Source organism: Argentina anserina, chromosome 4 (assembly GCF_933775445.1).
Source record: "Argentina anserina chromosome 4, drPotAnse1.1, whole genome shotgun sequence".
In the NCBI taxonomy this organism is placed as follows: Eukaryota; Viridiplantae; Streptophyta; class Magnoliopsida; order Rosales; family Rosaceae; genus Argentina; species Argentina anserina.
Genome location: NC_065875.1, coordinates 24,963,200 through 25,028,476, shown reverse-complemented (window position 1 = coordinate 25,028,476; position 65,277 = coordinate 24,963,200). Strand labels below are relative to the sequence as shown.

The 65,277-nt window shown below is 40.4% G+C and overlaps 9 protein-coding genes across 9 annotated transcripts; 5 read left to right on the top strand and 4 right to left on the bottom strand.

Annotated features, from left to right (window-relative positions):
• Positions 1-8,189: 8,189 nt before the first annotated feature.
• LOC126792773 (SNF1-related protein kinase regulatory subunit gamma-1-like) lies at positions 8,190-10,203 on the top strand. The gene is made up of 6 exons (XM_050519251.1): positions 8,190-8,373; positions 8,517-8,879; positions 9,081-9,178; positions 9,278-9,544; positions 9,622-9,794; positions 9,921-10,203. The coding sequence occupies exons 1-6, from the start codon at positions 8,190-8,192 to the stop codon at positions 10,201-10,203; spliced, it is 1,368 nt and encodes a 455-aa protein (XP_050375208.1).
• Positions 10,204-11,254: 1,051 nt separating this feature from the next.
• On the top strand, positions 11,255-13,483 carry LOC126792771 (SNF1-related protein kinase regulatory subunit gamma-1-like). The gene is made up of 5 exons (XM_050519249.1): positions 11,255-11,472; positions 11,592-12,034; positions 12,223-12,489; positions 12,570-12,742; positions 13,048-13,483. Exons 1-5 carry the CDS (start codon positions 11,304-11,306, stop codon positions 13,322-13,324), a joined length of 1,329 nt encoding a protein of 442 aa, XP_050375206.1. The 5' UTR covers positions 11,255-11,303; the 3' UTR covers positions 13,325-13,483.
• LOC126792763 (pentatricopeptide repeat-containing protein At2g02750) lies at positions 13,408-15,267 on the bottom strand. Its single transcript, XM_050519235.1, has one exon. It carries the CDS (start codon positions 15,265-15,267, stop codon positions 13,408-13,410), a length of 1,860 nt encoding a protein of 619 aa, XP_050375192.1.
• A 1,274-nt stretch (positions 15,268-16,541) lies between these two features.
• On the top strand, positions 16,542-18,951 carry LOC126792783 (ubiquitin-conjugating enzyme E2 2). The gene is made up of 6 exons (XM_050519262.1): positions 16,542-16,724; positions 17,258-17,391; positions 17,511-17,536; positions 17,651-17,740; positions 18,175-18,263; positions 18,644-18,951. The coding sequence occupies exons 2-6, from the start codon at positions 17,267-17,269 to the stop codon at positions 18,770-18,772; spliced, it is 459 nt and encodes a 152-aa protein (XP_050375219.1). The 5' UTR covers positions 16,542-16,724; positions 17,258-17,266; the 3' UTR covers positions 18,773-18,951.
• Positions 18,952-19,032: 81 nt separating this feature from the next.
• On the bottom strand, positions 19,033-22,385 carry LOC126792762 (probable LRR receptor-like serine/threonine-protein kinase At1g14390). Its single transcript, XM_050519234.1, has 6 exons — positions 20,574-22,385; positions 20,339-20,472; positions 20,018-20,261; positions 19,736-19,923; positions 19,500-19,634; positions 19,033-19,417 (listed from the first exon to the last, which is right to left on the bottom strand). The coding sequence occupies exons 1-6, from the start codon at positions 21,808-21,810 to the stop codon at positions 19,184-19,186; spliced, it is 2,172 nt and encodes a 723-aa protein (XP_050375191.1). The 5' UTR covers positions 21,811-22,385; the 3' UTR covers positions 19,033-19,183.
• A 1,465-nt stretch (positions 22,386-23,850) lies between these two features.
• LOC126792765 (protein IQ-DOMAIN 29-like) lies at positions 23,851-28,023 on the top strand. Its single transcript, XM_050519238.1, has 8 exons — positions 23,851-23,998; positions 24,343-24,454; positions 24,545-24,835; positions 24,964-25,152; positions 25,490-25,570; positions 26,310-26,786; positions 26,829-27,447; positions 27,756-28,023. Exons 2-8 carry the CDS (start codon positions 24,386-24,388, stop codon positions 27,785-27,787), a joined length of 1,758 nt encoding a protein of 585 aa, XP_050375195.1. The 5' UTR covers positions 23,851-23,998; positions 24,343-24,385; the 3' UTR covers positions 27,788-28,023.
• Positions 28,024-28,306: 283 nt separating this feature from the next.
• On the bottom strand, positions 28,307-32,776 carry LOC126792461 (uncharacterized). The gene is made up of 3 exons (XM_050518877.1): positions 32,574-32,776; positions 28,840-29,443; positions 28,307-28,765 (listed from the first exon to the last, which is right to left on the bottom strand). Exons 1-3 carry the CDS (start codon positions 32,774-32,776, stop codon positions 28,307-28,309), a joined length of 1,266 nt encoding a protein of 421 aa, XP_050374834.1.
• Positions 32,777-44,853: 12,077 nt separating this feature from the next.
• Positions 44,854-46,020, top strand: LOC126792460 (protein IQ-DOMAIN 29-like). Its single transcript, XM_050518875.1, has one exon. The coding sequence runs from the start codon at positions 44,854-44,856 to the stop codon at positions 46,018-46,020; it is 1,167 nt and encodes a 388-aa protein (XP_050374832.1).
• A 1,833-nt stretch (positions 46,021-47,853) lies between these two features.
• On the bottom strand, positions 47,854-55,281 carry LOC126792768 (uncharacterized). Its single transcript, XM_050519240.1, has 4 exons — positions 55,186-55,281; positions 54,620-55,062; positions 48,387-48,990; positions 47,854-48,312 (listed from the first exon to the last, which is right to left on the bottom strand). The coding sequence occupies exons 1-4, from the start codon at positions 55,279-55,281 to the stop codon at positions 47,854-47,856; spliced, it is 1,602 nt and encodes a 533-aa protein (XP_050375197.1).
• Positions 55,282-65,277: the final 9,996 nt, after the last annotated feature.

Sequence of the window (65,277 nt, the reverse complement as noted above, 5' to 3'; positions counted from 1 at the left end):
GGGTTTCCATTTCAGGAAACCACACCCGCGCCTCCCCTTTCCCCCTTTCTCTCTCTGCACTCACTCTCTCTCCCCGATCCCTTCCCCTCTCCTTCACTCCGCCGGCGATCTCCCTCCACCTGCCACCGTGCTTGACACCGCCGGTGGCAAAGAGACCGCACGGCCAAGATACGTCGACCGGTGGTAGCAGCGACCCACCCTAGGCAGGGAATAAGCAGCGACGACGTCATATAACTTCGGCCCCGCCGATCTCGATGTCGCCGGCACCATGCGAGCTAGGAGGCATTCTGGCGAGCTTCACCCTCACCCCTCGACATGAATTCACAGGAGGAGACGTTCGATTTGGGCTGCAGCGGCGTCAACCACTTCCCATCGATTCCGAGACTCCACGGCGACTTCATTGAGCTCCTCCGGCGAATCCGACGGTTCAAAACATCGATTGAGGTGAGGGATTACGTATTTGGATTGTTGTGATGCTTGTTGTGAAATTTTGGATGAATTGGAGTTAAGGTTTAGGAGATCGGAGGAGGAATGACGAAGGGAGGTTACCGCCGCCTTAGGCGGCGCGTATGGGCACGTGAAGGGTGTAGGGGGCGGCCTGAGGCCGTGGGGAGGTGGAGGAGGAAGAGAGGAGAAGTTTTGGGGTGGCGGTGGCGTGATACGCGCCGGTTTTGGGCTCGGCGCGTGGGCCCCACGCGCGGCCGGCCGGAGGTGGCGCGTGTGCCACACGCGCCGCCGTGTGAGGCGGTGGAAACAGTTTTGACAGAAGGGCATTTTGGTAATTTACTGTGTACGGTAAATGTAAATGTAATTTTTATTTACTACGGTAAATGTAAATATAAATTACTTTCAGTAAATGTAAAAAGTAATTTTGTAAAAAGGTAATTTAGTAAATTTTATTTACTAAATTTGTATTTACATTTAAATCGTACGTATACGTACAGAAATACGTATTAATATTTATACGTACAGAAATACGTATTAATATTTATACGTACAGAAATACGTATTAATATTTATACGTACAGAAATACGTATTAATATTTATACGTACAGAAATACGTATTAATATTTATACGTACAGAAATACGTATATAATATTTATACGTACAGAAATACGTATTAATATTTATACGTACAGTATCCGGGAATAGTAACAGTGAATAGTACCAGTGAACAGTAATTCCGTAAAACCGAAAATTGCTGAACAGTAACCGATTATTACTGCTTCGGCATTTAAAGGTTTACGAAACGATCCTAAATTCTTTTCTTATTCTTTTAAGGTGATCGTTAAACCGAGGAAAGGAAATTAGCATCGAGAATTGTGGAATTACGCTCAAGTCAATAAGGTGAGTAAAATCTCACTGAATTACGAATCTACCCTCGTGGTGATTCAACATTTTTGCAAGTGTGTTTATTTAATGAATTACAACATGTATATAACTTAGTGGACTACGTATATATATAGTATAATGGTAATAAATACATATATATATATATATAGTTCATTAAATTACATACTGTTATTAATTCATTAAAAATAGTCATTTCGGTAACAGAAAAATTGTGCTTGTGTGATTTTAATGGTACGATATGATGTGAGATTATCGTACGTAATTTTTCAGGTGTTTATGAAATATGACATGTATATGATATAGTGGACTATGTATATATTGTATAAATGGTAAATAAATACGAATATATATATAGTTTGCTATATAATATACTGTTATGATTTTTATTATGATATATCGTGAAAGTTTTAAAACGTACAATATGATGTGTGATTATTGTACGTGATTTTATCACGGAAAATGTGAACTATTGTGATTTGTCTTCGGACGTGATGTGTGGTACAATATGATGTGAGATTATTGTACATGTGAGGCAAGTCGGAACCTAGCCTTTGGCCGGGCGAAAGTTACGATACAGTTAGAGCTCTAGTCTGTCTGACATAGTACTACATGTGAGGTAACGGGTGGTTATCTGCTCATGAGTACTCAGATTGTTTGGATGTTGGGTAGCGGGTGGTTACCCAATATCAGCTTAGTACGACATGTGAGATAACGGGTGGTTATCTGCTCATGAGTACTCAGATTGTTTTGGATGTTGGGTAGCGGGTGGTTACCCAATATCAGTTTAGTACTGCATGTGAGGTAACGGGTGGTTATCTGCTCATGGGTACTCAGATTGTTTTGGATGTTGGGTAGCGGGTGGCTATCCAATATCGGCGGTGTATTACGAGAGGGGTAACAGATGTGTACCAGCGTTCTTGGTACCCGTATTATAAATGCATTTGGGTAACCAGAAGGGTTACTTAATTTCTCATGAGCGCTTCGTTTTCTTTGGGACAACCAGATGGGCCGTCCACTGACTCATGAGTGCATTTATATTTGTTTTGATTGTGGATTTTCATATATTTTGATATGCGAGTTATATATTTTCATTTTACTCATACGAGCTGTAAAGCTTACCGGGTTTGTGTTTACAATCCCGGTGCACCAATTCGATGGTGTAGTGGATAACTCCGCAGGTGTGGATTAGCGGGAATTGACGGACCGCTCAGAGGGCTTGAAGTTAGTTATCTCCAGCTTGTGTGACTATTTTGTGAGAAATTGTGAGGATTATTACATTTCCAACTTACGCAATGTAAATTATAATTTGGGTTGTAATAATTGGTTTTCTGAGGTGTATTGAAAACTCAGTGATGATCCGCTGTGCACTTAAATAATTTCATTTTCATTGAGATTGTTATTGGTGTTCTAACGACTTTGAGATTTTGAGTTTTTAGGCTCGAAATTTTAGGGTCGTTACAAAAATGTAGTCTCTTTGTCTCTTTAGCATTTTAGCCGCTATTGTAATTCATTATCTCTTTCTCAATTACTCTTAGAGTATCTGATGATCAGATGATGTTCAGAAACATTATCTTTTCATGTAATTTTTTTTTTTGGGAATGAATAACTTCATTTGGCAACAGTCATGCATGGCCACAAGGACCATACAGATGAAGTGAAAGAATCACTCTAAGTGCAAGCTAAATTAAGCTAATAACGACGCACAAATGCACTTATTAAAAAACCAAGCCTAAAGCGCTTATTCAACAAACAAAGTCTGAAAAGAGGTCCAAACAGGTGGACGACATGAAAAAAAATGCGAAGCAAAAATATAACTCCTCAAGCCCTAGGTTCAAACTAAACAACCAACCGACTCAGGCCTAAGACATCAATTGCATACCCTAAACAGATGGTTTGTCGAAACCTAGAAATAGAGAAGGATCCTTCCCCATGAAGCCCAAAATGGACCAAATCCACGTAGGAAGAGAAGAGTAAGAATTATGAAACCCAGCTCATAAGGTTAGGTCCAAAATCCAACTCATCCCCATCCACAGTAGGTCTGATCGCCTTCGACCACATGGTATTGATGTAATAACCCTAAACTTTTCAAAACAATATTTGATTTAATTTGAATTCTATAAAGTTATGAAATTCAGTTTAAATGAATATGATTGTTTGCAACCTTACGGAACGAGAAACGGGAACGTTCTCAGAACGTTTAACTCGAAAAACGTTACGTTTCCGTAACGTATATATCGACTTTTATTTCGTTGCTCGTTTGTGGAAACTTTCTTCACGAAAGTTGTAGAGCTCGTCGGTACGAGTTCGTGAGTATGTGACGCGTGCTAATCGGACGTCGGGTGAAAAAGTTATTAACGATGGAAGTTAGTTCCCGATTTGGAAACGGGTATATATGGAACTTTTTCTGTTAGGGTTTCCATTTGTGGAAATCCCTTCCTCTCTTCTCTCTTTCCGCCTCTCTCTCTCTCTCTCTCTCTCTCTCTCTCTCTCTCTCTCTCTCTCTCTCGGCCCGAGCTCACTCTCCCTCATTTCTTTTCTCCTTCTGTTTTTCCTTCTTCACCGAGACCACGCCGTCCCTTTCTCCTCCGTCTAGCGCCACCACTCCGGCGAGCCCAACACATGCATTACCACCATCTTGATCGCCTTTTCATCCTCTTCCAAGCCATGTCCCTCGATCATCCGTTGCACCCACGAATTGGTGAGATTTAAATCAAGGCAGTGGAACACCACCGAGGAAGCTCATCACCTCCGGCGGATTTCGACGATGTTTTCCTTCCTTCTTTGGGTGAGCTTGCCTAAACTCTTCATACCCAATCTAATTTTTATTTCAATTTCATGAACCAGGGACTAATCTCTCTTTTTCCTCCTCTTTTTCTGGGTTTATTACCGTCGGTACACCACCATCACCGTCACCCTTCTTCTTGTCGAAATTGAGAGCTCCTCTGACCCTAATTGATCTAAAAGAGACTTTGAAGCAATCACAGCCATCCAAGGGACAATGGCAATGAAGAAGGAGGACTGCAGAAACTCGGATTGGAGTCAAGAACAGAGCAGCATCCTCGGCTTGCATTTTTAGTTCTTCAGGTAGCAATTCTGCTCCTAACCCTCTAATTGATGTTTTTCAGTTCTTGTGAAAGCTATATTAATGTTGTATGCCGAATTGGGAGTGTTAGAATAAGATTTTTGGAGGCCGGAGTAGTGATCGGAGACAATAGGGTGAATTCCCCTGTTTTTACCATTTTACAGTTTACCATTTTACCATTTTACTGTGATGTGAAATGACAAAAATGCCCATGGCAGAAAGTTACTATTTTACTATTTACTGTTACGGTTTTATCCTAAATTACCTTCAGTAAATGTAAAAAGTAATTTCAGAAGGGTAAATCAGTAATTAATATTTACTGAGACAATATTTACATTTAAATAGTATTCGTACGTACAGAAATACGTAAACAGTTTGTATACGTACAGAAATACGTAATTGATATGTATTTGTATAGAAATACGTAATTGATGTGTATTTGTACAGAAATACGTGAATAGTAAATATGTGAACAGTACACAGTGAACGGTAACCGTGAATAGTAAATTCGTAAAACCAAAAATTGCTGAACAGTAACCGATTATTACTGTTTCGGCATTTAAAGGTTTACGAAATGTTTCTAAATTCTTTTTTTATCTTTTCAAGGTGATCGATAAATTAAGGAAATGAATTATCTTCGGAAATTGTGGAATTACGCTCGAGTCGATAAGCTGAGTAAAATCTCACATATTTACGAATCTACCCTTGCGGTGATTCTAAGATATTTGCAAGAGTTTTTAATATTGAAATACGACATGTATACAATATAATGGATTCTATATATATTGTATAAATGGTAATAAGTACATATATATATAATTTGCTATATTATATACTGTTATGAATTCATCTGGATTAGGTTAATTCGATGACAAGCATGTGAGTTTAATATGGAGATTGTTTAACGTTTTGTCTTCGGACGTGTTTATAAATTATGACATGTATAAGATATAATGGATTATATATATATATATCGTATAAATGGTAAATAAATACATATATATATATATAGTTTGCTATATAATATACTGTTATGATTTTATTGTGATGATGTCATTTTGATGACAAGATATATCGAGCATGTGATTTTGATTTGTACAATATGATGTGAGATTATTGTACGTGATTTTAACATTGAGATTGTTAAAATGTTGATTTGTCTTCAGACGTGATTTGGTACAATATGATGTGAGATTATTGTACGTGTTTGGCAAGTCGGAACCTAGCCTTTGGCCGGACGAAAGTTACGATACAGTTAGAGCTCTAGTCTGTCTGCCTTAGTATTGCATGTGAGGTAACGGGTGGTTATCTGCTCATGGGTACTCTGATTGTTTTGGATGTTGGGTAGCGGGTGGCTATCCAATATCGGCGGTGTATTACGAGAGGGGTAACAGATGTGTACCAGCGTTCTTGGTACCCGTAATATAAATGCATTTGGGTAACCATAAGGGTTATTTAATTTCTCATGAGCGTTTTATTTCATATTTCTTTGGGACGACCAGATGGGCCGTCCATTGACTCATGAGTGCATTTATATTTGATGATTTGTGATTTTTTCGTATATATTGATATGCGATTATATTTTCATTTTACTCATACGAGCTATAAGCTTACCGGGTTTGTGTTTACAATCCCGGTGCACCAATCCGATGGTGTAGGGGATAATTCCACATGTGTTGATTAGCGGATATTGAGTGACGACTCCGGAGGCTCGAAGTCGTTTGTATCCTACTTGTGGTGAGGTTTCTAGCGTGGATTTGTGTGTGAGAAATTGTGTGGTTTTGTTCGTGAGATTGTGTGAGTGATTGTGAGGATTATTACATTTCCATTTTATGTATGGATTATAAATTTGGTTTGTAATAATTGGTTTGTCTGAGTTGTATTGAGAACTCGGAATTGATCCGCTGTGACATTTTAAATGATTTCGATTTCATTGAGATTATTTTGTGTATAACGACTTTAAAGTTTTGAGTTTTTTTTAAGCTCGAAATTTTGGGGTCGTTACAATTTACGCCACCTCAATCTAGTGGCCGGTTTGGCTTTTCGGCCATTGCAAGGCTGGTAGTGGGGCTCGACGCCGCTGCCTCGAGGAAAATGAACCGTTGCCGCAAGGGACCACACAGAAACTCAGAACGCACCCACTAAAAAATTAATTCGGATACTTACAATCTGCCTCTACCGCTGCTTGAAACAGAGTTCGGTGAAATCCGACCTACAAGAATTATACACCTGGAACCAACCTCTCAGATGGCGAACTCATACCACCTTCAGAGTCGCTGTCATCGCTCAAATATGGGAGGAGCACAAAAATCTTAAATGATCTTGGAATGACAGAAAACAACCACAATCACCGTCGTCAAACCGGATCTCGGAGCCGCGTACGTGTCCTGCCAATTAAAGGAAAAACGTTGCCGTTGTAGTATAATGCAAGCTTCACCCTACCAAGGCAAAGGTGTCGCCGCCTCCACGAAAACCCTAGGGGCGGGGGCTTCGAATACGCAACACTGATAAAGATGGAGTGATTTTTCTTACACGACCTTTTCAATTGGTCCAGCAGCACACATCTTTGAACTTCAGAAAAAATACAAATCTTTGACCGGAAATTAGTGTTTATCTTATCATGTAGATTAAACTGCTATATATTTGTATAAACTGGGGATGATACAATACTATGTACAGTGTTTTTAAAAACCTACGTACGTACAGTTTTGTAAAGTTTACAACAATTGTAGTCTTCACTCTTGTAGAATGTAAAATTTCAACGAAGTGAACGGGCATCATGATTTGTGAACTTATAGTACTTCGAATCATCCGTGGCAAAGTGAAGCTAAACTAGCTAAGTTTATATATGAAGCCACATGTACTTATGAACGGCAATCGTGTAGTTGGAAATAAATTAAAAGGAATGTTCCAATAATTCGATCGCATCATTGAGAAAACGCATGGGGGTAAACTTATCTTTTCCAAACCTACTCGATCTTCTGGTTACATCAGCTAGGCACTTATCCGACTAGTCTTCAAGCGTGTCAACTGTTTGAAACAGTGGAAACGTGAGATTCGCGCCTAAAATGGCCGAATACGAGCTGGAGACAGTCGAATTCGCTCGGTGTGTTACTTGCAAAGACAGGTATACCCCTTAGTAAACAACAACTATTATAGCCTCACATAAAACGACGCGTCGTTTGATGACTGAATTGGGTGAGGCCCAATGAGCCATAAGGCCCAAGCAAACTATGCCGAAGAAAACTAGTTTTGACGTCCGGTTCCTACACATGGCAAAGTTGGCTTCTTTCATGCAGAAGCCAGGTTAACTCCTTCCAGAATCAGAATTATTGATCTGAGTTATTCGAAATACCCTTAATCATATTTCTGAATCTACAGGAAGCACACAAATCTGAGGTATATTCCAAACCTCAGGCACTTTGATCATGGATCCCTTTTATTATCACACAATGTATGCTTCCTTGTTCACTCTGATCAATCTACGCGGACATTTCTTTTATATGCAAAATTATAGAACCGAGTTGAAGTTTGGAATGATCTCTTAGTCTCTCGGATATGGCTAAATGAAATTTATTTAAATCTATTTTGTTAATGGACATAGACGAAGATTGCCAGATGGGTGAGCCTTATAGAGTGCAGAAAATCTAATCTTTTATTCTTGTGTAGCTGAACACTCTACTATTCTGATGTGTAAATGTGACATATGATGAGATTGATAATTCCAGTTTTTGCCTTTAGTCTGTGTGAACATGACAGAAGCAGCACAAGAGGGAAGGGGAATTCCCAAGAGCCCTAGAAGGTCAAGCTGCTACGATGCCTACTTCGAAAGGATTCAGTCCAGGAAAAAATTACCACATGAGCTTCAAGAGAATTTAACATATGCATTTTCAAAAGTTCTAGTTTCGTCTTTCCAAGCCCTTCAGGGAGGAAAAGGTACTAGCAGTATTGTTACTGTTCATTTAGTTACAATTCATCAATGACTAGATTTACCAAGAATATATATGAATTTCATGAGCTATCTGAAATTTGAGAGTGGATGTCCTCTAATGATGTAATAATATTGTTATATTTGGCAGTAATTGAGATTGCAGCAGATATTTCTATTCCTGATGCAGTTAGGACTCTCTCAGAGCACAAGATTTTATCAGCTCCAGTGATCACTCTGCCGGATGAAACTTGTTCAGATTGGAGAGAAAGGTACCTTGGGACCATAGATTACTCTGCCGTTCTTGTTTGGGTGTTGGAGAGTGCAGAACATGCTGCTAGAAGTCCCTCGTCAGCTACTTCTGTAGCAACTACAGCTGGTGGAAATGGTGGTGCAGGAGCTGTCGGCGCCATTGGAGCTGTAGCATTGGGGGTCACACGTCATGTTGCAGTTGCAGGCCTAACTGCTGCTGCAGTTGCTTCTGCTGTAGCCGGTAATGCTGTTGGAAAAATAGGTGAAATGTTGCTACATATTCTTTGCGAAGCTATCATGAAGAATAATAATTGTCATCTTAGATACAAAGAACATTTCTTGTACGTGATAGCTAGTAGCATTATAAAAGCTATAAGAACAACGTTTGTAGAAAACAATGGTGATTAGGATGGTATATATTGAATGCCAGACGTTGAACTTTCTTGCATTCAAATTGTAACAGATACAGCTGCGGAGAATGAGAGGGACACAACTGCTAATAAATTGACCCCAGATCTTGATAAAGTCATACTGCAGAATGAGCCCTGCAAGTCAACAACAGTAAGTTATATCCTGTAAGATTTTTGTGCAGTATTGTTTGCCTTTCCAAAACTTCATTCCACTTCTTGATAGCGATTGTGACATGTCCAAATGTTTTAGGTAAACTCCATAGTTAAATCCTTCCGGGGAACACCTTTCCTTCCGGTAGCAGAAGATAGTTCGATGTTGACAATCTTGCTACTACTCTCAAAATATAGGATAAGGAATGTACCTGTAATAGAAGATGGCCAACCAAAACTTAAGAACTACATCACTCAGTCAGCAGTAATACGTGGCCTTGAAGGATGCAAAGGAATGGAGTGGTTTGACTGCATCGCAGAAAAACCTATCTCGGACTTGGGACTTCCCTTTATGTCATGTGAGGAGGTAACAAATGCTGTCACTTATCGCGATTTTGGAGTTTCACTATGATTATTTCTGATTTCGAATGTGTACGTGGCCAGGTTATTGATATCCAGAGTGAGGATCTGATGATGGAAGCTTTCAAGAAAATGAAAGATAAGAAAATCGGTGGTCTTCCTGTCGTAGAGGGACAAAAGAAGAAGCTAATTGGTAATGTCAGCGTAAGTGATATCAGATACGTGTTTCTGAGGCACGATCTCCTCTCCAATTTCAGGTATTGGAAGGCCAAGTGCAGACTGTTTGAATCTAATGCTGTCTGAAATTACATTCACCTAAAACATCTACCAACTCGGTCCTGAATGTTGACTATTAGCTTAAATTGTTTACCGCTTTCATTCAGGAAGCTCACTGTTATGGATTTTCTGACTACCATCTCAACAAGCAAAGAACCTGGGAAGCCTATTCCACCAGTTACATGCAATATCGAGTCGAGTCTTGGGAATGTGATTGAGATACTTGCTTCCAAGTCGGTTCATAGGGTTTATGTGATAGGTGCGGAAGAAGGGAAAGTTGTTGGTGTGATTACACTCAGAGATGTCATTTCTTGCTTCATATATGAACCCCCCAATTACTTCGATGCCTACTTGGGGTTTGCAGTGGCGGAGATACTGAAGCAGCAGTAAAACTTCAGTTTATTAAGATCTTACATATAATTAGATAGTAACAAAATTTTAGTTCGGAACTTGAAACGATCGGCTTGGTTACCTTCATTTCAACCCATTTCTTTCTCCAGTACTCAAAACAGGGTTTAACAGATGAGTCCTACTCGTTTTTGGGTAGGATTTGTGTAGGGGTGAGGACATATTTCGACTCATAAACTCGAATTTGATTAGTTTAAATCTCCCGATATATGTTGGCCAAGAACAAACGAGAATAATCTATGCAATTCAAACTTGACTAGTAAACTGCAGTCATGTTCAGGTTAATCTGTAAATCCAGCTTATTCATTGGTATTCATACAGAGTAAAACCTAAACAGATAGGTGATGTATATTTATAAGTAGCTATCCACATGCATATACATGAACAATGTAAAAGTTCATATACAAAATCATGTAACTTATGCCCAAAAAGAGATGGAAAAACATAGTTCATAGAAGCAAAAGTAAAAGACTTGTACGCACTGCAGACATGGACAAGCTAAGTAACCACTATCTCCAAAAAAGGAAAAACGCAGTGACTCGTTCACAAATCACAAGTGGTGAGTTGCAAGTCTAACACGTATTCAATGCTTACACATGGCAGAGACAGACTTGATACATGCAGAGGCATATAACTGTTTCTCAGATGATAATGGTTAGAATTTCCATATAACAGAACACAAAACCATTTCTGGATCAACTGCAAGCACACACTCGGAAATTCATCTTCTATTTCAGTTTATTCAGGTAAACGTTCTTGTTCTTAGTTATTGTAATCACATGCTTTATAAAGTTTATTATATGTTTGATTTAATGATTGATGTACAAGGCAGAACAAATCATGATAAGATTGAAATCTCGAACATAAGTACCATCTGATTTGAAGGATGAAAATGTATCATCTATAGTTTATCCATGTCTGAAAACCAATAATGGGATCTGGATTTAGAAAGATGAACCATAACCTATACCGAGCAAATCGATATGTTGTTTCCATAATCTATTTACTGCATTGATTCTATGAATTCTTAGAGGAAAACATGAGAATTCTACTACATATTCTAATTTCTGACTTCAGTGCATATGGCACAACCACAAGAAGCTAATGGAAGTTCCAATATCTCAAGCTATGATTCCTACTTCAAGACAGTGCAATCCAGGAAGAAATTACCACACTCGCTACAAGAGGTTTTAACAACTGCATTTGCGAAAATCCCAGTTTCATCATTTCCAGGAGTTCCTGGAGGCAAAGGTGATGAATAGCAATCGTTCAGTCAAGAATTTCATCACAAACTAATAAGATATCATGAAGTAGATCAGTGATTAGCTAAATAACAGTCACCTTGTAACATGTTAATATGCATCTTGCAGTAGTTGAGATTTCAGCAGATACATCTATTGGTGAAGCAGTCAAGATTTTGTCTGAATGCAACATTTTGTCGGCCCCTGTGACTAACCCAAATGCAAAAAGCAGCTCGGAGTGGAGAGATAGGAACCTAGGAATCCTAGATTACTCAGTCATTGTTCTTTGGGTGATGGAGAGTGCAGAACTGGCAGCGGTTGCTCTCTCAGCGAGTTCAGCAACAGCTGCTGGAGTTGGTGCAGGAGCTGTTGGAGCAATTGGAGCAGTAGCATTGGGTGTGACTGGTCCTGTTGCAGTTGCAGGGTTAACTGCAGCTGCAGTTGGAGCTGCAGTGGCAGGTGGAGCAGCTGCTGACAAAGGGATGGGCAAAGATGCTCCCACGGCTGCTGACCAGTTGGGCCAAGACTTCTACAAAACTATACTGCAAGACGAACCCTTCAAGTCAACCACAGTAAGCTTGTATCTAGAACATTGTTTGTCAGCTGTCACTGTTGAATCATTTGGTTCCACTTCTTCAGAAACCTTCCAAGCATATTATACCAACTATATTGTAGAAGCCAGAAAGAAAGTACATGAAATAGGGACTATTTCTTGTGTATTTCTTTAGCTGTTTCCAATAATATTACTTGTATATTTCAGGTAAGGTCAATACTTAAATCCTATCGCTGGGCCCCTTTCCTTCCCGTAACAAGTGACAGTTCTATGTTGAGCGTCTTGCTGCTACTTTCAAAATATAGACTGAGGAATGTACCTGTGGTAGAACCCGGCCAAGCCACTATCAAGAACTACATTACTCAATCAGCAGTTGTCCATGGTCTTGAGCGATGCAAAGGAAGAGATTGGTTTGACTGCATTGCCGCAAAGCCTATATCGGTTCTGGGACTTCCTTTTATGTCCTCTGATGAGGTAAGTCTTCCTGACTACCAAGGTTGATTGATAGTGCACTTGGTGTCTCAATTTTAGTGGTCCCTTCCTTTCCTGGTTAGGTTATCAGTGTCCAGAGTGGTGACTTGATACTGGAAGCTTTCAAGAAGATGAAAGATAACCAAATTGGCGGACTTCCGGTTATAGAAGGGACAAAGAAGCAGATAGTTGGCAATGTCAGCATAAGAGATATCAGACACTTGCTGCTCAAACCCGAACTCTTCTCCAATTTCAGGTATTTGATCACAAAATTGGAAACATATTTGCCCAACCTTTTCTCTGAAGCTACATTATAATCTTTTGCTCATTGTTGTTGGCTGTAGAATGCTATATTTCTCTCTGATACTTGTATTAAACGTTTCACTGCTGTATACTTCGCTGTTTCATTTGACATTTGAGCTCAACTACTGGAATTAACATGCAAGTCACTGATCTCTTCTACAAGAACTATGCTATATCATACAATAAAGGCATCACCTCTCTTTATGTGGACATCTTCCAAGTCAGACGAGTTCAAGTTTGTTTTCCTCTCATTTTCAGGAAGCTCACTGTCAGGGACTTCACGAGCACCATCTCAACATGCCAGAATATTGGAAAGGCCGTCCCAGCAATTACATGCAATCTGGAGTCCACTCTCGGTAATGTGATTGAAACTCTTGCTTCCAAGTCCGTTCACAGAATATACGTGGCAGGGCATGAAGGTGAAGTTGTTGGTGTCATAACACTCAGAGATGTGATTTCTTGCTTCATCTACGAGCCCCCCAACCACTTTGATGACTACATGGGGTCTACGCTGAAGGAGATGCTGAATCAGTGAAACTCACGTATGTGGAATGCTTACATGGATATCCAGAGACAGTAACAAAACAGTAATCAAATCGTGGTTGTCAATCTATATATCTACTTTTCATGCAATCTTAATAAACTTAAGCCAGGGATCTTTCTTGACTTTTGGTTATCTATCATTTTCCTAATGTTCTCTGCATCCCTCCATCTGCCAAGCCCAGCATATATCTTGGACAGGATCAAGAAAGGTGTAGGGTTCTCAGGCTCTAATTCTGAAAGTTTCGTAGCCATCTCTTTCCCCAGATCTAGATTTAAATGGCACTCACAAGCACCTAGCAAAGAAGCAAAAACTGATCCAGAAGGCTCTGATAACTCTTCTGTTAATTCTCGGGCTTCATCAAACCTGCCTGATCGACCTAAAAGGTCAATCATACAGCCATAATGTTTAGGATCTGGTTTTATACCATAATCTCTATCCATCATCCTAAAAATCTGCCATCCCTTGTCGACTAAACCACTGTGACTGCACATAGATAGAAGACTAATAAAAGTAGTTGTATTTGGTTGTACTCCTTCGTTGAGCATCTGGTCAAAGATCAGAAATGCAGATTCATTCTCTCCATTTTTTCCATACCCGGATATCATTGCATTCCAAAATGCCGGATCATCTGGTTTCACATGAAACGAATCAAAAATTCGCCTTGCGCAGGAAGGCTGCCCACATTTCATGTACATGTCAATGAGAGCAGTCGAAAAGAACAGATCACCGCTTATATCCGCCCTAATTGCATACCCATGCACCTCTCGTCCACATTGCAGAGCCGATGAATCTGCACACACTTGTACGACACTCGTGACAGATTTCAAGCACGGAGCAACACCAGTCGACTGCATTCTCTTGAAATAGTTGAAAGCTTCATCTCCCTTCCCTAGTTGCGAAAATCCGCTGATCATTGAATTCCAAGTCACTGAATCTGGCTTGAACCCTTCGGATTCTACCTTCTCGAAAAGCTCTAGAGCAAACCCCCACTGCGCATTCGTCATCATGCCTGCAATCATGGCATTCCATGTAAACAAGCTCCTGGTTCCATTCAGTTCCTCAAAAACTCGGTAAGCCAGCTGCCAACACCCACATTTCGAATACATGTCAAGAAGCGCTGTTCCGGTCATAACATCAACCCCCTTTTCAAGTTTCACAATCAAACCATGAACCTGCCTGCCAAATCGGAGATACAGAACACTAGCACATGCTGCAAGAGCTGAAGAAAATGTCACTGCATTCGGATTTTCACCTCGACACGCTCTCATTCTCTTAAACACATCCAAAACCAGCCGCGGAACCCCATTGCGCAGCAGCCCTGTGACAAAAGCATTATAGCTCACCGAATTCTTGACAGGCATATCCTCAAACACCTTTGCTGCATAAACAACCTCCCCACACCTCGAATACATACTCACCGCGGATGTCGACACATAAACATCACTCTCAACTCCAATCTTCACTGCCACGCAATGCATTCCCATCCCCTGCATCACATTCTCACACGCCGAAAACACACTAGCTATACTAACCGAATTCAGCCCCAGCCCTCCGACCCCAACCCTCCTAAACACCCCCAAGGCTTCATTGCAGCGTCCGTTACGTAGAAACCCGGAAATCAATGCGTTAACGGAAGCCAAGTTTGGGTGGGGCATTTCGTCGAACACCTGGAGTGCATGGTCGATGAGGTTGAGCTTCATGTAGGAGTCAATGAGAGCAGTGGCAGAGTAGACGTCGGCGAAGAACCCGGTTTTGAGGAGATGGGTGTGGACCATTTGGGTCTGAGTGGGTGATCGGAGCTTGGCGCAGGCTTTGAGAAGAGGAGGGAATGTGAATTTGCGAGGGGGGAGAGAAGCGGAGTGGCGTTGAGTGTAGAAGCATAAGGCTTCTGTGTATAACCCATTGGTGACTAGTCTGCCTATTTCGCGCTTCATGAGTGTTTCGAAATGCGGCTAAAACCATCTCACGCCATTTATACAAGTTGAAAAGTCTCCTTGCATAATGTTGCGGACTTGCGGTCAACTACCGAACCACACAAGTGATCGAGTCGGTAAGAACTTATGTTAATATTCTCATTGAAAAACGCCTTACTGTTGAGGCATATAACGAGTTGATCCAGAGGTGCGACATTGTCCCATTCAACATAAGCTTGTGCGATTGACTTTGTAGCAATATGCAGGAGACAATATAGTTTATTTTACATTAGTGTTTTGGTTGGATATCTATTCAAGTGAGTGATTCCTTATTCCTTAATGTTCTACTTCTATTGGATGGATTGAAAGATATTTATCATCAACGATTTGAAGTTTGGACAATGATACATGTATGATGATTGATGAGCCAACAAAAAACTAACTATTTTTGCATAAATGATGGTAGAATACTAGTGGAATATTTTCTTTACGGCTTTACACGTACTTCTTGTTGTTTTATGGGAATGAGCACCTTGCCCTTGGTTCTCACTCGAAAATTGACCAAAGTGTCCATGGCTTCGTGAGGATTCAAATATCAAATAGACAGACAGACAGAATGAAATGATTCGTTATAGTTTCCGTCGCGGGTATGTTAGTATGTTCTCACTTCTTTAGTAGTTCTATATCAGTGGAGAATCAAAGTCTTACTCATTCTTTCATAATGATGACATGAACTTTACATCATGCAAAATCAATTGAAGCTTTAGGGTTCATTCAGTTGGTCTCTACTATTAAGCTCAGACTCAATTGGTACAAGACTTCATAATTATTGTTTCCTAGCGTAACCGTTAAATGACGGGACAAATCTATAGATCTAATCTCCGTTGCTTTGTTACGCCCATAAAAAAAATAAAGTTATAATGTTGTCTTTTTGGATACGATGATGTGTAACAAAATAAGGTACATTTCTTAAAATTCAACAACAAATACTTGAACATGTGTTATCATTTTCATACAAACTTAGATAAAAATGATAACTAACATTCGCTAAATGATCGTAAACACAAGATCATTTAAACTTACCCTCCTAAAATAATAATAGAAAAAAAAAACAATTTATAGTATATGGTGGTTACATCATGATGTTATCATTGGAAGGTCGGTAAAAGCAGACAGTATAAATATTGAAAACTAGAAACAGCGCTGACCCAAAGAGAAAGACTACCAGAAATCCCTCTATATATGAATACGATTCCAACTCATTAATCACTTTTTAACCTAAAAATAATTCAATCTCTTTTTCTCTCTCTCTCTCTTCCTCTCTTCCATCGCCGGTCACCGTGGAAATCGTTCTCCGGCACCGCCTTCGAATCCACCGTCCCTCCGCTTTGCGGGAAATTTCCTCAGCTGCGGAGCCTCACCGTTCCCGCGGTTGTGAAGATTCCGATAACTGAAATCTTCTCGCCGTCAGCTAACAGGTGACTCTTTTTGATTCCGAGCTTTCTGTTTTCGTCTGCTTTGTGATTTCGATTCGTGCTTCTCTGATTTTTGCGGTGTTTATGTGATGTGATTGTGAAAGAAGATCTAAATCTGTTGATTGCGATACAAGAAAAAACTAAACCCTAAGGTTTTGGTTTTGATTGCAAATTTGAGGAGCCATAGGAGATTAGGTTGTGGATCTTGGTTAATTTTTTTTTCGCAAAGTTCGAATTTTTGGTAGCAACTAGTTGACTACGGTTTTTGGATCCAAGTTAGTCTGAAATTCAGTCACAGATGTCATGATTCCGATGAGTGAATCGTTTAGTTGAGCTCAGGATCATCAAGATTCAGCTCATAAGCGTTTAGTGTGGAGCATGTGTTTAGGTTGTAGCGGTTTCTAGTTGAAATTAGATTCTTTTGAGTTCAAGTTTGATTCTCGTCTGTCTTTGGCTGCATGTGTGTTTTAATTTCTAATGTATTGAACTGTATTGTACTTTCTCTGAGATTTAATTTTGTCCGGGAACATGTGTAGGCGGTGAGGATGTCGACTCCTGCAAGGAAGAGACTGATGAGGGACTTCAAGAGGTTGCAGCAGGACCCTCCTGCTGGCATAAGCGGTGCTCCTCAAGACAATAATATTATGCTTTGGAATGCTGTTATTTTCGGGTATGTCTTGGATGAAGATGACACTTTTTTTATTCATATTTTTTCAATTTGATGTTTTTGCTTGAAATTCAGTACAGCTTTATTAGTTTTTACTTATGCAATTGATTGGTTGATTGCAGGCCTGATGACACCCCGTGGGATGGAGGTGAATTTCTGTTCTCCTTCCTTTTACATTCTGAATAGAGATTTATATTGTATCACAAGTAGATTCTTCTTCTTTCAAATAAGCTTAGCCTCTTAAGATATATTTGTGTCTCAGGTACGTTCAAGTTGACTCTTCAATTTTCGGAGGATTATCCAAATAAGCCACCAACAGTGCGATTTGTTTCCCGAATGTTTCACCCTAACAGTAAGTTTGAATCAGAAACTTCAGATATAAACACACATCACACATGTTTTATGTTGGTTCCTTCAATGCATGTATATGTATATATCCACATACGAAGTATGTGATCGATGATTTTCTGCTTCATAAATAAGTCCCAAGTGATTTGGTATGCTAGAATTATTGTAAACTCTTTTGGCTTAACTCCGGGCTTTGAGCAGGATTTGTGTTTTATGTACACTTGGCACCATATATTCTCTTTAACTGTAGTTTCATCAGTATTTAATCTTTTCTTTCATACCCTGCTTCTTTTGTCATTGAAGTTTGTCCTTCTATTTTTTTTTTTTGGGAAACTGGAAAACATTTTTAGTCGGTTATTGAATAACTGATCATCACAACTCAAAGAGCTTATATTTCTTTCAAGTTCTAAGTTTTGTCATTGATTTGCCTCTTTCCAGTTTATGCGGATGGAAGCATTTGTTTGGACATCCTACAGAATCAATGGAGCCCTATTTATGATGTAGCAGCTATCCTTACCTCGATTCAGGTATTTGATATACTGTTACCATTTAAAATTAGTCATATTGATTTTCTGCATCTCTTGTTTAATTGCATCATGTGATAGCATGTAAATTGCTAGGCGCCATCTGTGAAATCATGGCTACTATCTTTAAGTTGGGTTATTCATTGTAGATATACCTGCAAAAGCTTCTGTAGCATACTAGCTTCTTTACAGAACTACATTAACAAGGCTCCAAAATTATCTTGTATTTTTAAACATCTCAAGGAGGTCACAACTGTTGCTCCTTTTAATGAACAAAGACTATAGAAGCATGTAGATCTTTGAGAATGGAAATAGCATTTGACACAACTACCACCTTGTTGATAAATGAAGCTTTCTAATTCATATTATTTATCTGATTGCAGTCATTGCTGTGTGATCCAAACCCGAACTCTCCAGCAAATTCTGAAGCTGCGCGTATGTTCAGCGAGAACAAGCGTGAATACAACAGGAGAATCCGAGAGATTGTTGAGCAGAGTTGGACTGCTGATTAACAACCCTTGCTCCTAATTTGGAGCCTTCCGAGATCAGTGGAACAACATGTTTAAATAACTTGAAACTTAGAACCATTCTGTTGTGTACTCGACGTTTGATCTTGTGAATGTTTGCTTGGGCTTTCTTTTGTATGGTACTTGACCTCGTATATTTATTAATTTATATACATTATGGACCAGTTTCGCATACATGTTAAAATTTACTTTGTTGTATGGGAGGCAGGGAGTTGATCAAACATGATTATTCTTAACTTTGACAGAAGGTACAAACTCAGCTCAATGGAAGTAAGATTGGGAGAAACCTAAAGTTGTATAGAAATTGATTGCTCGACAGCAAACGCGGGCTGCGAACTGCATATACATTTTATTTGTATGGACAGGGGATTAAACAAAGCTATACAGCCTACACTACTACATTTGTGCACTGAGGTTGCCGCTGCTGGTCCATCCCTCTTGAACCTGAATTGCGTACTGCAAATTCCAGAGAACATTGTCTATTGAAGGACGCTTGCTTGGGTCTCTGCAGAGACAATTAATGGTGATTTCGACGGCAGTCTTCAGTGACTGGTATGCAAAACTGCCTTGAGTAGAGGGGTCTATTGCAAGTCGTAGTCTTGATTGCCCTTCTGCTAAGCCTTTCTCGAGCTGTTTAGACCAAAATAAGCCTATGAATAAATTTCCTTTAAATCGTTTGATAAGAGAAGTGATGAGTAGACTAAGTCAATACCTCAAGTTTTAGCTCATTCACTTCACTTGCTGATTTGATCAATTTGCCAGTAAGAACTTGAAGTAGGATCACACCCAGCTGGTAAATATCTTCCTTCTCGGCTTCAGCACTGGTTTTAGGACCATTTGAACCAATCTGCAAAATCCAAAATGCAATGTTTAATAGCAAGATCAATTCAATTCTTTATCAGAATGATAAGCATTATCCATTTTATGTATGTCTTCTCTTATTCTCACCTGAAATGGAAGGTTATAATTGCTGATCTTTGCAGAAACACTTTCATCCAATAATATGTTGTCCATCTTCAAATTATTTCCAAAGACTCCCGGTGCTACTCCAGTGTGCAAATACTGTACTCCCCTCGCGATACCAATACTAACAGCCATTCTCTGTGGCCATTTCAGCCAGTCTTTCTTTCTCCAGTCTGCAAATTTAAGCAAAGCATATGAGAAACCTTTTTGGTTTAAGACTTTTTCTTGATGATGTGATCTTTACCAAATGCGCTCTCACGGTCTTACCAGTGAGATGATCTCTCAATGACCCGTTTGAGATGTTTTCAAGGACAATGAACACAGTGGTAGCTGCATTAGGAGGTTCTTGATAAGTGACAGTACAGTGTCCAAGAACACTGACCAAATGCCTATGCCTTAGCTTCGACAAGGCTTCCACATTCTGCACTAAGTTTTGGTGCATATTCTTCTGTTTTAGTTTCACACATTTTACTAGCACCCCTGCACCATCTCTCACCCAACCTCTGTAGACCTATTTATAGAGCAGAGATTAAGTAACACGCATTCAAAGCCAACTCAAATCAGATTTTATGCATTACTAATCAATACCTGTCCCTGAGATCCTTCAACCATTAGGTTGGAAGCATCAAAATTGTTTGTTGCATCCTCGATTTCTTCCAATGTGAATACATGATACGGTGGCAGACCAAGGGTCGGCAGTCTCATCATCTGGGGTACATGCCCTTGAAAATGCAAATAATGTTAGCTTCATAAAGTTTCAAAGTTCAAAACAGGACTGCTACTACAATTGACAAAATATATAAGGGAGATAAGAGGGCCTTACTTGCATCTGAGTTTGGCATTTGGGATGCTTGGAATGTAAATTTTTCGAGATGAGGTCTGCTGTCAAATGTATTTTTTTTCTTCCTATCTCCTACTTTTTTGATAATGAGCAAAATCAGCAACCCTATGACTCCAGCAATAACAATAATGCCACCAATGATACCAAGCACAACCCCTATCTTAATTTTGGACTCCTCCTGTTGAGTTTTAACGGGAGGCTTAACAGCCAAAGCTTCCTTGTGACAATACCTATAGGTATGCTGATACTTTGAGACTCCACTAGACAAACAGTTCCACGAATCAAAGACCGTCCGATTCGACGACTTTGATCTAACGCAGGAAGGCAGTGTTCCTATCAAAAGGTTCTGTGAAATATCCACAACTTGAAGGTTTGCACTGCAAGTTGTGTTCAATGAAAGAGCCCCACTGAGTTGGTTCTGAGCCACATTCAGGTACTGAAGTGAAGGCAGGGAGAACAAGAAAGAAGGTATAGGACCAACAAGCTTATTGTAGGAGAGGTCCAGCTGCTGCAGCTGATCAAAGCTGGTCAACATTTTGGGAATCTCAGATCTCACAGAATTATTTCTCAGTATAAGACTTACAAGGCTATTTCCCAATGATGGAAACGCAGGTCCAATATGATTGTTCCCCAAGTTGATTTCTTCAAGAAGTGCCAAGCCCTCAAGATCCGGGACACTCCCATTAAACATATTATCAGCCAAGTTGATCTTCCTCAGATTTTTCATTGAAGCAAGTGAAGCAGGAACAGAGCCGGAGATGGAATTCGAACTAATGTTGAGCTGCTCTAGCGACCGGAACCTGTTGATCTTCGCCGGCAGCGGGCCCCAAAGGCCTAGAGACACGAGGTTGAGAACTTTGAGGTTGGAGAGCTTCGTTACGGTGGTGAAGAATGAATCAATTGAGAAGCTTCTGGACAGAGTAGTCGGCTGAGAAATGACGAAACTTGGAGGGAGGCGAGAAGGGGAGGTCTTGTTTCCGACGACCGTTAATTCTGTAACGCGGTTATTGGTGCAGACGATTTTGAGAGATGAAGAAGGAGGAAGGTAGCAGAAGTTGGTCCAGTTAAACCATCCTTGCAGAGCAGGAGGGTACTCAAGAAGCTTTTGCACTTGGAACAGGATACGGCTCTCTGTTGCCGTTAACTGAGCTGTTGAACTTGAAGGAAACAGAGATAAAATCACTAGCAACAAACTCGAACAAACGCAGAAATTCTTCATTGCTTGGATTGAACTCAACGACCACAGGGGTTCAACTGAAAATCAAAAACTTCAAGCTAGCACAAACTGTGATCAGAACACCAACCGTGATAAATAAAAGAAGGGTATTGCCTGTTATACCTAATCTAGAGTAAAAAGCAGCTTCTGGGATTTACTTAGAATATCAAACTGATTGTGGAAATGAATAGAATAGGAGAGTTAGTAGAAGATGAGAGCAATTAAGGATCTCGGTTTGGTGTACTGGGATGACAAGGAAGGATTTTACTTACGTAGTTTTAATGATTAGACTGTAATAGCACCCAGCTTTGATTCAGAGCTCTCATTATTGTGAACAGAAAGAAAAGGACTGGAAATTCTGAGCTACTTGAACATGAAAGACAGTGTGGAAAGTGAGGAGTCAAGTACAAAGAGACAATGCGAGCCAACTAACTATCATATTTTTAAACCCAGCAAATTCAGGGTTTATTTATTTCTCATCGTTAACAAATTTCCTGCATGCAGTACTGCTTGGCTTTTAAGTCAACTGAGCTCTGATTTAAACGTAACGTTGAGATTTGAGAGAACCCAGATGTTGACCACGCTTATTAGGGTAAACCCCCCCCCCCCCAGCGAGTAGTATCAGAAACACACGCGCCGGTAGCACGTGCAGTTCGTGATAGAGCTAGGCCAGCTTCCCTTTAAGGTTTCAGGCTCATGAAATCCTCGTTGATCATATCATGCATGATCATAAAGTTACGAGGAATAAAGGAGATGGCTATGAACAGCGAAGAAACAGTGATCGATCATGGTGCAACTGGTGATTTCAACTCATGCAAGAACCAAAACTGTTCGATTAGTCTTACCACTCTTACGTGAAGATACAATGTGCTTATTATTAGTCGTAAGGAGTCGTATATATCATGTCGATGTGTAGTTTCAGTTTTCAAACATGTATGGTGCCTATGACCATAAGGGCCATGCGTCGGTGTCACTCCCATCGGAATCATCCAGCTCAGTGTGGTATGACGACTAATACGTATGTCGTTTTGTGTTACGGAGCTTGAAGCCCGCTGAGGTTCTGTGGGACTGTCGGTGGTCAGAGACAAAAGAAAAGAGAGGGGAATTAGGAAATATATGCAAATTAAGATTAATGACTTAGATTAATAAGGGGTTTAGCTACACCAAATCCTCTCTTTGCCAGCTGACATTTGTTTCTACCTATCTGTGTTAGCGTGTTTTGTTCTTTCGTATGGAAACAGGGTTTGCTCCAATTTGCAAAAAGACGATTTGTTATGGAATCTGGACTCTGGAGAGAAAGAAGAAATTAATAAAAGTTAACACTGATAATGAAAGTCTACTTGCATATAATGTACCAATTATTCGGAAAAGTTTGATCCATGAATGATGAGATGAGTAATTGATCATCTAGCAAACAAAGATGCTTGAAATAAGAAGGCTTATCCTCACATCATTTTCAAGCTTTTAATTATGGGAAATAATTATCAATAATCAATAATGAAGCCTAGCTTGGAGGCTAAAAATCCATTATTGGCTCCTCCAATCTTAGAATATTACAAAGTTTAGAAAAGTTCGTTTTATCATAAGTATAAGCACTAAGATAGTAACACTTGAGGTGGAAGCAACCATATGCTTATGTCTACTTAATTATACTGCAAAAGGTAACTTATATTAAGGTAATTTACGTATAAACTATAAAGATTCCGATTTATTTTTCATTTATGAGAGGGATGTTTGGACTTAAAAAGTCAGACTTTTCTTAACAGGTTTGATGTGACTATCAAACATATAATTGACACACAAACAATTTTCCAAACCCTAATTTCCAAAACCATATATGCACATCAGCTTACGAATAATGTACTTTATTCATTAAGAAGATAAAGCAAGTGCGCCCTACTTGAGAGTTCAGATGCCATCTGAATTTAATTTGGGCCCTTATTTGGGCCAACTCAAATTTCACCGAGGTCCACACGATATCCGCCCACCATCAAAACGACGCCGTATTCTCCTCTCCTTTGGCGGATACACACCCCCACTTCTCTAGTTTTCACTACACTTTCCAATTTAGCCAAACAAAAATTCCAGCTGGGTTCGAACAGTAAGCAGAGCTCAGTCGGCAGCGCCGAGCACTGACCCAATCGATTTCGCACCGGAATAACCAAAACGGCGTCGCATTCTTCGCCTTATGGTACTTTTCTCCTTCCATTTTCTCGTTTCTCCTCGTTTGCTGTACCTAGGGTTTGAGCTCACACTCAGATCGAGTGAAGCTCAATCTTGCGATGGATTTATGCTTTGTGTTTTAGGTCTGTTTCCTCAATGTACATTCTTGCTTTTCATACTAAACCCTCACTACGATTTATTATATTTTAATTATTTAATTTATTCTAATTTTGTAGTTCTATTTTATAACGGTAATGTGAATGGTAGAGTTTTTAATTCAGTATATTTTAATGGAATTTTGGTCCAGATTCCATCTGATTCGGTATCTTTTCGGCCGTATAGCTTTTCGATTTGAGTATGTGGTGTATGCAGGTTGTGTGCATTGAGCTGTAGGAGCTGGATTTGACTTTTTGCGATGGGGAAGACGCCGGGGAAATGGATCAAGAATTTGCTTCTCGGGAAGAAATCGTCCAAAGGAAAAGAGGTAATACCGCTGAGATGCTTGCTGTACTGTTTTCGGCGGGCGATTGGAATGCAATGTGAATTCTGATGTTGTGCTGTCTATTTTGCGCAGAAGTCTGCAAGTAAGAGGGAGACAGTGGTGTCTTCGAAGTTGTCTGTGCCTGAGTTCACTGTCAGTGCACCGGTGATATCACCGCCATTGGTTGAGACGGTTGTTACTAGTAGAGGAGTCGAGTCAGAAATCAGGGCAGCTGCTGAAGTACCAAATGGTGAAATTACACTTGCATTGGCAAAGGAAGACGGGCAGACACAAGATATGTCTAGTTCAGGGTCTCAGGAACCTCAGAGAATCAAGCGAGAGAAAGCTGCCACCAAGGCACAGAGTGCTTATAGAGGATATGTGGTACTTAACTCATTAATTTTCTGCTTATTGTTGATATTCATGCTAAGTAATGTGTGTTATGGGATTCTTAGTATTGTGTTTCTGTCCGCACTTATGGCTACTGATGATTTGCTTAATTATTGTTGAAGGCTCGCCGTGCATATCGAACCCTCAAGGGCATCATAAGGCTGCAAGCACTTATTCGTGGTCATCTGGTTAGAAGGCAGGCTGTATCCACATTATTATGTGTCCAGGGGATTGTAAAGTTTCAAGCACTGATTCGTGGTCAGCATGTTAGAAAATCTGATATTGGGGTTGCGGTGCATAGAATATATCAGGTGAATTCTGGTTACCTTTTCAATTTCATTTTGCTAGAGCTTTTTGTCAATGCTTTTCGATTGGAGCAAATTGCAAAAGTATAGTGTATATACTTCATGCCAAACATGTTCTGATAATGGATATGAAGTAATAGCTATGTGTATCGGTGATATTGATAAATCAACATACATTTGAGGTAATATGCAAGTCTCATACATGATATGACTGCTAGTTTATATTGCGTATATAATGCTGATGTGTTTCCAACATTTTGAGAGGGCTTTATTGTTTCATGCTGTGCTTTTTTAACTTTAATTATATCCTTTTGGCATCCACTAACATTGTTATATGCATCAGGGTGATACATGTTTTGATTACTCTGGTGTAAGTGCATCTTCCCAGGTGGAGAGGCTTTCAAAATATGCTTTTGCTCAGAAGGTGAGTACCTAAATTTTTCTTCCCTGACATGTTTATTTACTTATAAAGATACATTTCTTAAATTTTCATTATGGAAAGTTGAATGAATTTAGCTTGGGAGTCCGTGATACACAATCTGAATCATATGGCTAATGCATTAATACTATGGTTGGCACTGTGCTCTTCTTCCCACTTTAGAAGGTGCTTATCTTTCTACTTGTCTATGACTATATGAGTATGGAAGTTTCACATGTCTACAAGGGTATATCAAGTTTACTTATGATTTCAATTTTGTGTTTTATACCAATAAATTTTTTGAACATGTGGTCGGTGCTATTTAGTTTTAAAGGAGTTGCTGTTACCATGTGAAATAGTATGTCATAACTAAGGTAGCCACGCTATAGTTTGGTGGCTTGTATTGGTATATTTATATATATTATTAGGAAGCGATTCTGTTATGTCAATGTGAGACTTAGTGCGTTACATCTATTCAGATGTCGGGATGTAATGTTTTCGGGTACCGCACTGTAGAAGTGAACCCCTAGGCATATATTCTATGGCAAGAACGTTTGTGTTCCTACCTGAATATGGAGAGTCATGATACTTATGCCTTGAAACACAAGTTTCAAAGCTACTTAATAACACTGGCAGTTAGGTGTTTTTATTGGAGGGGACATGATAGATGATTATATCATGTACCTTTTTGGTACTTGCACTGCTGAATCAAACTTTGCAATTGATTATGAATTTTCACTTTCAGCTTCTGGCATCATTGCCTACTGCTATTCCTCTACGTCTCCAATATGAACCAGAGGACCCGAACTCATCATTGGTATGGCTTGACCGCTGGACCAGATCATGCTTTTGGGAACCTGTTTTACAATTAAAGAAAAAACCTGATTTGAAGACTCGTGGAAAATACAAGAAGATTCAGACAGTAGAAACTGAACCAGCTAAGCCAAAAAGAACTGTCCGGAGACTGTCCAATGAAAATGGCCCAACTCGTGTCACTTCAGATTCTGAGAAGCCTAAACAAAATATGAGGAAAGTTTCAACCCATCCAGTGAACTCAGTTCAGGGACATCAACAGAATGGAGTTGAGAAGGTCAAAAGTAATGTTAGAAAAGTCTCTGGTCCCAAGGAGGTTTCTAATTGCAAGGTCTCTGATCCCAAAAAGGTATCTAATTCCAGGGAGGAGATTTCTGGTCAGGCAGAGAAGGTTTGTGATCCTGAGGAGGTTTCTGGTCACACAAAGAAGGTTTCTGATTCCAAGGAGGAGGTTCCGTCAGAGGTTGTTAAAGAGATACCAAAGCACGGTACAGAAACAATTATAGTTCCTGCTGCTCTTGATGACTCAGAGCCATGCACTAGTGAGATTTCTCCAAAGATGGAACAAGTCGATGTTGCTGACCCCAAACAGTCTGATCTAGAAAAATGTATGGAACTGACACCAACAAATGAGACATTGCAAAGTTTAGGCGACCATTCTTCTGGTGACATGCAATCAATGGAGAACAACGGAAAAGGTGAAGAAGTTCAAGCACTAAATGAGGTTCTAACCTCAGACAACTTTATTAGTAACGAGGACCAGAAAACCAGCCTGAGAAGGGCGTCTTTACCGGTGATGTTTGAGCATCAGGAGAATGGGGTTCAGACCACACCAAGAGTTCCAAGTTACATGGCACCAACTGAATCTGCCAGAGCTAGGCTGAAAGGACAGGGCTCTCCCAGGTTTGCACGAGACATGGTTGAGAAGAATCTTTTGACCAGACGACATTCTCTGTCGTCTTCAACCAACACCAAGTTAAGTTTACTTTCTCCACGAGCGCAAAAATTGGTTCAAGGCAAAGGAGTAATCAGAACTGACAGATCATTTTCATCTTCAAGGGATGGTTTTGGTAAGTTGTGAACCTATGGACTTTCTTGTGCTTTTCCTTTATGATTTTGTTTTAATGACTGGTTTCCATTTTTTCGTCATTTTTGTTTCCTCTCTGTTTAGGTTTCTTAGTGAGAGTTTAGTTCCATGATAGATATTTTATACTGAACTTTCTTGTTGCTTTCTTATTGATTAATTGTCTTGGTAATCTTTGCTATATATACATTTTCCTTGTCTTTTCAAAAAACCAGCTCAATTCATACTCGTTTTGGTGCTTTTCTTTAACCGCTTGAAATTTCTTGATATAATTGTTGGTACTGCCAATATCAGATAAGGGGATCCAACCTGAGTGGAGAAGGTGAATTGGATTAGGCAGCAGTATTGCATGGAATGTATCAAAGGCAGGCAACAAGATATTTAAAACAAAGATTTGATGCTCTGCAGTTTTTAAGTTTTATACAACCTTGTTGGCTCCAAGGTACAATTGTTACCAGCACCGCGATCTATTTTGTTAAGTAATAGGTGTGTTTTAAATTTCTAGCTAGTTTGTTCTCTTCTTTGACAGTAGTGTCTGTTATGTAGATCTTGCTGCTTGATGTTACTGATACTCTTACGTCTTATCTATATTATGAGGCCTTGTGTTTCTGATTTTCAGTGCATGTTAAATTCTTCGGTTTTCTAATGGAAATTACTATGTTGATATCAGAGGATCTCACATGTGTTGCATCTACATGGAAAACTGACTAGTAAACTGTAAACATAGTAACTACCAGCAGACCACTGAAAATTCCATCCCATTGAAATGGTTTATTTTCATCTTTGTTCCTAGAAAACATGTTGATTATTCACATTTCCAAGAAGTCTCGGAAGAGATTTTTCATTCATACAACGCATAAAGCAAACAGTGAAGTACCACCAGTCCATGTAGGATGAAACTTAGCCAGGCCAACTGTGTACCCATTTCCTAGGTAAATGCACCCATAGCTTGCTGAAACGCCCCCGTATATTGAAGCACCGGTAATAGTTGACCACAAAATCTCTCCGGTGGTCGCATTCATGGCATATAGAGGACCATTTGAAGCTATAGACCCAGCAAACACAATACCATTGGCTACTGTAACAGGTCCCAGAGCACTGTCGTTGCTTGGGTTTGCGGTTGTCCACAGAATCTTCCCGGTATCCGAATCCAGAGCCACCCATGCTCCGGCTGTTGTTGTTAGGTTTGATGGTGCTAGAGTGAACCTCTGTCGTTGGCCATTGGCAATGTTCGTGTACACCCTTTTACCATCTGTGGCTGCACCCCATATCCCACCTCCTTCATTGCTACCTGGTCCTGCTGACTGCAAATTTCAGCTTAGTTTAGTTGTCTATCAGAGCATAAAAACCTATCTATATTTTGCAAGAAGCAGCTTACCTTGAACCAGACAATATTTCCATCGTTACTGTCTAGAGCCCAAGCAAACCCACTCTTCTGCACAGCCACCACAACATCGCGTCTTGTTCTGTTAGGGCGTATGGTAAGCATCATCGGTGCCTCTCCAAAGTCAGCATCATCATTAGGTCCTGGTGGGCAGTCGGGGTTGTTCGGTATCAAACAAGCAAAGTAGAAAATGTCGTAACCACCTAGCTGCCTAGACCATACAATCCTGCCGGTAACAAGATCCAATGCTAGGATTGAGTTGAAGTGGATATCTGGACCGGTGCACTGGTCAGGCTGTGTAGGTGTTCCTGTCTGGTTATTCTGTCTCTCTTGGCATTCAAGCACCTCAGGTGGAGCTGTGTAGAGGTTCCCAGTTGCTACATAGACATGTCTCCGCAGCACATCTATAGAAGGACTGCTTCCCCATACTGCAGCTCCTGAGTAACCGTTCAATCTACCGCCGTTGTCCGGTAGCATATAAGTCCGCCATATGACTGCACCAGTTCTAACATCTAGCTTTGCTACACTGCCACGGAAAGTGCAGCACTGAGAAGCTGGTAAACCTTCTTCCAGAGATGACACCCCTACATAAAATGACCTACAAAAAATGTAATAACCCTAAAATTTCAAACAATATTAGTTTGATTTGAATTCTATTAAAATTGCGAATTTTAATTAAAATGAATGTGATTGGTTGCGACGTTATGAAACGAGAAACGGAAACGTTCTCGGAACGTTTAATTAGAGAAACGTTACGTTTCCGCAACGTATATGTCGACTTTTATTCCGTCGCTCGTTTGTAAAAACTTCCTTCACGAAAGTTGTAGAGCTCGTCGATACGAGTTCGTGGGTATGTGACGCTTTCTAGTCGGACGATTTATGTAAAAGTTATTAACGTCGGAAGTTAGTTTCCGATTTGGAAACTAGTATAAATAGAGTAATTATGAGATTAGGGTTTCCATAATTGGAAAACCCTATCTCTCTCTTCACTTCCACCTCCCTCTCTCTCTCTCTCGGCCCGAGCTCCCTTTCTCTCTTTCCCTCTCCCTCACCGATCTCACTCCTTCGCCGATTCTCCACCACCGCACCTCCGTGAGCCACACCGCCAGCACAGCGAGCGTCGCACGACCTCCTGCAGTCGACCCCGAGGTCGACGCACTGTCTCTCGCCGTCGTGGAGACTCACTGCACATCACCGAGCCCAGATCGACTGGTTCAAGCTCGTCGGCGATCCTCCGGTGCTTCCACGGCGTGATAGAGGTAATGGTTGTGTAATTGAATGAGTTGTGATGTTGTTGGATTGATTGTGGAGGTTTTTGTGGAGAATCGGAGGTGGATGGAGGAGAGGGTTACCGCCGCCTAGAGGCGGCGCGTGGGGGTGCGTGGGGTAGCTTAGGAGTGATCGGAGACCGTAGGAAGGTGGAGGAGGAGGAGAGGATGGTTTTTAGGGCGGAGGTGACGTGATACGCTCCGGTGTCGGAGTCGGCGCGTGGGCCCCACGCGCGACCTGCCGGAGGTGGCGCGTGTACCGCACGCGCCGCCACGTGCGGCGGTGTGAACAGTATTCTAGAAGGGTATTTTGGTAATTTACTTACGTACGGTAAATGTAAAAGTAAATTTTATTTACGTACGGTAAATGTAAATTAAATTTTACGTACGGTAAATATAAATATAAATTACTTTCAGTAATTGTAAAAAGTAATTTGTAAAAGGTAATTTAGTAAATTTTATTTACTGAGATTGTATTTACATTTGAATAGTATGTATACGTACAGAAATACGTAAACATTATGTATACGTACATAAACAGTATGTATATATACAGAAATACGTAAACATTATGTATACGTACAGAAATACGTAAACAATATGTGTACGTACAGAAATACGTATTATTTTGTGTATTTGTACAGTAATACATGAACAGTAACCGTGAACAGTAACTTCGTAAAAAACCAAAAATTGCTGAACAGTAACAGTTTATTACTGTTTCGGCATTTAAAGGTTTACGAAACGTTTCTAAATTCTTTTTTTGTCTTTTCAAGGTGACCAATAAATCAAGAAAAGGAATTAGCTGCGGAATTTTTGGAGTTTCGCTCAAGACGATAAGGTGAGTAAAATCTCACATATTTACGAATCTACCCTTGCGGTGATTCCAAATTTTTTGCAAGAGTTTAAATATTGAAATACGACATGTATACAATATAGTGGATTATATATATATTGTATAAATGGTAATAAGTACATATATATATGGTTTGCTATAATATAGTTATGAATTCATTTGAGATAGGTCATTTCAATGACGTGCATGTGATTTTAAAATGGGGTTTGTTAAACGTTTTGTCTTCGGACGTGTTTATAAATTATGACATGTATATGATATAGTGGATTATATATATATGCATTGTATAAATGGTAAATAAATACATATATATATATATATAGTTTACTATATAGTATACTGTTATGATTTATTGTGATGATGTCATATTGATGACAAGATATAACGAGCATGTGATTTTGATTTGTACAATATGATGTGAGATTATTGTACGTGATTTTAACATTGAGATTGTTAAAATGTGATTTGTCTTCGGACCTGATGTTTGGTACAATATGATGTGAGATTATTGTACGTGTTTGGCAAGTCGAAACCTAGCCTTTGGCCGGGCGAAAGTTACGATACAGTTAGAGCTCTAGTCTGTCTGCCTTAGTACTGCATGTGAGGTAACGGGTGGTTATCTGCTCATGGGTACTCAGATTGTTTTGGATGTTGGGTAGCGGGTGGCTATCCAATATCGGCGGTGTATTACGAGAGGGGTAACATATGTGTACCAGCGTTCTTGGTACCCGTAATATAAATGCATTTGGGTAACCAGAAGAGTTACTTAATATCTCATGAGCGTTTTATTTTATATTTCTTTGGGACGACCAGATGGGTCGTCCATTGACTCATGAGTGCATTTATATTTGATGATTTGTGATTTTTCGTATATATCACTACTAACAAAAATAGCTTTCACACTGATTTTACTCACACTGACCATTATAAATCAGTGACATATACCAATTCACACAATTAACCGTGTGAAATAAACTAACAAGGGTCCACCAGAAATTATATAACTTACAATAACCACTAAAATCAGTGTTATATAAGAATACACACAGAGTTCCGTGTGTAATAAGCATACACACAGAGTTCCGTGTGTTATATCTATATTATGCTCACTGTTGTCCGTGCGTGATATAACACACACATTTATCTGTGTGTAATAAAAAACTAACACAAAAATCTACGAATTTTCTGAAAGAATTACCCATAAATTTCAGTGTGCAATATAACTTATATTTCACATAAATCCGTGTGTAATACTGAATTTTCCGAAAGAATTACCCATAAATTTCAGTGTGTAATCAAAACCATAGCAAATCCTTTCCAAATGCGCCAGCTCCAATCTTTAAGCGCCAAACAGAAAATTTGGGTTTCATTCTAGCGCTGCTAAAAAAAACCCAATTGAAAAGCTCCACCCACAACGAGGTCGACGACGCTACTCTCCTATGACGCTGCTCTCCGACCCTAATTTCACGATCTCATCTTCAATCCATTCCTCAGTTTGCTAACAAGGTAAATAACAGTTCTTGATTTCTCAACACTAGGTTTTTACTCGATTTCAATTTTAGGGTTCGAGTTTTGTTATTCTCCATGAGTTAATCAAGATCAACCTCTCCACTACTGGCGAATCCCAGATCAATAATGGCGAGTTCTTCTGGAACCGTCGACTTCCAGAAGCTGATCTCCTACCGCGACGACCTCGTTCACGCCTCGACCTCAACAACATGACCTGCTGCCTCCATACTTTCCAATTTCTCCTCTCCACTTCAGATCTCTGCTTTGGTCCAGTACCGCCCCGACGAGTCTTCAACATCCCTGGTGAACATCTCACCAGAAAGGTACCATCTTTATTGAATTTAATCTTACCCATTTGATAATTTGGTGTTATTTCTCAGTTGGGTGATACCCAATTCGAGTGGGGTTTGGGGATGGAATGAGGGGTGAGCTTGTTGGGTTTGTGATGAAAGGAATAAGCTTTATTTGTAGTTATTGTTTTGGAGGGGTTTGGATATGCTTCTGTCTGTGGTTTTAGATACAGTTTATGAGAGTGAATTGTAACGACCCTAAAATTTCGAGCTTAAAAACTCAAAATCTTAAAATCGTTAAACACAAAATAATCTCAATGAAATCGAAATCATTTTAATGTCTCAGCGGATCACATCTGAGTTTAAAATATAACTCAGTCAAGCCGATTATTACAAACCCAAATGATAATTCAACATATAACAAATGGAATTGTATAATCCTCACAACAACCTCACAAATAAAATCACACCAAATCTCACACACAATCCACGCTGGAACCTCACCACGACTGGATGCGATCGACTTCGAGTCTTCGGAGTCGTCACTCAATCACCACTACTCAGCACCTGCGGAAGTATCCCCTACACCATTGAAATTGGTGCACCGGGATTGCAACACAAACCCGGTAAGCTTTTACAGCTCGTATGAGTAAAATATTAAAATAACTCTCGTCTCATAAAAGACACAACTCCACATCAACACAGTATAATGAAAATCATGAGAAAACGAGCAACCCATCTGGTTACTCTAATACTTTCACAAAATGGTAACTAATGAGCGCTGGTACACATCTGTTACCCCTCACTTAGTATACCGCTGATGTTGGGTAACCACCCGCCACCCAACATCCACAACAAGCTGAGTACCCATGAGCAGATAACCACCCGTTACCTTCATGCAGTACTATGGCAGACAGACTAGAGCTCTAACTGTATCGTAACTTTCGCCCGGCCAAAGGCTAGGTTCCGACTTGCCTCACATGTACAATAATCTCACATCATATTGTACCACACATCACGTCCGAAGACAAATCACAATATTTCACATTTTCCGTGATAAAATCATGTACAATAATCACTCATCATATTGTACGTTTTAAAACTTTCACAATATATCATAATAAAAATCATAACAGTATATTATATAGCAAACTATATATATTCGTATTTATTTACCATTTATACAATATATACATAGTCCACTATATCATATACATGTCATATTTCATAAACACCTGAAAAATTACGTACGATAATCTCACATCATATCGTACCATTAAAATCACACATGCACAATTTTTCTGTTACCGAAATGACTATTTTTAATGAATTAATAACAGTATGTAATTTAATGAACTATATATATATATGTATTTATTACCATTATACTATATATATACGTAGTCCACTAAGTTATATACATGTTGTAATTCATTAAATAAACACACTTGCAAAAATGTTGAATCACCACGAGGGTAGATTCGTAATTCAGTGAGATTTTACTCACCTTATTGACTTGAGCGTAATTCCTCAATTTCCGATAATAATCCCTTTCCTCGATTTAGCGATCACCTTAAAAAGATAAGACAAGCATTTAGAATCGTTTCGTAAACCTTTAAATGCCAAAACAGTAATAAACGGCTACTGTTCAGCAATTTTGGTTTATACGAAGTTACTGTTCACTGTTCACTATTCACGGTTACTGTGCAAATATACGATTAATACGTATTTCTGTACGTATAAATATTAATACGTATTTTCTGTACGTATAATTATTAATACGTATTTCTATACGTATAAATATTAATACGTATTTCTGTACGTATAAATATTAATACGTATTTCTGTACGTATAAATATAAATACGTATTTTTAAATGTAAATACGACCTCAGTAAATAAAATTTACTAATTACCTTTTACAAATTACTTTTTACATTCACCGAAAGTAAAATTTAATTACATTTACCGCAGTAAATAAAAATTACATTTACATTTACCGTACACAGTAAATTACCAAAATACCCTTCTGTCAAAACTATCCCACCGCCGCACGTGGCGGCGCGTGTGGCACACGCGCCACCTCCGGCGGGCCGCGCGTGGGGCCCACGCGCCGAGGCTAACCACGGCGCGTAACACGCCACCGCCTCCTCCAAAACCACCCTCTTCCTTCCCTCTATCCTCCTACGGTCCTAGGCAGCCCCTCCGCCACCCCAGACCTCCCCACGCGCCGCCTCTAGGCGGCGGTGTCTCTCACCCTCCTTCACTGCCGATTTCAATCCCAATCTCTCCAAATCGAATCCCTAATCTCCCAATCTCCCTCAAATCAACAACAAGCATACGCACAACATCGAAATCACCTATCCTTACCTTGAATCGACTTGAGGTGCCGGTGGAGGAGGTCGAGCAGCAATGGAGCGGCGACTCGAGGCTCGATCCTTCGGCGCGGGGGTTCCAGGGTGAGGAAGGGTGGTGGCGAGCTTGCCCAAGCTCGTCGACGACGGGGATGCACGGCGTTGAGCCCCCCCCCCCCCCCGAGCTTCGATCTTCTGCGTGGGATCGGGGAAAAGGCGAGGAAGAAATAGAGAGTCGAGAGGGAGAGGAGGTTGAAGATGGAAGGTGGGTGATGGGAGATGGCGGGGTCGAGAGGGAGAGGAGGTCGGGGAAGAGAGAACCAAGGGAGAGAGAGAGAGAACCCGAGAGAGTGAGAGAGAAGAGAGAGCGGCGGGTGAAAGGAGAGTGGGAGGGTTTCTGATTAAGGAAACCCTAATCCCATAAATGTCTATTTATACTAGTTTCCAAATCGGAAACTAACTTCCGGCGTTAATAACTTTCACGTACGTCGTCCGATTAGAACGCGTCACATATCCACGAACTCGTATCGACGAGCTCTACAACTTTCATGAAGGAAGTTTTCACAACCGAGCGACGAAATAAAAGTCGATATAAACGTTACGGAAATGTAACGTTTTTCAATTTAAACGTTCCGAGAACGTTTCCGTTTCTCGTTTACTAACGTCGCAACCAAATACGTTCATTCTAATTAAGAATCGAAATTTTAAAGAATTCCAAATCAAACTAACATCGTTTAAATTTTAGGGCTATTACAATCTACCCCCCTTAAAGGAATTTCGTCCCGAAATTCACGCTCACTCAACAAACAGCTGTGGATATCTGGTCATCATGTCAGACTCTAGCTCCCAAGATGCATCACCCTCATCATGGTGACTCCACAACACCTTGACTAGCCCAACTTCTCTCCTCCGTAGCTTCTTTGTGGATCTATCCAGGATACGAACCGGTTCGACAACAAAAGTGGCATTTTCCTTCACTTCAATGGTGCTATGATCGATCACATGTGACTCATCTGGTACATACTTCCTCAGCATGGAAATGTGGAAGACGTTGTGTACGCCCGACATGCTAGTAGGCAAGGCTAGTCGATAAGCTAGTTCGCCCACCTTCTCAAGTATCTCGAAGGGCCCAACGTACCTCGGAGCCAACTTTCCCTTCTTGCCAAATCTCACTACACCCCTCATAGGCGAAACCTTCAAGAACACATGATCACCGATCTCAAACTCCACATGTCTCCTCTTCAGGTCTGCATAGCTCTTCTGTCTACTCTGAGCGGTCCGGATTCTATCCCGAATGATCGAGATCTTCTCCGTGGTTTCCTGAACTACCTCTGGGCCCATCAATGCCGAATCACCAACTTCGGCCCAACAGATCGGAGATCGACATGGCCTACCATAAAGTGCCTCATACGGTGCCATGCCAATGCTAGAATGGTAGCTGTTGTTGTAGGCAAACTCAATCAATCTCAAATGATCTTCCCAGCTACCCTTGAAATCCAACACACATGCTCTCAACATGTCCTCCATCACCTGATTCACCCTCTCCGTCTGTCCATCGGTCTGAGGGTGAAAAGCTGTACTCATATCCAAGGTAGTGCCCATCGCCTTCTGCAAACCACCCCAGAACTTCGAAGTGAAACGTGCATCTCTATCGGAAACAATAGAAACTGGAGCACCATGAAGTCTCACTACCTCATCCACATATAGTTTCCCAAGCACGTCCACTGAGTACTTCATCGACACTGGGAGAAAATGAGCCGACTTCGTCAATCGATCGACAATCACCCATATGGCATCGTGACCCTTCTTCGATCTAGGCAACCCGGTCACAAAATCCATAGATATCTGTTCCCACTTCCAAAGAGGAATAGTCAGTGGTTTCAACATGCCAGCTGGTCGTTGATGTTCTGCTTTCACTTGCTGACATGTAAGGCACTTCGATACAAACTCTGCTACATCTTTCTTCATACCGTTCCACCAGAATTGTCTGCATAGGTCCTTGTACATCTTGGTGTTCCCTGGATGGACAGTATAGCGTGAACGATGTGCCGTACGAAGAACCTCCTCCCGAAGATCATCACAGTCTGGGACACACAATCTTGCCCCAAACCTCAACCCTCCATCGGGTCCAACTCTCCACTCAGAAGGACACTCATCAAGCGTATCAACTACTAGATCCGCCAACTTTGCTCGTGAGTGTCTATCCTGCGCCTGACCCTGTATGATCCTCGTGATCAATGTGGGTTGTACTGTGACACTACCAAGAAAGACCCTTGGTTCTCCTCCCGATGTCACCAAATCAAACTCTGATGCAGCTTCTAGCATGAACCATTCCTGGACCATAAGTGAAGCTACCACGCCTCTCGGTTTTCTGCTCAAGGCATCAGCCACCACATTTGCCTTCCCCGGGTGGTACTCTAATGTGAAGTCATAGTCCTTGAGGAGTTCCATCCATCTCCTCTGCCTCATATTCAGCTCCTTATGTGAGAACAAGTACTTCAAACTCTTATGATCTGAAAAGAGTTGAAATTTCTCACCATACAAGTAATGTCTCCAAATCTTCAGGGCAAATACAACTGCCGCAAGCTCTAAGTCGTGTGTCGGATAATTCCTCTCATGAATCTTCAGTTGTCTCGAGCCATAAGCAACAACTCCTCCATGCTGCATCAACACACAACCCAAACCTTGGAGCGAAGCATCACTGTAAATGACATAACCACCACCACTAGAAGGAATCGTCAACACTGGAGATGTGGTCAGTCTAGTCTTTAGTTTGCTGAATGCTTCCTCACATGCATCCGTCCACACGAACGGAGTATCTTTCTTGGTCAACTTGGTCAATGAAGATGCAATACTAGAAAACCCCTCAATAAACCTCCTGTAGTATCCTGCCAAACCGAGGAAACTACGTATCTCTGTAGGGTTCTTTGGACGACTCCAATTCTTTACTGCCTCTACCTTTGACGGGTCCACTAGTACTCCATCTTTTGAAACAACATGACCAAGGAATTTGACCTCTTCTTTCCAGAACTCACACTTCTCTAGCTTGGCATACAGTCTCGCCTCCTTCAAAGTCTGCAACACTGTTCTCAGGTGCACCACATGTTCTTCTCGTGTCTTGGAGTATATCAGAATATCATCCACAAACACCACTACGAACTCATCCAAGTACGGACTAAATACTTGGTTCATCAAACTCATGAAGACAGCTGGTGCATTCGTCAGACCAAATGGCATGACGACAAACTCATAATGTCCATACCGGGTCCTGAAGGCTGTCTTCGATATATCTTCTTCTTTCACTCTGAGTTGATGATAACCGGATCTCAAATCAATCTTAGAGAACACTGTAGCACCTTTGAGCTGATCGAACAAGTCATCAATCCTAGGTAAGGGATACCTATTCTTGATGGTCACCTTGTTCAGCTCTCTGTAGTCCACACACAACCGTAGTGAACCATCTTTCTTCTTCACGAATAACACCGGTGCTCCCCAAGGTGAAACACTAGGTCTAATGAACCCTTGGTCTAATAGCTCATCGATCTGTACCTTCAGCTCCTTAAGTTCATTCTGTCCCATTCTATAGGGCGCCTTTGACACAGATGCCGTACCAGGTACTACATCAATGCAGAAATCTACCACCCTTCGAGGAGGTAGTCCCGGTATCTCTTGGAACACTTCACCGAACTCAGATACCACCACAATGCCTGCGATAGTCACTTTCTGATCCCCCGACTCCACGTGTGCTAAAACTCCTGATCTCATGGCGTTATCTGACCTGAGGCAACGATAACGAAACACTGGCTCCCCAGGTCTATGAAATGACACCACCATGTCAAAACAATCAATCACAGCATGCTGTGGTCTCAACCAATCAATACCCAAGATCACATCATAAGTGTGATCCGGAATCACAATCAACGAAGCAGAGAACTCTCTACTTCCAATCAAGATCGGACAAGCTTTGCAGATTGTCTCTAACTCAAGTGACACTCCAAGGGGTGAAGTGACACATAAGGCGTCCCCGAGAGGTGTAGGAATCAATCCTAGCATCTCCACTACTGAACTAGCAATGAATGAATGCGATGCTCCCGTATCAAACAACACTCTAGCAAGGTAGTCAAAGAGCGATAATGTACCTTCCACTCCTGTGTCTCGCTGACCCACTGCGAACACTCTAGCTTGGCCTGCTGGTAGTTGTCTCTGCGGCCGTTCCTGTCTACCCGGAAGTGGTCGGGTACAATCTCGAGCTATGTGCCCCACCTGCCCGCACCGGTGGCACCCTCCTCTCCTCGGTTTCGGACATGCTGAGGCGTAATGTCCCATCTCATTGCAGCCATAACACCTCACTGCTGCTAATGGTCTGACTGGTGCTGCCCTGATAGCTAGGGGTGGTGCCCTTATCGGGGCCTGATAGTGGGGTCTTGGCCTCTTCCATGACCTATCCTTCGGTCCTGAGTGCTCGCTGCCTGTATAGACTGCCTTGCCTTTCCCCTTCGCATCTCTGTTCCCCACATCACCTGCTCGAGTCTTCTCTGCTTGCTCCAAACTCATAGCACTCTCAAATATCTGCTCCCGTGAAGTCAGGCAAAGGACTGATATCATGGTCTTGTACTCTTGTTTCAGCCCACGTAGATACTTTTGAGCTAAAGCAGTCGCACCCATAGGCCTGACATACCGATACAGTTGCGAGAATCGAGCATCATACTCTCTAATGGTCATGTCTCCCTGTACCAATGCCAGAAACTCCAACTCTAAGTCCTCCTGTACTGAGGCTGGAAAATACTTCTCTTGGAATATGGTGGTGAAATCTCCCCATGTGAATGTAGACACATCCACAGTCTGTTTCATGCTCTTCCACCAATCTAGAGCATTACTCTTGAGAAAGAATGTAGCTATCTTTCTCTTCTCAATCTCTGTGCACTCCATCAACTCAAAATAAGTCTCCATACCCTCGATCCAATGGTCAGCTACCATGTGATCTAGTCCCCCATGAAATGTCGGAGCTGCCAGTGCACTAATATCCTTGATCAGCTTCAACACTCGACCGTCATCTCTAACCGCAGGAGCTGGCTCATCCTGCTCTTCCTGCGGAGCAGCCTCCTCATAGAGGTTCTCCACGTTGCGGACTCGACCTGTGGCCCTACCTCGACCTCGGCCTACCTGCTCTACCTGTGGAGCAGCCTCCTCATAAAGGTTCTCCACGTTGCGGACTCGGCCTGTGGTCCTACCTCGACCTCGGCCCCTCGCCCGTCCTCGGCCCTGTCCTCGGCCCTTGTCACCGTTCATCACCTTCAAAAACAATATACCTAGTCAATACTCAAGAAATCTCGAACTCAGCCAAAACAGATCCAAAGATTATAACATGACATTCCAAATCAGATATGCTTCTGTTATTGTTTTGGAGGGGTTTGGATATGCTTCTGTCTGTGGTTTTAGATACAGTTTATGAGAGTGAATTGTAACGACCCTAAAATTTCGAGCTTAAAAACTCAAAATCTTAAAATCGTTAAACACAAAATAATCTCAATGAAATCGAAATCATTTTAATGTCGCAGCGGATCACATCTGAGTTTAAAATATAACTCAGTCAAGCCGATTATTACAAACCCAAATGATAATTCAACATATAACAAATGGAATTGTATAATCCTCACAACAACCTAACAAATAAAATCACACCAAATCTCACACACAATCCACGCTGGAACCTCACCACGACTGGATGCGATCGACTTCGAGTCTTCGGAGTCGTCACTCAATCACCACTACTCAGCACCTGCGGAAGTATCCCCTACACCATTGAAATTGGTGCACCGGGATTGCAACACAAACCCGGTAAGCTTTTACAGCTCGTATGAGTAAAATATTAAAATAACTCTCGTCTCATAAAAGACACAACTCCACATCAACACAGTATAATGAAAATCATGAGAAAACGAGCAACACATTTGGTTACTCTAATACTTTCACAAAATGGTAACTAATGAGCGCTGGTACACATCTGTTACCCCTCACTTAGTATACCGCTGATGTTGGGTAACCACCCGCCACCCAACATCCACAACAAGCTGAGTACCCATGAGCAGATAACCACCCGTTACCTTCATGCAGTACTATGGCAGACAGACTAGAGCTCTAACTGTATCGTAACTTTCGCCCGGCCAAAGGCTAGGTTCCGACTTGCCTCACATGTACAATAATCTCACATCATATTGTACCACACATCACGTCCGAAGACAAATCACAATATTTCACATTTTCCGTGATAAAATCATGTACAATAATCACTCATCATATTGTACGTTTTAAAACTTTCACAATATATCATAATAAAAATCATAACAGTATATTATATAGCAAACTATATATATTCGTATTTATTTACCATTTATACAATATATACATAGTCCACTATATCATATACATGTCATATTTCATAAACACCTGAAAAATTACGTACGATAATCTCACATCATATCGTACCATTAAAATCACACATGCACAATTTTTCTGTTACCGAAATGACTATTTTTAATGAATTAATAACAGTATGTAATTTAATGAACTATATATATATATATGTATTTATTACCATTATACTATATATATACGTAGTCCACTAAGTTATATACATGTTGTAATTCATTAAATAAACACACTTGCAAAAATGTTGAATCACCACGAGGGTAGATTCGTAATTCAGTGAGATTTTACTCACCTTATTGACTTGAGCGTAATTCCTCAATTTCCGATAATAATCCCTTTCCTCGATTTAGCGATCACCTTAAAAAGATAAGACAAGCATTTAGAATCGTTTCGTAAACCTTTAAATGCCAAAACAGTAATAAACGGCTACTGTTCAGCAATTTTGGTTTATACGAAGTTACTGTTCACTGTTCACTATTCACGGTTACTGTGCAAATATACGATTAATACGTATTTCTGTACGTATAAATATTAATACGTATTTTCTGTACGTATAATTATTAATACGTATTTCTATACGTATAAATATTAATACGTATTTCTGTACGTATAAATATTAATACGTATTTCTGTACGTATAAATATAAATACGTATTTTTAAATGTAAATACGACCTCAGTAAATAAAATTTACTAATTACCTTTTACAAATTACTTTTTACATTCACCGAAAGTAAAATTTAATTACATTTACCGCAGTAAATAAAAATTACATTTACATTTACCGTACACAGTAAATTACCAAAATACCCTTCTGTCAAAACTATCCCACCGCCGCACGTGGCGGCGCGTGTGGCACACGCGCCACCTCCGGCGGGCCGCGCGTGGGGCCCACGCGCCGAGGCTAACCACGGCGCGTAACACGCCACCGCCTCCTCCAAAACCACCCTCTTCCTTCCCTCTATCCTCCTACGGTCCTAGGCAGCCCCTCCGCCACCCCAGACCTCCCCACGCGCCGCCTCTAGGCGGCGGTGTCTCTCACCCTCCTTCACTGCCGATTTCAATCCCAATCTCTCCAAATCGAATCCCTAATCTCCCAATCTCCCTCAAATCAACAACAAGCATACGCACAACATCGAAATCACCTATCCTTACCTTGAATCGACTTGAGGTGCCGGTGGAGGAGGTCGAGCAGCAATGGAGCGGCGACTCGAGGCTCGATCCTTCGGCGCGGGGGTTCCAGGGTGAGGAAGGGTGGTGGCGAGCTTGCCCAAGCTCGTCGACGACGGGGATGCACGGCGTTGAGCCCCCCCCCCCCCCCCCCCCCCGAGCTTCGATCTTCTGCGTGGGATCGGGGAAAAGGCGAGGAAGAAATAGAGAGTCGAGAGGGAGAGGAGGTTGAAGATGGAAGGTGGGTGATGGGAGATGGCGGGGTCGAGAGGGAGAGGAGGTCGGGGAAGAGAGAACCAAGGGAGAGAGAGAGAGAACCCGAGAGAGTGAGAGAGAAGAGAGAGCGGCGGGTGAAAGGAGAGTGGGAGGGTTTCTGATTAAGGAAACCCTAATCCCATAAATGTCTATTTATACTAGTTTCCAAATCGGAAACTAACTTCCGGCGTTAATAACTTTCACGTACGTCGTCCGATTAGAACGCGTCACATATCCACGAACTCGTATCGACGAGCTCTACAACTTTCATGAAGGAAGTTTTCACAACCGAGCGACGAAATAAAAGTCGATATAAACGTTACGGAAATGTAACGTTTTTCAATTTAAACGTTCCGAGAACGTTTCCGTTTCTCGTTTACTAACGTCGCAACCAAATACGTTCATTCTAATTAAGAATCGAAATTTTAAAGAATTCCAAATCAAACTAACATCGTTTAAATTTTAGGGCTATTACAATCTACCCCCCTTAAAGGAATTTCGTCCCGAAATTCACGCTCACTCAACAAACAGCTGTGGATATCTGGTCATCATGTCAGACTCTAGCTCCCAAGATGCATCACCCTCATCATGGTGACTCCACAACACCTTGACTAGCCCAACTTCTCTCCTCCGTAGCTTCTTTGTGGATCTATCCAGGATACGAACCGGTTCGACAACAAAAGTGGCATTTTCCTTCACTTCAATGGTGCTATGATCGATCACATGTGACTCATCTGGTACATACTTCCTCAGCATGGAAATGTGGAAGACGTTGTGTACGCCCGACATGCTAGTAGGCAAGGCTAGTCGATAAGCTAGTTCGCCCACCTTCTCAAGTATCTCGAAGGGCCCAACGTACCTCGGAGCCAACTTTCCCTTCTTGCCAAATCTCACTACACCCCTCATAGGCGAAACCTTCAAGAACACATGATCACCGATCTCAAACTCCACATGTCTCCTCTTCAGGTCTGCATAGCTCTTCTGTCTACTCTGAGCGGTCCGGATTCTATCCCGAATGATCGAGATCTTCTCCGTGGTTTCCTGAACTACCTCTGGGCCCATCAATGCCGAATCACCAACTTCGGCCCAACAGATCGGAGATCGACATGGCCTACCATAAAGTGCCTCATACGGTGCCATGCCAATGCTAGAATGGTAGCTGTTGTTGTAGGCAAACTCAATCAATCTCAAATGATCTTCCCAGCTACCCTTGAAATCCAACACACATGCTCTCAACATGTCCTCCATCACCTGATTCACCCTCTCCGTCTGTCCATCGGTCTGAGGGTGAAAAGCTGTACTCATATCCAAGGTAGTGCCCATCGCCTTCTGCAAACCACCCCAGAACTTCGAAGTGAAACGTGCATCTCTATCGGAAACAATAGAAACTGGAGCACCATGAAGTCTCACTACCTCATCCACATATAGTTTCCCAAGCACGTCCACTGAGTACTTCATCGACACTGGGAGAAAATGAGCCGACTTCGTCAATCGATCGACAATCACCCATATGGCATCGTGACCCTTCTTCGATCTAGGCAACCCGGTCACAAAATCCATAGATATCTGTTCCCACTTCCAAAGAGGAATAGTCAGTGGTTTCAACATGCCAGCTGGTCGTTGATGTTCTGCTTTCACTTGCTGACATGTAAGGCACTTCGATACAAACTCTGCTACATCTTTCTTCATACCGTTCCACCAGAATTGTCTGCATAGGTCCTTGTACATCTTGGTGTTCCCTGGATGGACAGTATAGCGTGAACGATGTGCCGTACGAAGAACCTCCTCCCGAAGATCATCACAGTCTGGGACATGATAGATGATTATATCATGTACCTTTTTGGTACTTGCACTGCTGAATCAAACTTTGCAATTGATTATGAATTTTCACTTTCAGCTTCTGGCATCATTGCCTACTGCTATTCCTCTACGTCTCCAATATGAACCAGAGGACCCGAACTCATCATTGGTATGGCTTGACCGCTGGACCAGATCATGCTTTTGGGAACCTGTTTTACAATTAAAGAAAAAACCTGATTTGAAGACTCGTGGAAAATACAAGAAGATTCAGACAGTAGAAACTGAACCAGCTAAGCCAAAAAGAACTGTCCGGAGACTGTCCAATGAAAATGGCCCAACTCGTGTCACTTCAGATTCTGAGAAGCCTAAACAAAATATGAGGAAAGTTTCAACCCATCCAGTGAACTCAGTTCAGGGACATCAACAGAATGGAGTTGAGAAGGTCAAAAGTAATGTTAGAAAAGTCTCTGGTCCCAAGGAGGTTTCTAATTGCAAGGTCTCTGATCCCAAAAAGGTATCTAATTCCAGGGAGGAGATTTCTGGTCAGGCAGAGAAGGTTTGTGATCCTGAGGAGGTTTCTGGTCACACAAAGAAGGTTTCTGATTCCAAGGAGGAGGTTCCGTCAGAGGTTGTTAAAGAGATACCAAAGCACGGTACAGAAACAATTATAGTTCCTGCTGCTCTTGATGACTCAGAGCCATGCACTAGTGAGATTTCTCCAAAGATGGAACAAGTCGATGTTGCTGACCCCAAACAGTCTGATCTAGAAAAATGTATGGAACTGACACCAACAAATGAGACATTGCAAAGTTTAGGCGACCATTCTTCTGGTGACATGCAATCAATGGAGAACAACGGAAAAGGTGAAGAAGTTCAAGCACTAAATGAGGTTCTAACCTCAGACAACTTTATTAGTAACGAGGACCAGAAAACCAGCCTGAGAAGGGCGTCTTTACCGGTGATGTTTGAGCATCAGGAGAATGGGGTTCAGACCACACCAAGAGTTCCAAGTTACATGGCACCAACTGAATCTGCCAGAGCTAGGCTGAAAGGACAGGGCTCTCCCAGGTTTGCACGAGACATGGTTGAGAAGAATCTTTTGACCAGACGACATTCTCTGTCGTCTTCAACCAACACCAAGTTAAGTTTACTTTCTCCACGAGCGCAAAAATTGGTTCAAGGCAAAGGAGTAATCAGAACTGACAGATCATTTTCATCTTCAAGGGATGGTTTTGGTAAGTTGTGAACCTATGGACTTTCTTGTGCTTTTCCTTTATGATTTTGTTTTAATGACTGGTTTCCATTTTTTCGTCATTTTTGTTTCCTCTCTGTTTAGCTATGTAGCACCGACACCGACACCGACACCGCGACACCGACACGGCGCGACACCGCGACACGGCAAATCTTAAAAACCTAAATCCCGACACGGCGTCGACACGGCAATTTATATATAATTTAATATATATTAATGTGTAAATATATATATATATTAGTGTTCATAATTAAGGCTTAGGGCTTAGGTTTTGGCTGTTCATTGATGTACTGTTCCAAAATTGACAGTTGACGTCTCCAAGCTGTTGTTCATTTCTCATAAATGTAGCACCATCACCAAGCATTTCCAGAAAGCTACAACTTTCTTGCGGATTCTGTTCTGCAATCTGCTGGCTCCATTGAAGCTCCTGACCTGTCAGTGCAGGTTTAGCTGCATTGTTGTTGTTCAGCTGCGAGCCGAAGTCCTGCCAGGAGGTTGATGCTTCACTCAAACTTGATAGCATTGCAGATGAAGAGCGCAATGAAGATGATGATGGCTTCAAATATGTACTTCTTCCAGCCATGATCTCTAGTAAACTTGACTGGTTGGATGATCCAGGACTAGACAACTGAGCTGGATGAAGTTGCTGGTCTTCCTGGCGACTAGTATTGGCCAACGCATTCACAGCCCAAGAGAGTATGCCATTGTTTGAAGTCCCAGTAGTGATAGGCAACTGATGAGCTTGCTGAAACTGCCGCTGGTTGTCTAGGGGGTTAGGCTTGCCCAACATGTCCACCATATATATATTAATGTGAGGTAGGAACAGAGTATTAAGGCTTAGGGCTTAGGTTTAAAAAAAAAAATCAAAATGCTGATGTGGCGTGTCGGAACAGTAGGTGGCGTGTCGGTCAACGTGTCGGGCCGTGTCAAAAAAGTCAACATTTTCCGACACGCCACGTGGCGTGTCGGACACCGTGTCGGGGCGTGTCGGGCCGTGTCGGCGTGTCGGGCAGTGTCGGACACTCCGACACTTCAGCCTTTGAAGTGTCGGTGCTACATAGCTGTTTAGGTTTCTTAGTGAGAGTTTAGTTCCATGATAGATATTTTATACTGAACTTTCTTGTTGCTTTCTTATTGATTAATTGTCTTGGTAATCTTTGCTATATATACATTTTCCTTGTCTTTTCAAAAAACCAGCTCAATTCATACTCGTTTTGGTGCTTTTCTTTAACCGCTTGAAATTTCTTGATATAATTGTTGGTACTGCCAATATCAGATAAGGGGATCCAACCTGAGTGGAGAAGGTGAATTGGATTAGGCAGCAGTATTGCATGGAATGTATCAAAGGCAGGCAACAAGATATTTAAAACAAAGATTTGATGCTCTGCAGTTTTTAAGTTTTATACAACCTTGTTGGCTCCAAGGTACAATTGTTACCAGCACCGCGATCTATTTTGTTAAGTAATAGGTGTGTTTTAAATTTCTAGCTAGTTTGTTCTCTTCTTTGACAGTAGTGTCTGTTATGTAGATCTTGCTGCTTGATGTTACTGATACTCTTACGTCTTATCTATATTATGAGGCCTTGTGTTTCTGATTTTCAGTGCATGTTAAATTCTTCGGTTTTCTAATGGAAATTACTATGTTGATATCAGAGGATCTCACATGTGTTGCATCTACATGGAAAACTGACTAGTAAACTGTAAACATAGTAACTACCAGCAGACCACTGAAAATTCCATCCCATTGAAATGGTTTATTTTCATCTTTGTTCCTAGAAAACATGTTGATTATTCACATTTCCAAGAAGTCTCGGAAGAGATTTTTCATTCATACAACGCATAAAGCAAACAGTGAAGTACCACCAGTCCATGTAGGATGAAACTTAGCCAGGCCAACTGTGTACCCATTTCCTAGGTAAATGCACCCATAGCTTGCTGAAACGCCCCCGTATATTGAAGCACCGGTAATAGTTGACCACAAAATCTCTCCGGTGGTCGCATTCATGGCATATAGAGGACCATTTGAAGCTATAGACCCAGCAAACACAATACCATTGGCTACTGTAACAGGTCCCAGAGCACTGTCGTTGCTTGGGTTTGCGGTTGTCCACAGAATCTTCCCGGTATCCGAATCCAGAGCCACCCATGCTCCGGCTGTTGTTGTTAGGTTTGATGGTGCTAGAGTGAACCTCTGTCGTTGGCCATTGGCAATGTTCGTGTACACCCTTTTACCATCTGTGGCTGCACCCCATATCCCACCTCCTTCATTGCTACCTGGTCCTGCTGACTGCAAATTTCAGCTTAGTTTAGTTGTCTATCAGAGCATAAAAACCTATCTATATTTTGCAAGAAGCAGCTTACCTTGAACCAGACAATATTTCCATCGTTACTGTCTAGAGCCCAAGCAAACCCACTCTTCTGCACAGCCACCACAACATCGCGTCTTGTTCTGTTAGGGCGTATGGTAAGCATCATCGGTGCCTCTCCAAAGTCAGCATCATCATTAGGTCCTGGTGGGCAGTCGGGGTTGTTCGGTATCAAACAAGCAAAGTAGAAAATGTCGTAACCACCTAGCTGCCTAGACCATACAATCCTGCCGGTAACAAGATCCAATGCTAGGATTGAGTTGAAGTGGATATCTGGACCGGTGCACTGGTCAGGCTGTGTAGGTGTTCCTGTCTGGTTATTCTGTCTCTCTTGGCATTCAAGCACCTCAGGTGGAGCTGTGTAGAGGTTCCCAGTTGCTACATAGACATGTCTCCGCAGCACATCTATAGAAGGACTGCTTCCCCATACTGCAGCTCCTGAGTAACCGTTCAATCTACCGCCGTTGTCCGGTAGCATATAAGTCCGCCATATGACTGCACCAGTTCTAACATCTAGCTTTGCTACACTGCCACGGAAAGTGCAGCACTGAGAAGCTGGTAAACCTTCTTCCAGAGATGACACCCCTACATAAAATGACCTACAAAAAATGTAATAACCCTAAAATTTCAAACAATATTAGTTTGATTTGAATTCTATTAAAATTGCGAATTTTAATTAAAATGAATGTGATTGGTTGCGACGTTATGAAACGAGAAACGGAAACGTTCTCGGAACGTTTAATTAGAGAAACGTTACGTTTCCGCAACGTATATGTCGACTTTTATTCCGTCGCTCGTTTGTAAAAACTTCCTTCACGAAAGTTGTAGAGCTCGTCGATACGAGTTCGTGGGTATGTGACGCTTTCTAGTCGGACGATTTATGTAAAAGTTATTAACGTCGGAAGTTAGTTTCCGATTTGGAAACTAGTATAAATAGAGTAATTATGAGATTAGGGTTTCCATAATTGGAAAACCCTATCTCTCTCTTCACTTCCACCTCCCTCTCTCTCTCTCTCGGCCCGAGCTCCCTTTCTCTCTTTCCCTCTCCCTCACCGATCTCACTCCTTCGCCGATTCTCCACCACCGCACCTCCGTGAGCCACACCGCCAGCACAGCGAGCGTCGCACGACCTCCTGCAGTCGACCCCGAGGTCGACGCACTGTCTCTCGCCGTCGTGGAGACTCACTGCACATCACCGAGCCCAGATCGACTGGTTCAAGCTCGTCGGCGATCCTCCGGTGCTTCCACGGCGTGATAGAGGTAATGGTTGTGTAATTGAATGAGTTGTGATGTTGTTGGATTGATTGTGGAGGTTTTTGTGGAGAATCGGAGGTGGATGGAGGAGAGGGTTACCGCCGCCTAGAGGCGGCGCGTGGGGGTGCGTGGGGTAGCTTAGGAGTGATCGGAGACCGTAGGAAGGTGGAGGAGGAGGAGAGGATGGTTTTTAGGGCGGAGGTGACGTGATACGCTCCGGTGTCGGAGTCGGCGCGTGGGCCCCACGCGCGACCTGCCGGAGGTGGCGCGTGTACCGCACGCGCCGCCACGTGCGGCGGTGTGAACAGTATTCTAGAAGGGTATTTTGGTAATTTACTTACGTACGGTAAATGTAAAAGTAAATTTTATTTACGTACGGTAAATGTAAATTAAATTTTACGTACGGTAAATATAAATATAAATTACTTTCAGTAATTGTAAAAAGTAATTTGTAAAAGGTAATTTAGTAAATTTTATTTACTGAGATTGTATTTACATTTGAATAGTATGTATACGTACAGAAATACGTAAACATTATGTATACGTACATAAACAGTATGTATATATACAGAAATACGTAAACATTATGTATACGTACAGAAATACGTAAACAATATGTGTACGTACAGAAATACGTATTATTTTGTGTATTTGTACAGTAATACATGAACAGTAACCGTGAACAGTAACTTCGTAAAAAACCAAAAATTGCTGAACAGTAACAGTTTATTACTGTTTCGGCATTTAAAGGTTTACGAAACGTTTCTAAATTCTTTTTTTGTCTTTTCAAGGTGACCAATAAATCAAGAAAAGGAATTAGCTGCGGAATTTTTGGAGTTTCGCTCAAGACGATAAGGTGAGTAAAATCTCACATATTTACGAATCTACCCTTGCGGTGATTCCAAATTTTTTGCAAGAGTTTAAATATTGAAATACGACATGTATACAATATAGTGGATTATATATATATTGTATAAATGGTAATAAGTACATATATATATGGTTTGCTATAATATAGTTATGAATTCATTTGAGATAGGTCATTTCAATGACGTGCATGTGATTTTAAAATGGGGTTTGTTAAACGTTTTGTCTTCGGACGTGTTTATAAATTATGACATGTATATGATATAGTGGATTATATATATATGCATTGTATAAATGGTAAATAAATACATATATATATATATATAGTTTACTATATAGTATACTGTTATGATTTATTGTGATGATGTCATATTGATGACAAGATATAACGAGCATGTGATTTTGATTTGTACAATATGATGTGAGATTATTGTACGTGATTTTAACATTGAGATTGTTAAAATGTGATTTGTCTTCGGACCTGATGTTTGGTACAATATGATGTGAGATTATTGTACGTGTTTGGCAAGTCGAAACCTAGCCTTTGGCCGGGCGAAAGTTACGATACAGTTAGAGCTCTAGTCTGTCTGCCTTAGTACTGCATGTGAGGTAACGGGTGGTTATCTGCTCATGGGTACTCAGATTGTTTTGGATGTTGGGTAGCGGGTGGCTATCCAATATCGGCGGTGTATTACGAGAGGGGTAACATATGTGTACCAGCGTTCTTGGTACCCGTAATATAAATGCATTTGGGTAACCAGAAGAGTTACTTAATATCTCATGAGCGTTTTATTTTATATTTCTTTGGGACGACCAGATGGGTCGTCCATTGACTCATGAGTGCATTTATATTTGATGATTTGTGATTTTTCGTATATATCACTACTAACAAAAATAGCTTTCACACTGATTTTACTCACACTGACCATTATAAATCAGTGACATATACCAATTCACACAATTAACCGTGTGAAATAAACTAACAAGGGTCCACCAGAAATTATATAACTTACAATAACCACTAAAATCAGTGTTATATAAGAATACACACAGAGTTCCGTGTGTAATAAGCATACACACAGAGTTCCGTGTGTTATATCTATATTATGCTCACTGTTGTCCGTGCGTGATATAACACACACATTTATCTGTGTGTAATAAAAAACTAACACAAAAATCTACGAATTTTCTGAAAGAATTACCCATAAATTTCAGTGTGCAATATAACTTATATTTCACATAAATCCGTGTGTAATACTGAATTTTCCGAAAGAATTACCCATAAATTTCAGTGTGTAATCAAAACCATAGCAAATCCTTTCCAAATGCGCCAGCTCCAATCTTTAAGCGCCAAACAGAAAATTTGGGTTTCATTCTAGCGCTGCTAAAAAAAACCCAATTGAAAAGCTCCACCCACAACGAGGTCGACGACGCTACTCTCCTATGACGCTGCTCTCCGACCCTAATTTCACGATCTCATCTTCAATCCATTCCTCAGTTTGCTAACAAGGTAAATAACAGTTCTTGATTTCTCAACACTAGGTTTTTACTCGATTTCAATTTTAGGGTTCGAGTTTTGTTATTCTCCATGAGTTAATCAAGATCAACCTCTCCACTACTGGCGAATCTCAGATCAATAATGGCGAGTTCTTCTGGAACCGTCGACTTCCAGAAGCTGATCTCCTACCGCGACGACCTCGTTCACGCCTCGACCTCAACAACATGACCTGCTGCCTCCATACTTTCCAATTTCTCCTCTCCACTTCAGATCTCTGCTTTGGTCCAGTACCGCCCCGACGAGTCTTCAACATCCCTGGTGAACATCTCACCAGAAAGGTACCATCTTTATTGAATTTAATCTTACCCATTTGATAATTTGGTGTTATTTCTCAGTTGGGTGATACCCAATTCGAGTGGGGTTTGGGGATGGAATGAGGGGTGAGCTTGTTGGGTTTGTGATGAAAGGAATAAGCTTTATTTGTAGTTATTGTTTTGGAGGGGTTTGGATATGCTTCTGTCTGTGGTTTTAGATACAGTTTATGAGAGTGAATTGCTCATGATTTATTTTGTGCAATGGTGGAAATATGTTATTTTGGTGTCAAGGTAGATGGATACTTCTTCTAGAATTTCAAAAACAAGAAGCCGTGAACGTGAGAGACTTCGTGGTCCTCCTGGTTGAAGGTATAACTTCATCTATTTGGTTAACATCTCAATCCAACTTATTCTGTATTGTATTTATTTGTGAACTGCAATAAAGACTAGTCTATAGTATATAGCTTATTCATAGTTATCTTGATTTAAATCACAACAGACCTTAGTTGTGCGAGTGATCAACTATTCTGATTTTATTTCATTGATATATCACATGTGAAATGACAGCAGTTCAACTGTCTTTGGGTTCTCATTTCTGGTTATGTGACATAATTTTTCATACACAGGCAATACAGGGAGCATTGCTGAGTGGTACAAACACGGTCCTGGATTACACATAGACTGGTTTAATTGCATCAATGTTCTTTTTTAAGGTGAGTATGGCTTATTTATGATATTATGCCCTTTGTTAATTGGAGAAAGAGGAAGGAAGAATAATATTAAAGCTTGCAAGTTGCTCTTTCTTCTATTATCACATGTATTTTGATAGAAACAATAAAAGGGAAAAACAAGGCCTTCACTTCAATTTATAAAATGGCCTAGCTAGGGAGCAGTCTGTTTTCTGGCTTTATTTCGTCATTGTTTTTAGATTTCTGTAGTCATATGTTGCATATTGTTTGAGATGATTCATTACATCATACCAGAAAACTTAGAGGAATACGTTCAGGTGAGATTCTTTTAAAGCAAATGCGTATTTGGAAAGTTGTTTCATCTGTGCCAGGTATTCACCAGTAATGAGAACTCTCAGGGAAAAGTTTCTTCATTGGTTAAAGAAACTGCATCTCGCAAGTTTGATATGAAAGGGGGTTGTTATTTTGTTAAATTTCAGTAATCTGATTTCAACTTAAAACATAAGATGTCATTTGCTAGGCATTTATAGTCCCATTACATGCATCTAGGGTACAAATTTAGTTTAATCCTGCACTTCTTAGTTGAACAATCTCTTTGAGTGGTTTGTGTTATAAAGTAGTGGTCACTTATCATATGATATTTGTATCCTGTGCTGAAAGTTGAACTCTGGTGATGATTTGATCTTAAGCCTAATGTATATGTGTGGTAATATATATTAGGCCAATATTGATGTTTTTTTTTAAATCTATTATAACTACTCACACTGATATCAGTGTGTATTGTAATATGACACACAGATATCAGTGTGAATAAAAACATTTATTCACACTGAAAACTTGTTGGACAAATTGAGTGTGGTCGTGGATATTCATGGGACCCACGTCAACAACTTGCACGGACTTTAAAATCCGTGTCTAATAGCTATTAGCCCCCCCCTCCAAAGTACACTGATAGACATTCCGTATGCGCACCGTGGTTAATAGCTTTCCGACACTGATATCCGTGTGAAATACCTTTAATTCTCACTGATTAAAATCAGTGTGAGAACACTTTTTGCTAGTAGTGTATTGATATGCGATTATATTTTCATTTTACTCATACGAGCTATAAGCTTACCGGGTTTGTGTTTACAATCCCGGTGCACCAATCTGATGGTGTAGGGGATAATTCCGCAGGTGTTGATTAGTGGAGATTGAGTGACGACTCTGGAGGCACGAAGTCGTTCGTATCCTGCTTGTGGTGAGGTTTCTAGCGAGGATTTGTGTGTGAGAATTGGTGTGGTTTTATTGGTGAGATTTGTGAGTGATTGTGAGGATTATTACATTTTCATTTTATGTATGGATTATAAAATTTAGTTTGTAATAATTGGTTTGTCTGAGTTGTATTGAGAACTCAAAATTGATCCGCTGTGACATTTTAAATGATTTCGATTTCATTGAGATTATTTTGTGTTTAACGACTTTAAAATTTTGAGTTTTTAAGCTTGAAATTTTGGGGTCGTTACAAAAAATGAAGGTAAGTTCAATCGTGGCAAGGGGCCAAAGAGTCCGTACTCCCTAGTAACCACGTAGATGCATATATCAAAATGCTGATTTTCCCACTAACCCTAAGAGTACGGTGCCAGACATAGTGATCATAGTTCGAGGGCGTGGGTCTAGTTGAGTTGACCAGACAAGCCTCCCGTCCAAATGATTCACAGCAATCACAACAGCAGGTCCATAAATACCAACGATCAAGAGGTTACCAGCTATTGTTGGGGTAAATCTCGACACAGTCACATTCACAACGACTCCTGTGCCATTTAGTCCAGTTAGCTGTCTGAGATTCTGCTTCCATATCAACGCGCCTGTGAATGCATTCACAGCGTACAGAAACCCATTCCATGATGGAAAATAGATCCTTCCATCAGCCACTGCAGGAGTTGCAGTGATGTCTTTACCGGCGAAAAAGGACCATTTTTGTCGCATGTTTAACACCCTCCTTGGGTTGATGAGCACTTCCCCGTTATCATACCTACTGTTACTATTGTCACTTCCGTGATTGAGCCACTGAAATTAAAGAGAACCAAAACTCAGATATATATGATCAACTATAATTGCATATAGAAAGAAGCTTCAGTCTGTTGTTCATGAGAACCTGAACATGATATGATTAGTACTTACAACTGTTACAAGTGCAAACGTTGAATCAAGAAGTGTAAACAAGCAGAAGCAGATAACTAGCATGTTTATTCTGCTATGACATTTCGGATCTCTAACGGAAACCATGCTGGCTTCCGGTGAAATCGTTATCTCTATCTCTAGCTGAAAACCGAGGGAGACTAAGGAAGTGGTCGAGCCAGTTTCACGTTCTGGTTTCCATCCTTCTTCCTACTCTTGGAACTTTAAATCAACCAGCTAGAGTGGTTCCTAATTTACCAATTTTTACCGAACTATACCTAACCTACTTTTAAGTTTAACGAGTAACATTGCAACGGACGAGTTCATTCGTTGATTCTAGCTAGAAAAGGAAAATTCATGAGTAAGATGTAGAATGGGTCGAGTTTGGATCAAATAGGCTAAGCTCCACCCTCTCTCCATGTCCAATTATAGTATGTGATATTTGCAAAAGCGCAAATTCTGGGTAAATGACTGGCGGTTTTCAGCTGCTTGCCCGGTACGGCGGTCGATATATATAAAACAAATGACTGAACTATGATTATTGCTAGCTTCTGACCAATACGGTTATTGTCTTATTGATCTGTACCTCAGCTACAGCGAGAAAACCCAATATAAAATTGATCACGTACGTACAGTTGTGTGCTAGGTTTTGCTATTTCAGTCCCATGAAGAATTATTAGTGGCTTATCAAATATACGATGATGTTTGCATGCAATGCAAGTTGATGTAACTGAGCTTAGTGAGCTATATGTTCAGCGGCTTACGAGGTAATTTGGTCGTAAACCTTCAGATATTGAGGAAGCTCAAGCTCCCAACTCATGAATGTGTGAGTGTAGATGCATGTGTTGTTTCATATCTAGCCTGTTTGGCTGGCAATAAGGTCCAGTGGCGGATCCAAGGGTGGGCGTGCCTAGGCAATTGGTTTTTGTTGCTAGGCGTCGAGGATGAAGTTTTCCAAAAGAAATGTTATATGAAAATGACAGTTTTCCGGCAATGGATGTAGGAAGAGATAAGTTGCAGTGGAAAAACACGGCTTTATTCTTTTATGTTATGGTGTCGTTTCGGGAAGCTGATCATCTACTCTCATTTTCCTATTCCCTTCTCTTTCTCCTTATTAAATTGTGACATGTATCACTTGGTGCCTACTTCCTACTCAGCCCCACTTTCTCTAACCTTTCGTTAAACGGACTGTGAGTGGCTTATGTCCCTGTGACCAACTGAGTCAACCATGATTAACTAAAATAAAATAAAAACCCATTAATTTAATACTGAACGGATTTATGAAAAAATAAACCGCTACTCTTTCTGCAATATCTCTCACGCACCATTACCGATTCACCATCATCACAACCACACGACCGGCTCCCCAATTCCCTCTCTGGCTGCTCATATGACAAACTTTATGTGGTTTTGGTGGACATCGATAATTTTAGTTTTTCGCCAAAATGACCAAATGAAATGGTAGTGGCTAGTCTCATGGATTGAAAATTCAAGGAGCAAAACTGAAACTAGAAAAAGAACTCATGGATTGAACTTAACTGATGAGTTGTGACGAACTGGATCGAAGTAGGAAAGACCATGCACATAATGGTGGCTGAAGAGTAAGAAAAATCTTGTCAGCCAGCCATGTTTATGATTTTCAATCCCTTTATTTCCCCTTCTTCTATTTTTTTTTCTGAGAAAACCGACAAAAACCCAGACTAGATAGTGGTACTGGTGAATGAATAGCTTAGAGATGATGATGCTGCTATATTAGAAAGTGTCAAATTGAAGAAAATGAAGATGTATGGCTGATTTTGATACTATATTGGATAGTTATGGTGGAAAGTATTGTGCGTGATTAGAATTGAAGACAATGCAGTCTAGTTCGATCCACTATGTATTGGATCCACCACTAGGAAAATTGCCTTAGCTGGAAAAAATTTCTGAATCCGCCACTAATAAGATCTGTTGATGAGAGAAATATTTTGCAGGGAAATGACAGTTGAAAATCATTGAGGGTAATCAGGGTATTGATTAGCCTATTCCTATAAAATTGAAACTTCCAGCATGCCATGCAGAATTAAGATAACTTGCAGCAGTAATTATTACGAAAGGCGGCAACTATAGCAGAAACAGCTTTGACATGAACTATAGCAAATTAAGCTGGAGATGGCACAGGTCAAGTGGTAACTAGAGTTCCCCCAAACACTTCAGTGACATTTGATCTGTCCCTCAATGAGTGAATAGTGATGCCAATGAAGTGTTCAGGGAACCTCCAGGCGACAATTGACTTTGATTGATTGAAGGGTAAACTCTCTTTCTTTCCCATCTTGTACTGTTTTAGTTTCTTGGCAGGTCAGTAGCAAGTACTGAGTAGTACGTAAACTGATGTACATGCTTGCCATACTTATAGAGTTATAGCAAAGGAAGTGTTCTCAATTCTCAGGATTCTTAAAAAGCTACAATTATCGCTTCAGAAAAAATAAAAGGCTAAAATTATCCAGAGATGATGTAGGAATATATTATCAGAAAGTTATTGACATATAATTGACAGAATTGTGGAACAGATGAATGGCAGTGACCATTTTTATTAAGGCCTTAATTAATCTCCTCTGAGACTTGAAAGATTGATAGTCGAACTAAAACATGTCAGATCAGATCGATCATGACTCTCGATGCATGCCTGCGGTCCAGTATTCCGGCCATAGGCCTCTTTCATGCATGTGACTGTTTCCATCGGGTGGGGATATATGAATATGAAGTGGAATCTAGATCCCTTCATGGCATGGGTTCATCTATCTCTAGCTAGCTATGAATCCTATTATCGATCCATCGTAAAAGATTCAAAAGAAAAGGAATGTGGAATATAAATCGGATAGATAGATAGAGTCAATTGGGAGTAGCAATGCCATTGATCTTTCCAGTTATTCTCTACCATATATCTATATATACGCACCAATCCCAGAAGTCGTCTAGGTTCATCCATCTCTCATGCAACAATTATATCCCCACAAATTTTCCTCACGTACGACTCATGAGAAAGGAAGCACAACGACTGGAAGAAGTACTAGAAATATCACCAGTAAAATCTTACTTACCGGCCTATAAATAGTACGTAGAACCTACAGCTGACATTTGCTCAAGCAAGCAAGAAAGCAATTACTTCGAACTCAATTAGATCAATTTTGATCGAAGACTTGATCGAATTGAAGTACTTTAGCTCCCTTCACCACTTCACGGGGAAGTATTCATACTTATCTCAAGTTATCCCACTGAAGAGTTTGGGGGACATTTGATATCATATCATGTCATTGAACTACCATAGCTACATGCGCTACGAGCAAAAAGTTGCATGCACGTACACTTTGCTGCTGCCACGTTCTAGCATATTGGTGCTTAATTTAGGTTCGGTTTGGCAGGTTTGCTTAATTGTTGTTGGTCGCTCGATTTTCAAACTGCGCGCTTGATTGGAATGGTATAATCCTCGTACATTGATCAGATCATCACAAATAATCTTCGTACTGAAGCCACATATTTGGCAGAATAATGTCTATCTGGATCGGAATCATATATGAAGAAGTACATTTAGCTAGAAGCTAGGGCAATTAAATAGTATCGTGACAAAATACATAAATATGTAGGTAACCTCATGGAACACTACGATATTATGAGATACTATAAAACATTACGAAACCTTACGAAATTTTACAAAATAGTACGATTTTACTCATAAAGAACCTAATTTAAAGGAGAAAGTGTATAAAGGTTAAAAGTTAGTATTAGTTTACAAAATATAACAATTTTTGGGTAAAAATATTACGAAATACTACAAAAAATTCTGAAATCTTATGAAATTCTACAAAGTAGTACAATTATACTCATAAAGAATTTAATCTAAGGGGAGAAAGTGTATAAAAGTTGAAAGTTAGTATTAGTTTACAAAATACAACATTTTTGGGTAAAAATATTATGAAATACTACGGAACATTATGAAATCTTACGAAATTCTACAAAATAGTACAATTGTATTTATAAAGAATTTAATTTAAGGGAAAAAGTGTATAAAAATATAAAGTATTAGTTCACAAAATACAATGATTTTTAGATAATTTCACGAAATGCTACGAAATATTATGAAATGAGTAATGTAGTGAAGCCATTATCAAGTTTAATCAGTCTGCAAGGTCATTTAATAACAGACAGAGGAGGTTGGCGTTGACCAGAGAGTCTCAGTGAGACAAAGGATGGGAGTTGGAATTCCCATGCTCGGAGGATGTTGAGTTTTGGGTGAAGTCGGATTCGAAGTAAATAAGGCCTGGTGGTGAGTTGATGATCAAGGGTTTCAGATTCTGGGGAAGCTATCCAATCGAGAGAGTGATGGAGAGGGGTGCGCCGCAAATCTTCTTTGTACTAACAGATTAAGCTAACACGCGGAGTGTACATGATTAAGCTCAGCTCATTCCATCTTAGCAATGCCGGCCTTTGACATGTGCTGGTGGTGCGGCCACATAGGGCCGCTGATCGGCGAGGCCGCCAAAATCTTTTTATTTTTCATATGTTTTCAAATTCTGTTAAGTAAACAAAAAAGAAACATAAAACCCAATTTATGTTGTAGCTTAGTTGGTTAGGAAACAAGATTAGAACCCAAACAACCAGAGTTTGAACCTCTTGATTGAAGTTCAAATTTTTTTTTTTTAAGTTTCTCACTTGTATTAGGCTATTAGTTAGTCGATAAATTAGCCCCCCAAAAAAGTTAGTCGATAAATACCGTCTTGAGCAAATATGGAGATCATTTTTGGTTGGAGAACATGAAAAGATTGAAAAAAAAAATCATAATCCCTAATTGTAAGCCTCTAGTTAACTTTTCTTAAAGATCGATCATAATTTTCATTCTAAATTGATCAAGAATTCTCAGTTGTCAAAGGCATTTAATTTTCTTTAGACCAATCATCAAATGATCATATGAATATATATATATATATGAATTTTTTTCTTTTTTTTTCTTATGTTAAAATAAATAGAATGCGAGTAGAAGGGAAATGCGATTCAGATCATACCAAATAAAAAAGAAAAAGAAAAATAAATGATCAGACGGTTCATGGCCAAAATGGAGCTATTGAAAGATTTGTTAACAATTTTTTTTTACACAATATATATACACATACACACGAAAGCCACCAGAAAAATTTGACACAAAGGCCGCTTGTGACACAGGACCGGCCCTGCATCTTAAGAACATCAACTGCCACCAGGAGTTCCCCCAAACACTTCAGTAGGAGAAATGATATTAATCTCCCAGTGAAGTGTTCAAGGGAACTCTAGGGGACATCTGACATTAACTCCTTATTCATTTCTAAACGTACTCACAAAACTTGATTTGGTGTTGTATCGGATTTGTTACCAAGTACCAACTCGGTCTACTATATATATAGCATTGGTGTGAGTGTGACTACCTGGTACTCGTTGCGTTCAGTTGTAAGAGCATGGTCCTGCATATATTCTTATTCTTCTGCAATTAGAGAGAAATCTGAGGGGGCAAATATGTTAGCTTTGATGAACATAGTCGACAGGAGAGGCTAGATGCAGCTTAGGTCTACAAATATCGAATCATATTGAGGATGAGCTGCGATAATTGATAAATGTCATGTGCCTTTCTATCGTCAATTCTGTTGTACACATGCATTTTTCTTTACCAGTATGAAGTTGGCTTTTCCTTTTCATCCTTGTTAATTATTAAGTCATACAAACTTCTGATATCTACACTTTAAAACTTATTTAATCACAGACGGGCACATATTCTTTGTAGTGAATCTGGTTGACTAGCTAGAATTTAAGTACTTCAGTTTCGTTGTGGGAATGATGTTGACCTGTCTCACATCAATTCTGATATTTGCTGCCGCTACTTGCTATACTGCTTTGTGCTTTCTGGAAAATGTTGAAAGGAATAGACCAGTTTAGAACTATATAGAATGATGGAACAGAACAATAGGGTTTGGGATTGGGGGAAGCTTATGACCACTCACTTTAGTTTGTTCTATCTTCTTCATCTGGCTGCAATCCTGATCAGGTTCAATCTTCAGTAACTTTGCAATTCAAACAAGGTCGCAGCTTTTCACGCCCCCTTTTCTTAAAAACCATATAAATAGGCATTCAAATTAAATAAAAAACATATTTACGACTTGGAAGAGTTAGCTGGGCTCAAATTCTTAATTAATGAGTTAATTTCACTTCCTTGATCCTATTAGGACGCGAATGCATCCAATATCGTACCGTAAAGTTTAGTTAGTTAGGTAGAGCAAGATACATATATGAGTTCACTTACCTGGAGACAAATTATTACTTACAAAAGAGTTGGCCACCGAGAACCTATCACTAATGTTACGTTGTACTGTTGTAGTAAGTCACAATCTATTACCAAACATATGTGTCACGACTCCGAAATTTTAAGTATGAAACTCGAATTCGAAACTATGAAAAACTCTAAAACAATCTCAATATATATTGAAATCATTTATCGTCACAGTGGATCATTACTGAGTTCATGGTACAACTCAGTCGAATTGATTATTACAAACCAAATTTTTAATTTAAGCATTATATCAAATGGAAATGTACAAATCCTCTAAATCCTCACCACAAGATAAAATAAGACAACTTCGAATTCTTTAGAGTCGTCTGTCGATTCCGCTAATCCACACATATGGAACTATCCCCTACACCATCGAATAGGTGCACCGGGATTGCAAAACACAAACTCGGTAAGCTTTGTAGCTCGTATGAGTAAAACAACAAGATAACATGCATAGTAATACGAGAATAAATATTGAAACATCCAATTATAAATGTACACATGAGTCAAAGGAGGACCCATCTGGTTGTCCAATAATATTTGAAAATATAAGTGCTCATGAGAAACCAAGCAACCCATCTGTTTACCCAATTACATTTATAATACGGGTACTCATGAGACTCAGGTACTCATCCGTTACCCCTCATGTAGTACACCGTCGGGCATTGGGCAACCCATCTGTCACCCAAAAATCTCAAAATATGGGTACTCACAAGCCGATAACCAATCTGTTACCTCCCATGACAGTACACTATCAGACAGACTAGAGCTCTAACTGTATCGTAACTGTCGCCCGGCCAAGGTTAGGTTCCAACATGCTAACACGTCCGAAGACAACAAAAACGTTTTAACATAACTCAAATTAAAACCACGTACGAAACAATCATCACATGTTATTATACAAAATCAAGTGACATGCTTAAATAAATAAACATCAATGCTATAAATGAACTTATTTTGTAAATGGAAATATGATAGTATATAATATAGCAACTCATATATATGTATCATTTTTGCCAATTATACACATACACAACCCACTATATCATATACATATCATAGTTCAATCATTTTAAATAAGTGTAATTATGAATCTCCACTAAGGGTAGATTCGTCACTGTGAGATTTTACTCACCTTAAATTCTTGAGCGTAATTTCCAAAATTCCGCAAGCGACTCCTTTACTCGTTGTGTTGATCACCTAGAATAGATAAGAAGTTATTTAGAAGCGTTACGTAAAACCTCAAATGCCGAAACAGTAATAATGTTTTACTGTTCAACAATTTCTGTTTTTACAAAATTATTGTTCACATAATTACTATTCCCGTATCACTATTCAAATACGCATTGTCTACGTATTACTTTTCATATACGTAATGCTTACGTATTAATGTACACCAACGTACTATACATAGTAAATATTGTCAATAAATACAAATCACTTATTTACCTTTCGAAAATTACTTTTACAATTTACTATACGTAAATTACTTTTAAATTTACTGTACGTAATTTACTTTTTACAATTACCGTATAGAAATCACTTTTACAAAAATTACTGTTTCGAAAAATCACTGTTCACACGCCACCGCACGTGGCGGCACGTGGGGTTCACGCGTCTCCCCACAGTGGCAGCGCGTGGAGCCCACGCGCCGCTCAAACCGGCGCGAGTGGCTTGCCCACCACCGCCCAAAACCTCTCCTTTCTTCCTCTCCTCCCCTCCCACGGCCTTAAGCCACCTCCTGCCCCCTTCACACCCCCGCACGCGCCGCCTAAAGCGGCGGTACTCTCCATTTCCCGTCCTCCTCCGATTCATCTCAAATCTCCACAAATTCGCAAGCCAAGCATCTCAACAATCAAAACAATCGAACCCTTACCTAATTCGAGCCTTGGAACCACCAGAGTGTCGTTGGAGGAGCTTGAACAAGGCGGCGATCAAGTTTGAGCAGAGGGTGAGGTGGCGACGCGATTCGGGCTCTGATCGCCTCACAGGTGGCACTAGGGACGAGGAGAGGTGGAGACGTGCTAGCCTCGGGCACTGGCGTCGCCGGAGGAGCAGCTCGGGCGGCGGAGGAAGTTTCGGGGCCTCGAGTTGTCGCTCGAGAGCTCACGACGGTGATGGGAGGCGTGTCGAGCTCAGGGTATGATGCGGAGGACCTTGCGAAGCTTTTGGGCGAGGTGATGAGGGCCACAGAGGTAGGGAGAAGAGAGAGAAAGAGGGAGGGAGGCGGGTGAGGGGTTTCCGAAAATGGAAACCCTAATCCCTAAAATTTCCGTTTTATACCCTTCTTCAAAATCGCAAACTAACTTCTATCGTTAATAATTTTCATGTACAATGTCCAATTAGAACGCGTGATGTGTCCACGAACTCGTATCAACGAGCTCTACAACTTTCGTGAAGGAAGTTTTCAGAAATGAGCGACGGAGTAAAAATCGACTCCCACGTCGCGGAAACGTAACGTTTTTCAAATTGAGATTTCCGACGACGGTTCCGTTTTCGATTTGACAACGTTTCGAAGCGAAACAAATGCGGTTTATTAATTTTACAAACTTTATTAATTCTTAAGAATTCAAATAATTTGATTCCGAATAATCGGGTCATTACACTATGTTTACCAGCAAGCATGTTAATCACAAATGGTATATTTTCTCAAGAGATTTTAAGAAATATCATGACTAATCTGGCTGGCCGCGAATTTTATTTTAGTGACCGACCTTATGAGGAGTTTAGGACAAAAACCTGAATCGTGTGGTAATTAAGTTCCAGGAATCAGAAGCTCTGTCTTTCAGATGAGGTTGATTTCCTAGCTTTACATGCAACCAGGCAACCAGCTATTTGTTTTTCCATTTACTTCTTAAAATCGATGTGGTGAAGAATGTGTTTACCCTCCTCGGCTATTAATTAGCTGCACTGAGAGTTCATATTGACGAAGTTAGAAAGATTTGAATCTGGACAGAAATATTGTTAAGATGAATAGTAGAGAATATATATATACCAGCTAGCTGTCTGGTATCAGTGTCCAGTTCTTGCTGTCTTCTGCATTTCTCCTAGACCCTCTATCTTTTTCGTATAGATCATAGACACCAGAGGTGGCTTATCTGCATTAGGCACATGTTGTGGTCTAAGGTTAAACCATAACCTCGGATGAAGTCCCGAATAGAGATAATTAGTCATAGATCTATCTTGGAATCCTCATTTTCATATAAACCTACCCCTTTTTTTTTAATATACACCCAATTAATTATTTCAACATTGTTCATAAGTTTTATTTTTATAAATTTATTTATTTTCGTTTTAGCTGGCTTCACTGTTTTGCCCTTCTGGTTGAAAAATGAAAACATCTTCTAGATAAATAGTTACGACTAATCAATTTTTGTTTCCTTATATAATTTTTATTTTATGTTGCTGACATGAACACATTCTATATGTATATACTAATTTTGTTTCTAACACAAATTTGTAGTTCTTATCTTTCTTACATGAAAGTAGCTTTTTTGAAAAAATTTCATTCATATTTTTCTCAATGAAACCAAATGTTACCTCATGATATTGAAAACGAAAAATGTATGTAATACCCCGAATTTTTGGGTATGCTTCGTATAAATTCTTGTAGGGTATTAAACTTGGAAATTGAATAAAATCGCATTTTTCTCGTCGATGTTAAACGAAACGAAACCGACTTCGGAAATTTAAATTGAAAAACGTTACGTTTCAATTGACTTGAGAGTCGATTTTTTTCCGTCGCTCGTCTCTGAAAACTTTCTTCACGAAAG

Excerpts from the sequence above, each read along its gene's own strand:
- LOC126792771 (XM_050519249.1), top strand. The coding sequence starts at position 11,304 with ATGGCACAACCACAAGAAGCTAATGGAAGTTCCAATATCTCAAGCTAT. Across the intron at positions 11,473-11,591 it reads AGGAGTTCCTGGAGGCAAAG|TAGTTGAGATTTCAGCAGAT; the intron begins GTGATGAATAGC and ends TGCATCTTGCAG. Across the intron at positions 12,743-13,047 it reads GAACTCTTCTCCAATTTCAG|GAAGCTCACTGTCAGGGACT; the intron begins GTATTTGATCAC and ends TCTCATTTTCAG.
- LOC126792768 (XM_050519240.1), bottom strand. The coding sequence starts at position 55,281 with ATGGTTTCCGTTAGAGATCCGAAATGTCATAGCAGAATAAACATGCTA. Across the intron at positions 55,063-55,185 it reads TTGATTCAACGTTTGCACTT|TGGCTCAATCACGGAAGTGA; the intron begins GTAACAGTTGTA and ends CTTTAATTTCAG. Across the intron at positions 48,991-54,619 it reads TCTGGCACCGTACTCTTAGG|GTCATTTTATGTAGGGGTGT; the intron begins GTTAGTGGGAAA and ends CATTTTTTGTAG.
- LOC126792461 (XM_050518877.1), bottom strand. The coding sequence starts at position 32,776 with ATGTTGAAGACTCGTCGGGGCGGTACTGGACCAAAGCAGAGATCTGAA. Across the intron at positions 29,444-32,573 it reads GATTCGCCAGTAGTGGAGAG|GTCATTTTATGTAGGGGTGT; the intron begins GTTGATCTTGAT and ends CATTTTTTGTAG. Across the intron at positions 28,766-28,839 it reads GAAATATTGTCTGGTTCAAG|TCAGCAGGACCAGGTAGCAA; the intron begins GTAAGCTGCTTC and ends TGAAATTTGCAG.
- LOC126792460 (XM_050518875.1), top strand. The coding sequence starts at position 44,854 with ATGAATTTTCACTTTCAGCTTCTGGCATCATTGCCTACTGCTATTCCT.
- LOC126792783 (XM_050519262.1), top strand. The coding sequence starts at position 17,267 with ATGTCGACTCCTGCAAGGAAGAGACTGATGAGGGACTTCAAGAGGTTG. Across the intron at positions 17,537-17,650 it reads TGACACCCCGTGGGATGGAG|GTACGTTCAAGTTGACTCTT; the intron begins GTGAATTTCTGT and ends TTTGTGTCTCAG. Across the intron at positions 17,741-18,174 it reads CCGAATGTTTCACCCTAACA|TTTATGCGGATGGAAGCATT; the intron begins GTAAGTTTGAAT and ends GCCTCTTTCCAG.
- LOC126792765 (XM_050519238.1), top strand. The coding sequence starts at position 24,386 with ATGGGGAAGACGCCGGGGAAATGGATCAAGAATTTGCTTCTCGGGAAG. Across the intron at positions 24,836-24,963 it reads GTGCTTATAGAGGATATGTG|GCTCGCCGTGCATATCGAAC; the intron begins GTACTTAACTCA and ends TTATTGTTGAAG. Across the intron at positions 27,448-27,755 it reads ATCTTCAAGGGATGGTTTTG|ATAAGGGGATCCAACCTGAG; the intron begins GTAAGTTGTGAA and ends TGCCAATATCAG.
- LOC126792763 (XM_050519235.1), bottom strand. The coding sequence starts at position 15,267 with ATGAAGCGCGAAATAGGCAGACTAGTCACCAATGGGTTATACACAGAA.
- LOC126792773 (XM_050519251.1), top strand. The coding sequence starts at position 8,190 with ATGACAGAAGCAGCACAAGAGGGAAGGGGAATTCCCAAGAGCCCTAGA. Across the intron at positions 9,545-9,621 it reads CCTTTATGTCATGTGAGGAG|GTTATTGATATCCAGAGTGA; the intron begins GTAACAAATGCT and ends GTACGTGGCCAG. Across the intron at positions 9,795-9,920 it reads GATCTCCTCTCCAATTTCAG|GAAGCTCACTGTTATGGATT; the intron begins GTATTGGAAGGC and ends GCTTTCATTCAG.
- LOC126792762 (XM_050519234.1), bottom strand. The coding sequence starts at position 21,810 with ATGAAGAATTTCTGCGTTTGTTCGAGTTTGTTGCTAGTGATTTTATCT. Across the intron at positions 20,473-20,573 it reads AATGCCAAACTCAGATGCAA|GGCATGTACCCCAGATGATG; the intron begins GTAAGGCCCTCT and ends TGCATTTTCAAG. Across the intron at positions 19,924-20,017 it reads ATTGAGAGATCATCTCACTG|ACTGGAGAAAGAAAGACTGG; the intron begins GTAAGACCGTGA and ends TTAAATTTGCAG.